Source organism: Salvelinus alpinus, chromosome 26 (genome assembly GCF_045679555.1).
Source record: "Salvelinus alpinus chromosome 26, SLU_Salpinus.1, whole genome shotgun sequence".
In the NCBI taxonomy this organism is placed as follows: Eukaryota; Metazoa; Chordata; class Actinopteri; order Salmoniformes; family Salmonidae; genus Salvelinus; species Salvelinus alpinus.
In genome coordinates, this window is record NC_092111.1 from 38420455 (window position 1) to 38483041 (window position 62587).

The following is a 62587-nucleotide window of genomic DNA, read 5'->3' on the forward strand; positions in this document are numbered from 1 at the left end:
TTGCAGCGCCTGCTGTTAGACATCTCTTTGAAAATAAACAGTGTGTGTGAAACATTGTTGGAACTGAAAGCCTTTTAGGAAAATTAAATCTCATTCAAATCTGTTCATATACACCCCCAGGAAGAATATGACACTTAAAAAAAAAAAAAGTTTTCTGACAAGCGACCACTTAGATATGGTAATTTTCAAGTTTTCAGAAATTCTTAGAATGTTTGGGAAATACATATTCTAAGGCATTTGTGATAATTCTATAGTGATATAGAGTGGGAAAGTGGCCATGCGTGTGGACAATTAATATATACTGCAGTAAATAAAACTGAATAAAACCATCTGTCTTGTCCAGTTGGAGTCTACACAGACCTATAAAGGGAAAGGGAGAGACCTAGTCAGTTGTACAACTGAATGCATTCAACTGAAATGTGTCTTCCACATTTAACCCAAACCCCTCTGAATCAAAGAGGTGTAGGGGGGTGGGGGGGCTGCCATAATCGACATCCACGTCTTCAGCTCCTGGGGAACAGTGAGTTAACTGCCTCGCTCAGGAGCAGAACGACAGATTTTTACCTTGTCATAGCCAATCAGTAGGCCTCTATACATACAAGCCATTTGCCAGACGGGCCTGGTGTCATTCACTTTGAACTGGACTGTGTGTTTATAGGCAGTAGCAGCAGCACAACTTTTAGATCAATAGAACACATTCACCTATCCAGTGGTGTAGTGGTGCCTGGAAAAGTGGCTATACTCTAATCTTGCCATAAAGTGCCCAAACGGCCCGCCCAGCGAAGGCACCCTGTCTGAAAAAGTCCATTTTTTTCACTATGGTTTTTTAAATGGAGTTTTCCTATAGATTTTTCAGATTTTCACTCTCAAAATCTGGGGGGGGGACGAGACGACATGTGATGGTCTAAGTCTACAATGGTTAAACCACATCAATCTGATTGGGTGGGCCTGTCAGGGCCTGGCTCCCCAGTGGGTGGGCCTGTCAGGGCCTGGCTCTCCATTGGGTAGGCCTCTGTCCACCCAGGCCCATCCATGTCTACGCCCCTGATGCAAACTGAGCATGATGACAATTGCTGCATCACAAATAGCCTACTAATCAACACTTCGTACTAAACTTTTTCAATACCAAGTTTGCATTTACTGGTATATATCATAAGTTGAAACGTCTTCCCTACCCTACAGGCTATCGATGTCATTCTTCTGTGAGCTGCTCCATGCCAAAACCAGTTGAACCACTGAAGGTCTATAGGTTCACCACTGTACTAACCTGTCCCACTGAAGGTCTGTAGGTTCACCACTGCAGGCCTATAGGTTCACCACTGAAGGCCTATAGGTTCACCACTGAAGGCCTATAGGTTCACCACTGAAGGCCTATAGGTTCACCACTGAAGGCCTATAGGTTCACCACTGAAGGCCTATAGGTTCACCACTGAAGGCCTATAGGTTCACCACTGAAGGTCTATAGGTTCACCACTGCAGGCCTATAGGTTCACCACTGTACTAACCTGCCCCACTGAAGGCCTATAGGTTTGTCACTGAAGTCCTTTAGGTTCGTCACTGAAGGCCTATAGGTTCACCACTGAAGGCCTTTAGGTTCGTCACTGAAGGCCTTTAGGTTCACCACTGAAGGCCTTTAGGTTCGTCACTGAAGGCCTTTAGGTTCACCACTGAAGGCCTTTAGGTTCGTCACTGAAGTCCTTTAGGTTCACCACTGAAGTCCTTTAGGTTCACCACTGAAGGCCTTTAGGTTCGTCACTGAAGGCCTTTAGGTTCACCACTGAAGGCCTTTAGGTTCGTCACTGAAGGCCTTTAGGTTCACCACTGAAGGCCTTTAGGTTCACCACTGAAGGCCTTTAGGTTCGTCACTGAAGGCCTTTAGGTTCACCACTGAAGGCCTTTAGGTTCACCACTGAAGGTCTATAGGTTCGTCACTGAAGGCCTTTAGGTTCACCACTGAAGGTCTATAGGTTCGTCACTGAAGGCCTTTAGGTTCACCACTGAAGGCCTTTAGGTTCACCACTGAAGGCCTTTAGGTTCGTCACTGAAGGCCTTTAGGTTCGTCACTGAAGGCCTTTAGGTTCACCACTGAAGGTCTATAGGTTCGTCACTGAAGGCCTTTAGGTTCACCACTGAAGGCCTTTAGGTTCGTCACTGAAGGCCTTTAGGTTCACCACTGAAAGCCTTTAGGTTCGTCACTGAAGGCCTTTAGGTTCGTCACTGAAGGTCTATAGGTTCGTCACTGAAGGCCTTTAGGTTCACCACTGAAGGTCTATAGGTTCACCACTGAAGGTCTATAGGTTCGTCACTGAAGGTCTATAGGTTCGTCACTGAAGGCCTTTAGGTTCACCACTGAAGGCCTTTAGGTTCACCACTGAAGGTCTATAGGTTCGTCACTGAAGGCCTTTAGGCTCACCACTGAAAGCCTTTAGGTTCGTCACTGAAGGCCTTTAGGTTCGTCACTGAAGGCCTTTAGGTTCACCACTGAAGGCCTTTAGGTTCACCACTGAAGGTCTATAGGTTCGTCACTGAAGGCCTTTAGGTTCGTCACTGAAGGTCTATAGGTTCGTCACTGAAGGCCTTTAGGTTCGTCACTGAAGGCCTTTAGGTTCACCACTGAAAGCCTTTAGGTTCACCACTGAAGGCCTTTAGGTTCGTCACTGAAGGCCTTTAGGTTCACCACTGAAGGTCTATAGGTTCGTCACTGAAGGCCTTTAGGTTCGTCACTGAAGGTCTATAGGTTCGTCACTGAAGGCCTTTAGGTTCACCACTGAAGGCCTTTAGGTTCGTCACTGAAGGCCTTTAGGTTCACCACTGAAAGCCTTTAGGTTCACCACTGAAGGCCTTTAGGTTCACCACTGAAGGCCTTTAGGTTCGTCACTGAAGGTCTATAGGTTCGTCACTGAAGGCCTTTAGGTTCGTCATTGAAGGCCTACAGGTTTGTCACTGAAGGTCTACAGGTTTGTCACTGCGCAAACATGTCTATAATAGATATAAAGGCTGTTGAGATATTCATGTTTCCAGAAAGGAGTGTATATATATGTGGCCTGGCGAAGTGGTTTTATGCGTTGACTGACTGGAAGCTGATAATTATGATAGATTTTTTTTACTCTGCTGGTCTCGGTTATAAATTACGAGTCCTCACTGTCCAAGACCGAGTACAAATGTATTCGAAACTCAATACGTGGTCTCGAGATCGAGTACTACAACACTGACTGATACATAATGTATTTTGCAGCAACATAGTATATTGCAGCAGTCATGTCTTCGGTCACATTGATGTGGGTCGAACAAAAACACCCTAATGATTGGTTGACAATATGGGTGGCAGCGTAGCCTAGTGGTTAGAGTGTTGGACTAGTAACCGAATGGTTGCAAGTTTGAATCCACAATCCACTGTTCCTAGGCTGTAAATAAGAATTTGTTCTTTACTGACTTGCCTAGTTAAACAAAGGTAAAAAACAATAGAGCCTCCCACAAAGCAGGGGGTGGCTGCAGGATTTAGTTTTTAAAGAGCAACTGCAGAAACTTTGCAGTTGACTGCAGTCAGAACTTCATGACCTTTGCTCACATTATTTTTCTAAAGTTCATGTAGTCGACATGTAGGTGCAAATTAGGACAATTTTTATCGCCATAATGCAACACACTTTGAAAGGCGTCAATGATAGCTTGGGAAAAATCCAAACACTTAAAAGACATACCCTATCCCCTCAGCCCTCAAATTAAGTGGACACTTCGGATGACGTCTGACGAGTATACACTTGCAGGGTAAGGGAGGAAGGAATGGTTTTTACGTGGACCGACCTTGGCCGGAAATTAGTCACTCGTTCATACCGTGATGATTGGGTTTTCAGACACCGGTAGCTTGTGGTGGCTTTATATGAGCTACAGTCAATTATGAGTGCATGTCTACTTATATTAAATATATAAATTATTAATATACGCTTACTGTATGATAGCTAGCAAATTAAATAGCAAGCTACTGTTAGCCTGCCTAGCTGGAACTTCTAAAGGAAAACAAAATATTCCCAAAAGATAACCAAACAAAAGCATATTTACTTTTTTCGAGACGTGTTTGTGCAGTCGTGTGCATTAGTAGCACAATGTCTAACTTATTTGTAATCGTTTTTACTTCTCCATTAATGTTGTTTTTAAGTTTTCGCGGACTTTTCTTAGTGGACGTACAATCGTCGCGAATTGAATTATGGTGAATCTCAGGCCTCGGAACATAATTGTACACTTGCTAAGCCGACTAAAAACGAGGGCTGAGGGGTTTATATTGCAAACTTCCCTTGTTTGGCTAATAATTTGGACCACCCACCAAGATGGCGACGGGGATTCCCCCAAGGGCAAAAGGCGAGGGTAAGTGGACGAGGGTGTGTCTTTTAAGTGTTTGGACCAAAGTAAATATGTTTTTGTTTAATTATCTTTTGGAAATTGTAGAAATAAAACATTTTCCTTCTACAGATGTTCCAGCTAGGCAGGCTAACGTTAGTTAGCTAATTAATGTACTAGCTATCAAACAGTATATGTTTAATATAAGTAGCCATGCACTCATAATTGGCTGAAGCGCATATAAAGCCACCACAAACTACCGGTGGCTGAAAACACAAACATCTCGGGATGAACGAGTGGCCAATTTTCGGCCAAGGGCGGTCCATTTTAAAATCATTCCTGCAAGTGTATATTCGTCAGACGTATGATACGTCATCAGAAGTGTCCACTTCATTTGAGGGCGGAGGGGATAGGGTGTGTCTTTTAAGTGTTTGGACCGTAAACTAGTGCCCATAATGAGTATTTGTCGGAGGTTTAGAAATCTCAGAAATTGTCTATATTTTCCCGTTTCTTTCAGTCACCTTGTAAATATTTACCCCAAAACAAACCTGGAAATATAGATAATACAATATTGTGTATATAAACATCATTATGGGACATGTATGAATGAAAATATAAAAACAGGCATTATATATGCTAGCCATAAAGTTGTAAGGACCCAGCCGTATAAATTGAACGCACCCTCGTTCTTTAGGCCTTTCTCCGGTCAAGACGCGAGCGAAGAAGATAAGCGCAGAAATGAAGAACGGTATTAAATGTTTTTATGTCAGAAGTACAACCCAGATGGGCTGGCAATACGTGTTGAAAGTCAGCGAATGTGGTTGAGAGGTTGCCCAAGTCACTAAGTTTGCAAGGTAAGTTTAGCAACTATTTAGCTATCTAGCAGAAACACCATGTGCGTATGCGGTGCCGACTTGTCAATATATATATATATATAGTTTTTAGCTTGCATAAATCATACCAGGGCAATGCAGTGTATAGATGCACATTACTGCATGTATGGTGCTGATACACATTCAACTGTTTTGTAATTACATTAATATTACCCCCCCCCCACTTCTCTTCCAGACTGATGCATCAGCCAACATTGAAATGCGTATAGAATAGCAAGCAGTCTTGGTTCGGGAATGCCGTGTAATCAAGGTGAGATTGTTAACTAGCACTGAAATAATGAAAATGTGCCTGGAGAATGGAGACGGGCGTGTTTATGATGATTTACTAGACTAGAGTCTCTGATTTACAGTGATGTTTTTTCACAGTGCTCTGACACACGCTGCCCTAAATAATGTTAACTATTCCTTTCATTTTATAGAGAACGAAACTAATGTAACACGTTGGGGACTCTCTTTCAGGAAAATGGAGGGAAGTTCCAAACAGTCGTCTAGCATTTGGTGAGTTCTTGTGGCATCTGGAGGGAGACAAATAATATGGTCTTAGGAATTTGGCCCCATTAGTTCAGTGGTTCCCAACCAGGGATACTAGACCCATCCACAGGCTGTACTTGAGGACTCATGAGACTATAGACTTAGTGGTAAAATGCACATGAGGGGGTACTCTGGGTAGAGCAGAGTTCAGTTGGAACAGTAACTAGAAGTTTGACCCTCTGCATTAGGTGGTCATCAGTATGACTAATGATCAACTGTTAAATTGGTTAAATATGATGATTCTGAGAACGGTTTCGCAATCTATGCTGACATTTGTGATGTCATGTTTCTCTTGGCTATCTGATTTAACCTCTGTTCACACTAGACATTCAAGTTAGATTGTTATACATATTGCCATGTGTTAACTCTTTCCATCTCTAACACAGCGTGCTCAGGCTCCCAGAGAGACTTGCTTCCAGCATCCTGCCCTGAGGGAAGAAGATATGGCTGGATCCCAATAAGATTGCAAACTCCTGTAAGTATTCAGCTAATTGATGGGAGATGAGTAATACAAAGCCATCGTGGAAGTCAGTTCCATCAGTGTGCATTAATGATGATTTCCTAGACTAGAGTCTCTGAATACAACATGAAGTTAACTTCACAGTGCACTGAAAATGCATGCTGGGTATCCTACCATTTAGGAAGTGCTAGTTCCTATTGATTCTAATGCTTTTCATTACTTTGCAGACAGAATGATGGATGTTTTCTGTCGCAAGACTCCAACCCACTGATGACCGAAGTTATACTTGGTAAGCATTCAATTATTTAGCTGTTCATGACAATATGCTTCAGATTACAAGTGGTTGTGATGCAATAATGCCATTAGTATCTTCAGTGTCTATGATGATTGCGATTTCGGTTCCTGAATTAAACTGATGCTTTCTCGCAGCGCACTGAGACAATGACGTGAGATGTCGAGAGTAAATGATTTGAGTAGTCGTGAAGATGTATTCCTGTTCTCATTGTGAACGTCACATTCAAGATGTCAATTGGTTTGTCTTTCAGGATAATGGACTAGATGACGTCCCAGTGGTGTGCATCTAAAACTGCATCCGTTGATGGTGAGTTCTGACATCTCTGGGCGGGGAAATAGTTCCCAGGCACTTGCTTTAAGGTTGCTAGCTGGTTATTTGTGTTGAGAAATTCAGTTTGTCAAACATAGCAATTTGTCAGGACTGTATAGGATGATATTTCCATGAATAGTTGACTCCTAGCTCAGTTGCATTCTAGGTGGTCATCAGTATGACTAACGATGAAGAGTTAATGGTTAAACATGATGATTCTGAGAATGGTTTCGCAATCTATGCTGACATTTGTGATGTCATGTTTCTCTTGGCTATCTGATTTAACCTCTATTCACACTAGACATTCAAGTTAGATTGTTATACATATTGTCATGTTAACTCTTTCCATCTCTAACACAGCGTGCTCAGGCTCCCAGAGAGACTTGCTTCCAGCGTCCTGTGTTGTTGGGTGACTGGCTGGATCCCAATAAAATGGCCACTGCCAACCCCGGTAAGTGTTAAACTAGTCGGTGGGAGAAGAGTAATACAAAGCCATCATGGAAGTTAGTTCCATCAGTGTGCATTAATGATGATTTCCTAGACTAGAGTCTCTGAATACAACATGAAGTTAACTTCACAGTGCACTGAAAATGCATGCTGGGTATCCTACCATTTAGGAAGTGCTAGTTCCTATTGATTCTAATGCGTTTGTTACTTTGCAGACTGAGAATGATGGATGTTTTCTGTCGCAAGACTCCAACCCACTGATGACCGAAGTTATACTTGGTAAGCATTCAATTATTTAGCTGTTGATGACAATATGCTTCAGATTACAAGTGGCTGTGATGCAATAATGCCATCAGTATCTTCAGTGTCTATGATGATTGCGATTTCGGTTCCTGAATTAAACTGATGCTTTCTCGCAGCGCACTGAGACAATGACGTGAGATGTGAAGAGTTAGCGAGTCAAGTCATTTTTAAAATGTTCTTGTTCTCATATTGAGAACATCACTAATTAAAAATGGTGGGTTTTGTTCTCTTTCAGGAAAATGGCGTTCAAGTGGTATGCATCTGAAACTGCATCCGTTGATGGTGAGTGTTGATATCTCTGGATGGGGAAGAGTTCCCAGCCATTTACTTCATTAGCCAGCTGGTTACTTGTGTTAAACTGGATTTGTACATTGTGGCATTATATCAATATGGTGCTGAGCGATTAACTGAAATGTCAGTTGTTTTTAAACTAGTTGATCGATGTCTAATTTCACTTGTTTTTTTTCCTCTGCGCTCAATGCTTACATTACACTGCAGTTTCTCTAGAGACACATCAGCTCAATCCGCTCTGTGCGATTTAGCTGGCCAGTGTTCTACGTAGCTTAGCGCAGAAAACGTGCTAATTAACTACAATGATCATAATCCATTGCACGGTTATTTGTCTGGCCTGTTACTTTATTACACCTGCTACGTAAGATACTGAAGAATGTGTGATCAAAAGGGGAGGGTTACATAGCGAGGAAATCGTTTTCTGCAGTCATAAGTATGCCTTTACTTTGGCACAACTACTAAAATAGGACTTATCTGACTGCATGGACAACAGCTCTGTAGAGATGAGATGACTTGGACTGTAAATGGTGGTCATCAAATAAGACACGTGTAATATACAACAGCTGGAAATGTTATTAAAGCGATGTGAATAACTGATGGTTCGTAAATGATAAGCAGTCATGATCAGTCACTACCATCATTACATTTACATTTTAAGTCATTTAGCAGAAGCTCTTATCCAGAGCGACTTACAAATTGGTGCATTCACCTTATGATATCCAGTGGAACAGCCACTTTACAATAGTGCATCTAACTCTTTTAAGGGGGAGGGAGGGGTTAGAAGGATTACTTTATCCTATCCTAGTCATGGGACTTTGGTTTTATTCTGTTTACAACATTCAACCCGCATGGCGCGTAGTTCGTTTAATGATTTTAAAAAGGACATCCTCACGAAGCACTAATCGCTCGGCACTAGTATTGGATGACATTTCCATGAATAGTTGACTCCTAGCTCAGTTGCATTCTAGGTGGTCATCAGTATGACTAACGATGAGTTATTGGTTAAACATGATGATTCTGAGAATGGTTTCGCAATCTATGCTGACATTTGTGATGTCATGTTTCTCTTGGCTATCTGATTAACCCCTGTTCACACTAGACACTTTCAATTATATTACGTTCTGTTACACAGAATGTCATGTTAATATTCTCTATCTCAAAACATGCTCCGTCTCCCAGAGAGACTTGCTTCCAGCGTCCTGACCTGAGGGAAGAAGATATGGCTGGATCCCAATGAGATTGCAAACTCCTGTAAGTATTCAGCTAATTGATGGGAGATGAGTAATACAAAGCCATCGTGGAAGTCAGTTCCATCAGTGTGCATTAATGATGATTTCCTAGACTAGAGTCTCTGAATACAACATGAAGTTAACTTCACAGTGCACTGAAAATGCATGCTGGGTATCCTACCATTTAGGAAGTGCAAGTTCCTATTGAGTTCTAATGCTTTTCATTACTTTGCAGACAGAATGATGGATGTTTTCTGTCGCAAGACTCCAACCCATTGATGACCAAAGTTATACTTGGTAAGCATTCAATTATTTAGCTGTTCATGACAATATGCTTCAGATTACAAGTGGTTGTGATGCAATAATGCCATTAGTATCTTCAGTGTCTATGATGATTGCGATTTCGGTTCCTGAATTAAACTGATGCTTTCTCGCAGCGCACTGAGACAATGTCGTGAGAGATGTCGAGAGTAAATGATTTGAGTAGTCGTGGAGATGTATTCCTGTTCTCATTGTGAACGTCACATTCAAGATGTCAATTGGTTTGTCTTTCAGGATAATTGACAAGATGACGTCCCAGTGGTGTGCATTTGAAACTGCATCCGTTGATGGTGAGTTCTGACATCTCTGGGCGGGGAAATAGTTCCCAGGCACTTGCTTTAAGGTTGCTAGCTGGTTATTTTTGTTGAGAAATTCAGTTTGTTAAACATAGCAATTTGTCAGGACCGTATTGGATGATATTTCCATGAATAGTTGACTCCTAGCTCAGTTGCATTCTAGGTGGTCATCAGTATGACGAACGATGAAGAGTTAATGGTTAAACATGATGATTCTGAGAATGGTTTCGCAATCTATGCTGACATTTGTGATGTCATGTTTCTCTTGGCTATCTGATTTAACCTCTGTTCACACTAGACATTCAAGTTAGATTGTTATACATATTGTCATGTGTTAAAACTCTTTCCATCTCTAACACAGTGTGCTCAGGCTCCCAGAGAGACTTGCTTCCAGTGTCCTGCCCTGAGGGAAGGAGATATGGCTGGAACCCAATGAGATTGCAAACTCCTGTAAGTATTCAGCTAATTGATGGGAGAAGAGTAATACAAAGCCATCATGGAAGTTAGTTCCATCAGTGTGCATTAATGATGATTTCCTAGACTAGAGTCTCTGAATACAACATGAAGTTAACTTCACAGTGCACTGAAAATGCATACTGCGTGTCCTAACATGCATGAATTCAAAGTTTCTATTGATTCTAATGCTTTTCATTTACTTTGCAGACAGAAAGTGGGATGGAAGATGGATAAATTCTGTTGCAAGGCTCCCTTGATATTTGGTGAGCATTAAACTAATCGCCTTTGAGGTTTAGTGACTCCATGCCTCAGAGTACCATTAGCTGTGAAGCAATAATTCCCTAAACCGTAGATTAATGTATTTATCAAAGTACATATTTTTTGCTTGTCGGTGATGTTTACTACAGTAACGTATTTGAGTTTAACGACCATGAGAATACTTTACATGCACTACCATCTGAGACATAAAGCAACCTCGTTGAATCATCTGAACCCCTGGTTATGGCAATTGTCTTGACTTGGATGTGTTTCTTACCTTCCCAGGTCCCTGCTGCCTGATGGAAATCTACTTGGCTGCCATTGTGGCAAAGCGAGTTCTGCTGGATGAGTGAAGGCCTATTTATTTCCAATTAATACCCATCTTTTGACTGATCAAGGAGTACATCATCACTTGAGGTGTGTATTTTTTTAATAGGGCTGTTAAACAATTTGATTATTAATTGCATTTTCTTTAAAAGCAGTGCCTTGAGTTACAATCAAAGTATGCCTTTATGGGACAAACACAATATAATCGATCAGAAACCAAGTGCTACCCATGTTTAAGTAGACCTACTCTTATAAATGTTCTTCAATGTTACACTTTCTGGGCGTGTGCCTGTACTCTAGTACTGTTAACGCTTCAGGCATTCTCAAGGAGTGTTCTCCCAATTTCTAATTGGAGGGTAGACTACAGGGGGGAAATAACTGGCTCTATGCATACAAAGAGCTTTTAAAACCTGTCAAACAACGTTATGAATTCCACAACAGACCAGCCTGTCCAATATCGTATCGCAATGTTTTTCAAATTTATGTTTTTTTAATAATAAAAAGTTCTAACTGTTTTTTTTGTGTGCATAAACCTAGGGTGGCAACGCAGTTTTAATGGGGCTTTGTTAATTCTGATTTGGATTTATACTGTTCAATGAAACTTCAACCAAAAGTTGGACTTTAGTGAGCACTTTAAATGCAGTGTTAGACATGATAATTAATTAAAAAGCCAGGGAGGGGTTATTGTGACAGGGTAGGAAGCAAAGTGTTAGTCGGTTTCCCAGTGGACCCTATTTGTTACATAACATTTTTTGAGTCCTACTCTGGCTTTGTACTGAACAAATTCATGCGCACCTATTCTTCTGATTTTAGATAATGTTGCACAAACATGCTAATCTATGCCAGGACTAGTACCAGGCTGGATTAGCTAGCTACATTTGCTTTGACTAAACCAGCTAACCAGGGATTAGCATTAGCGTCTAACAATATGAAATACCCTCACTGTAGCGCGCAGTGTGAACACCTGCCAACGGGGCTGGTGAATTAGATGTTCTTGCCTGTATTTGTTTTTATGTTAGCTTTTGGTTATCCAGATAGGGGCAAAAAAATAACTATTTAGCAGTCTTATGGCTTGGCGGTAAACGCTGTTCAGAGCGTTGTCTATGACTGCTATTTCGGTTCCATAATTATTTACTTATTTTTGTGGTGCAGCCACTGACATGACATGTTAATTAAGCATATCCATTAGTCTTACCTCAAAGAATACGGTTGTCATTGATAACCTCCCCTAAATGATTTGCAATGGAAGGCCAGGACTTGGTTACGTTTCAGGCAACTGTTTCTTAAGGGAGATGTTGCTGAATTTTTCCATATGCACTTTGTAATGGTACTAATTGCTGCAATTTTACTTGCAGGTTTGCAATGTTGAGGTATTCCCCTGCCGAGACTACAGATGACACCAGGATCACTTGAGGACATTGACAGGTCAGTCAGTACAAAAGAAAGACAGTTCTGCTTTGTAGCTATGCCGTGGCTTTTGTGATGAATATACTAGAGTCCCTGATTTACTATGACACTTTCACAGTGCACTGACACACATTGCAATTTGTCATAAATTGTTCATATGCTACATGATTGTAACGCTGTGAAAATGTTTCTTAGGACTTGAGGGTGATGCCGACGCTTGTTGAAGAGCTTCAGTCATGAAACGACCTGCTAGCCAGGAGGCATTTCAATGTGTATTTCAATGTGTGGACTGTATCCATGGCTGTATTTTGTGCCAATGACGACTTTGGGGGATCAAATCAAAGTTAATTTGTCAAGTAATGTTGGTGGTGTTCCTCTTGGCGTTGTCTTTGGACTCCCTCCTACTACAGTTCCCCAAGTAAAGTACTTTGACAACTACTGATGTAAAAAAAAAAATGCTTTGGATAATGAATTTTAAAATGCCACCAATAAAAAGTAATTTGTGATTGCAGTATTTGAATAAAGAATGAATGGTCATCCTTGTACTATTTTGTGTGGGGGCATGGTTGTGGTTTCAAATTGTAGTATATTTTACCAACAAGAAAGGGGGAATCTGGGGTTACAGGTACAAAAGAATGCATACAAAGATTTCCACCCTCGGTCCCCATCTGCCTGCAGCCCTTTTCCTTCATGTTGGGGCTGCAGTTAAGTGTCTGGGGGCGAAGTTACAAAACATGTTTTGGCGTGCATGAAATGACATGCTTTGCGTTTCTTAGTGATCGATGCTTGAATCTCAAGATTACTGCTGGCAGGCAGCAATGCTGTGATTAATTGTTATTGTAGCTACCACCTACATTTTAACGGGTGGATACAGTTCCTATTAGACGTAATAACATGAACAGCGACAATGAATGGTAATAGTTGAGGCCTGGACAAATGTGCTCCACTGTCAAGAACGATCTCGGTTAACCGACATACAAATCGATATTTAGCCTAGTTGCTTTCAGGTCCACGTGGAAGGGGTGGTCTCGAAAGTGACCTTATGACTACGCAACCAGTTTTATTTTAATTGAAAGGTTGCCTTCTAGGTGGTTTTGAGGGAAACATCTGTGCGTTTGAGCGTTTCACACAAAGACAATGCAGCTATATGGAATATGTGTATTAGGTTCCTACCAGCTTTAAGGAATAGACTGGTTATCACACAAGGTACCGTATACACAATTATTTAAGCAGAGGATAGAATGGGCTCGGACTAAACTATATTGAAACAGAGGAGCAGTCAACTTGGCCCTTGTCTTTTGTTTCTGTTATCTCGGAAGTACGTAAACTGTTTCCGGTTTCAGGTGCGTTCTATTGTAGCTAGCTAGCGTCATTTATTAGCTAGGTTTGCACATAACCAGTATGCGGCTTTGCCGTTTTGACGTAAAATGTTTGCTAGCCACTTAGCTAATGTCGTATGGACACCTGTAAACTATCCCAGTCGATTCGTTGGAGGATCCCACAACGTTAAGATACACATTTGATTTGTCAAGCGAACGAGTCCACTGCCAAGTCCGTTCGATAGCTAACGTTACGTATACGTGGTGGGGGTCTTTGCTAGCTAGGCTACCGTCAAACTGTCTAAAGAGAACAAGGTGAGTGCCGCTTTTCCAACTCCCGACTTGATTTGTGACAACTGAATAACTTAATTTAACAAGACTAGTTGTCAAACTTTTGCCAAACATTTTTATGTGTAAAGATTATCTAGCTCCTATACCAGGCTAATGTCAGAAAAAGTAGCAAGTTATAGTAGCTAGCTGGTTAGCGGTGAATTTGTGAACTCACTTAGTTAACGTTAATTATCTTTGGAAGAGCTATAACTTATAATTGATGGACTCATATTGTAATGTTTCCCCTCCCCAGACCAAGAAGTGGAAAAGAGACTACACACAGATCAATTTGAAGATACATATATGTTCTGCTTTTCGTTAGGCTGAGGAACTCCAGAAAAACATTAATTGTCAAGAGTTGGAAGATTTGCTTGTTGCATTCCTCGACTAAACTAAGCAATGTTAGCTGGCCATGTACTTTAGAAAGAACCTTAACATATTATACAGACATGGCTAAGTATGTTTGTGTAGACTAGGCCTACTAAACTAGCCATTAGCTACATGTCTGTAATTCGTCCGGGTATTAGGGATTCTAAACTATTTATATCACTCCAAAACCAAAGGGGATCTTTTGGTATGGTTAATTTGTTTGACGTTAGCATGAAGCCCTCACTGTTATAAGAGCAAAATTTGTTAAAGCAAGGTGAAAGTCTTGGGGACGACATGTAGCTAGTGAGTACCCTCATTGGAATTTTCCCTTGGGCGTTGGTGTTGGTGGTTGGTTTCGATTTAACAACACCAGGTGTGTCATGTGACTTGTCCTGTGGTACACACTTCCCCTCTTATCATTCCCAGTGATCTCACGGCAAGGAGAGTTAATTTGACTCATCTAATGTACTCTAGCTAGGCTATAGTCTTAACAAAACCTCCAACAAAATCCTAAAACGGAAATAAATAATATAAAGTTTAACCCATTATTGCGTTCTCAATAACTCGTCATTGCAGTCCTTTAGTCCTTCTAAAATCCAGACAGAATTAAGGGTGCTAAATTAAGGGAGCTGACATGACAGCTGTAGTAGGAAGAGTTTGGGGGTGGGTGCGTCCAGCTATCTCCTACCGGCCCTGGGGCAGCAAAGCAGGACCTGACAAAACCATGAGGGACAAGCCAGTGACGGACGAGCAGCAGACGAGAGGCAGCTGGGGCTTGGGAGGGTTAACAACCTGGGTTTGGGGAGCCGGACAGAAAAGACAAACAAGTGAACAAACAACATTGATCGAAGAGTACTGGGAAGCAAGTGAGGAGAAAATCCAGTCCAGGGAAATTGAAGAGCTGGGTGTGGGAAAGCAGGAGGCTGAAGGGAAAGCAGAACATGGTGACTCCAGATGGTGGAATAAGGTTCTGCCATCCTCACCCTTATTCTGGCCGAGAACAGCTGAACCTGGTGGGCTAAGTCAGAGGAAATGTGTCAGTGGAGGATGGGACTCTGACAACGATGGAGAGTATTCTGACTATGGAACCCCTCCACTGTCTCCCACACCTAGCTCCTCATCAGCCTTCCGGTTCTTTGCACTCGCCTGGAATGGGGAAATAGTTCCGGAACAGTATGAGATCTGCTTCAACCTCCTTCGCCACCTGTTTGACCTGTTGGTGGTGGGCTTCCTGTGGACTGTGTCCCCCCCTACCAAGTTGGTCCTGGAGGTTCTAGGGGTCCAAGGAGGACTGAAGTTGTGGCTTCATGGAATGGCCATGTTTTCTGTCTCGACTGTTGGAATGGCGGGACTGCTTTGGTTGGTCCAAGAGTATCTTCTACAGTTTGCTCTGTTGTATGGCATCGTGCAAGCACTGGTCATCTCTGTCAGCATCCAGCAGAGTGTGATCCTAGGAGAGGGGGATGAGAAGTATGAAAAGGAGGTGGAGGAGGACGTGGAAGTGAGAGACGATGGGGAAGTTACAGAGATGTACTTGACTACGAAAGGAAAGATGATCCTTGAATGAAAGTTTGTTTTGGTAAGTTCTGTCAGTCTCTTCTCCCGCTTTCTCTCTGTTGGATTTTCTGGTCTCACTGTCCTGATGTGCATTGTTTTCCTGACTGTACTACAGCCTAAATGTACCTAGCATGTACAAGGACTCCACTCCTAACCTCATGATTGTATTTGTCTTTTGTTGTTCATCACTCATTATATACCTGTTTGTGGTAGTTCATATTAAGCAAGGGAGAAAAAAGCTCATGCTTATACACTGAACTAAAATATAAACACAACATGTAAAGTGTTGGTCCCATGTTTCATGAGCTGAAATAAAATATCCCAGAAATGTTCCATACGCACAAAACGCTTATTTCTCTCATATTTTGTGTACAGATTTGTTTACATCCCTGTTAGTGAGCCTTTCTCCTTTGCCAAGATAATCCACCTGACAGGTGTGGCATATCAAGAAGCTGATTAAACAGCATGATCATTACACAGGTCCACCTTGTGCTGGGGACAATAAAAGGCCACTCTAAAATGTGCAGTTTTGTCGCACAACACAATGCCACGGATGTCCCAAGTTTTCGGGGGGCATGCAATTGGCATGCTGACTGCAGGAATGTCCACCAGAGCTGTTGCCACAGAATTGAATATTAATTTCCCTACCATAAGCTGCCTCCAATGTCGTTTTAGAGAATTTGGTAGTATGTCCAACCAGCCTCACAACCACAGACCAGGACCTCCACATCTGGCTTCTTCACCTGCAGGATTGTCAGATGGGGGGGGGGGGGGTATTTCTGTCTGCATTCAAGCCCTTTTGTGGGTTAAAACTCATTTTAATTGGCTGGCCATGCCACTTCCCAGTCATGTGAAATCCATAGATTTGGGCTTCATACATTTATTTCAATTGACTGGTTTCCTTTATATGAGCTGTAATTCAGCAAAATCGTTGAAATTGTTGCATTTATATTTTTGTTCAGTGTAGAACAGTGATGTAGTTTCATGAGGTTATATTATTGTGGTTTCCATGGTTATTCAACTGTACAGACTATGCAGACTGTTCTTGTCTAGGTTGGCAATGTTCCCACTGCCACAAACTGCTCTGTTTGGAGCTATTTCAATCTACAGCCAACCACAAACTGCTCTGCTTGGAGCTATTTTAATCTTGAAACCAGAAAAAAAGAACTGACATTCTCCAAGTGGTGTGAAACCAGCTTGAACTAATGAAATATTTTTTCTAATGCATATCAATACAGTTTACATAGAGAGAGCAGTGTGATGTATGAAGAAAGGATGGGATTTTATTTGCCTGAAGGGGTGCTGCAATAACAGCCACAAGCAGCAACAGCAGGCCAAAATAACAGCCACAAGCAGCAACAGCAGGCCAAAATAACAGCCACAAGCAGCAACAGCAGGCCAAAATAACAGCCACAGCAGACCAAAATAACAGCCACAAGCAGCAACAGCAGGCCAAAATAACAGCCACAGCAGACCAAAATAACAGCCACAAGCAGCAACAGCAGGCCAAAATAACAGCCACAAGCAGCAACAGCAGGCCAAAATAACATCAGCAACAGGCCCACTGTTTTTGTCCTGCTGTTGTCATCCTAATGACTTTCCCATGTGATTTTGTCATGGTTAACTTGAGGCTATTTTAAGCATTTCAACCACTAACTGTTTACTGATCATTAGCTTTTTTCCCCCACAGACAATCATCTGACATGGAGGAAAGGGGGATGTTTCAAAAGCCTGACATGCAGGGATTGAGGGAAGTTGTTTTGAGAGCCTACCAATGCAAAGACAAAGACACATGAAGAGAGCTGAGCCCAGCTGACACTGCAATGAGGAACGGCAGAGGCTGGAGGACTTTAGGCTTACACTTCACCTCACTACTGTGATATTCAGTGGCGCTGAAGCAAAGCACACCCACTACAATCTTGGTCATCTAGGCCCAGTGATACCACTGTTGTCGTCTGGAGCCCAGTGATACCACTGTTGTCGTCTGGGGCCCAGTGATACCACTGTTGTCGTCTGGGGCCCAGTGATACCACTGTTGTCGTCTGGGGCCCAGTGATACCACTGTTGTCGTCAGGGGCCCAGTGATACCACTGTTGTCGTCTGGGGCCCAGTGATACCACTGTTGTCGTCTGGGGCCCAGTGATACCACTGTTGTCGTCTGGGGCCCAGTGATACCACTGTTGTCGTCAGGGGCCCAGTGATACCACTGTTGTCGTCTGGGGCCCAGTGATACCACTGTTGTCGTCTGGGGCCCAGTGATACCACTGTTGTCGTCTGGGGCCCAGTGATACCACTGTTGTCGTCTGGGGCCCAGTGATACCACTGTTGTCGTCAGGGGCCCAGTAATACCACTGTTGTCGTCTTAGCACAGTTCTATTGTTACAGAATCCTGTTTCCCAGTTCTATTGTTACAGAATCCTGTTTCCCTCTAGTTAGACTTCTTTTATGTTCATTTTGTATTGTTCAGATGAACTTTTGAATATCTACTTGACAGATACCAGCACTTTTTTCCCCCAGGTTTCTTTCAAAGCTTATTCCAAGCAGATTGTGTTTCTGTTAGTTTTTTTGGACATAAGGTTTATTTGCCTTGTATTTCTTTTCCTGTGCCTTAATATTTAATATGTAGTAGTATGCCTTAGTATATTATCCCTGTCTTTCTCCATCATAATCATAGTGTTATTTGCATTGTAAGTAAACTACACATTGAACATGTATTTATTTGTCTTGTCACACGTATATTCCTGTTTGAAAGGTACGCTACAGCCTTAGAAACACAACCGTTAAAATGTTTTATATATATATATCTTACAATTGTCCAGTAGCAAGTTTTGCACAATCACATACAAACCAGCAGTGATGCTCAGGACCACTAAATTCTACCTGCAAGATTTTTGTCTCTCAGCATGTCACAATCTACAGTATGCATGTGTAAGAAGAGGATTCTAACCAGTGGAGGCTGGTGGGAGGAGCTGTAGGAGGACGGGCTCATTGAAACGGAATAAATGGAACGTATCAAACATATAGAAACCACGTTTGACTCCATTCCACAATTCCATTTCAGCCATTACAATGAGCCCGTCCTCCTAGAGCTCCTCCCACCAGCCTCCACTGGTTCTCACCCACAATGCCCCTGTATTATAAAAGGTTTGAAGAACATTTCTAGTTTCTACAATGGCCTTTTCCAGATATTTTTGTATTTGTAGCAAAACATACAGTTATCACAACCTCACAGTGATGCAGAAAGTTATATGATATACTAATTGTGTACTGATAATGGGACCTTTAAATAGTGATACCACATCGGTGATTCCTCTCTGCCTTTTATCTCGTGTGTTTTAGTGTCACGTTTTGACTTGTTACTCCACGTGTTGTTTACAAAGAAAGATGTCTTGTACTGAGAATGTGCAATTCCCCCCCCCCCCCCAAGACAAGTGCTGGATCACTGTCAAAATGATGAGGCAGCAACACTACTACATGGAAACCCACCAGGGCCACGTTCAGTTGATCAAACGTTGCAGATAGAAATGCGACGAATAGAGCCGCCATGACTCCTTGTTCTACGTTTCAGAGAGGCATGTTTTGTTCTACATTGTATTTCTATCGTAACGTTCCACAACGGGTCATTCTGAATGCATCCCATGTCAACGTTGTGTTTTGTAAAGGAATGGATGTATACAACGTGTTGAGAAAATAAACTTTGGACCTGATACTGTCCTTCTAGATGTCTATACCCATTGCTGTACTGTATACTGACTCAGCCTGAAATATTTCCACTGGGTAAATAAATAAAGATGTGGCTTTTTATTTTCTTTAAGGTTGCTTTGCTGAATCTCAGAATTTCATTGGCCATGCCATGTGTGTGCTAATTTAGCTTTTAATACGCATGGTACTCATTACATAACACATTTGTAACTATAGGGATCTCCTATCTAATAAGGGGTACGTCCCAAAAGACACCCTATTACCTATATAGTGCACCAGAGACCTGGTCAAAAGTAGTGCACAATAGGGAATATGGTGCTATTTGGGATACACTATAGGGAATAGGGTGCTATTTGGGATGCATGCAAGGCAATGTGTCAGGTATTGAGAGCGCTGTGTCAATAGGATTCATACTTTTAGCAGCAGGACAGAGAAACACCAGAATAACCTCACTGATGCCATCAGAGCAGGTCCCTGAATGTGACCTGATTATTTTACTTATTTTTACTACGGTCTCCATGGCCACCAACCACTAATTCAGTCTTCCTCTGTGTTGACCTACTTTGTGAACTACAGTGAGATGAAGTAACTAAGGTACAGTACTGGAAACCTGAACTATCTTGTAGGTGGGGTTGATGGGAGATTTATTCATTAGTGCGCACTGTAGAAAAACATTTTGCAATGAAAATGAGCGTTTCTTATTGAACATGTTCTGGTAGTCTCTCCTCCTTTCGGCCCGTTTGCTCCCGTTTGGTTCCTAGTGAATATACCCCTGGCCTGAAATATCTCAGTACTGTAGGTGGGGTTGTTGGGAGATGGTCCACAACTAATAGAATAATAAACCAATGTTGAAATTTCCATGCAGCCTTGAAGAATCAATAACATGCACATACATCTCGTGTTCATCTCACGTAAGACACTTGGACAAAGTGATTTCAACACAGTTCAAACATTTTTTTTTAATTCACATTAAATCTGCTCTCATATGATTTATTTTATGTACAGAAAGGTGCTTCACCAATACAGTTAACATAGTACGTGTGTATCTGTTATAGAAAATGGTGGCTGTGGTGGGATAGTGTGTAATGCTTTATACATAGAGGTTGTCACAGATTAAGCACAGTAGTAGTAGTATTGTGTTTGGAACAACGGAGGATGAAGCCGTACACAGTGAAATGTTGTCAGTTGAGACATGAACACAGCCTGAGTGAGCAATTCACCATGCACCTTCTCCCTATTCATTAAAATACTATCTCTCCCATGCCTTTAGTTGAACTTTCTGATCGGGACTATTGTATGCAGGGTTCTCCAATATCTTATCATTTAAGGGCATGTTTTGTTCTTGATTGCAGGAAATGGCAGTTACAGGTGTTCAAAAAAAAGAAGGTACTCAGCAGCACCACTTTGTTTAAAAAAATATCCCGGGGAGAACCTCGACTGTATACCATGTGTTGTCCGACTTAATATATGTTCAGTGTAGTACGGAATGTACGCAGCAGCACCAAATACATTTAATTTATCTCATCTCATTGAAAAAAAAAATTTCTTCTGCTGTTCACAGCAGATTAAGCGCAATAGGTATGATGCAAAGCCTATAATTTCCAAAGGCAACTTTCTTTCCATAACCAATCAGCATGCAGCTTTAGTTAGTGCCAACGTTGCCCTAGTGCATTCCTTCTCAGAGGGGGATAATTAATTAAATGACCAAAAAGGATGTGTGATTTGTGAGCTTTTTCTGATAATTATAAGTTGACATCTCTCATCTCAACCTCATAAATACAAAATACTATATTATCCTTTCAACATCTTCTCTGAACCATTATAAGAAAGAATGTTTGACATCTCAGAATTTAAGACAATTTGCCACCAATTCTGTTCTTATTTGAAGTGCTGAGACTTATGTACTCAACACTCCTGAGGATTGTCTGTAAAGGATGGACAGAGTATACGGCATCAACACATTTTCACTGCACTCAACTAAAAGGTGATACGTAATGACTACAGCAATTTCACGTGAAAATAAGAAAAACAAGACCAGCTTATCTCAAAACTTCTCCTTAAAAGTTTCCCACAAAAAGCATATACAAAAATAAAAACTGTCCGAAATACTCCCCTAAACATCTTTAATGTTTACCGATAGACTACTGTTTATGTAAAAACAATGTGTCCATAAAACAAGAAGTGTTTGCTGTTTAAGTATTAATGGAGTTAAAAAAAAAATCATTACTTTGAAACAAAGATAAAAAAATAAATAAAAAAAAAACAGAAGCTTGCGTCCCAAATGGTAGTCTATTCCCTATAAAGTGCACTACTTTTGACCAGGGCCTTATACAGTAGCTTGCGAAAGTATTCATCCCCCTTGACATTTTTCCTATTTTGTTGCATTAAAACCTGGAATTAAAATTGATTTTGGGGGGGGGTTGTATCATTTGATTTATGCCTACCACTTTGAAGATGCAAAATATTTTTTGAGGTGAAACAAATAAGAAATAAGACAACAAAAAAAACAGAACATTTGAGCGTGCATAACTATTCACCCCCCCCCCCCCCCCCCAAAGTCAATACTTTGTAGAGCCACCCTTTGCAGCAACTACAGCTGCAAGTCTCTTGGGGTATGTCTCTATGAGCTTGGCACATCTAGCCACTGGGATTTTTGCCCATTCTTCCCAGGCAAAACTGCTCCAGCTCCTTTAAGTTGGATGGGTTCTGCTGGTGTACAGCAATCTTTAAGTCATACCACAGATTCTCAATTGGATTGAGGTTTGGGCTTTGACTAGGCCATTCCAAGACATTTAAATGTATCCCCTTAAACCACTTGAGTGTTGCTTTAGCAGTATGCTTTGGGTCATTTTCCTCTTGGATGGTGAACCTCCGTCCCAGTCTCAAATCTCTGGAAGACTGAAACAGGTTTCCCGCAAGAATTTCCCTGTATTTAGCGCCATCCATCATTCCTTCAATTCTGGCTAGTTTCCCAGTCCCTGCCAATGAAAAACATGCTGTTCTCGGGGTGATGAGAGGTGTTGGGTTTGCACAAGACAGCATTTTCTTTGATGGCCAAAAAGCTGAATTTATGTCTCATCTAACCAGAGTACCTTCTTCCATGTTTGGGGAGTCTCCCACATGACTTTTGGCGAACACCAAACGTGTTTGCTTATTTTTTCTTTATTTTTCTGGCCACTCTTCCGTAAGGCCCGGCTCTGGGGAGTGTACGGCTTAAAGTGGTCCTATGGACAGATACTCCAATCTCCGCTGTGGAGCTTTGCAGCTCCTTCAGGGTTATCTTTGTTGCCTCTCTGATTAATGCCCTCCTTGCCTGGTCCGTGAGTGTTGGTGGGCGGCCCTCTCTTGGCAGGTTTGTTGTGGTGCCATATTCTTTCGAATTTTTTTTTTTTTTTTTTTTTACAATGATTTTAATGGTGCTCCGTGGGATGTTCAAAGTTTCAGATATTTTTTTTGTAAACCAAACCAGATCTGTACTTCTCCACAACTTTGTCCCTGACCTGTTTGGAGAGCTCCTTGGTCTTCATGGTGCCGCTTGTTTGGTGGTGTTTCAGACTCTGGGGCCTTTTAGAACAGGTGTATGATCTCAGTATATATATGACAGATCATGTGACACTTAGATTGCACACAGGTGGACTTTATTTAACTAATTATGTGACTTCTGAAGGTAATTGGTTGCACCAGATCTTATTCAGGGGCTTCTTAGCAAAGGGGGTGGATACATATGCACGCACCATTTTTAATTTTGTTGTTGAAACAAGTAATTTTTTTCAATTCACATCATCAATTTGGACTATTTTGTTTAAGTCCATTACATGAAATCCAAATAAAAATCAATTTAAATGACAGGTTGTAATGGAACAAAATAGGAAAAATGCCAAGAGGGGTGAATACTTTTGACCAGGGCTGTATATAGGGAACAGGGTGTCAATTGGGACCCAGACCCAGTGGTAGCCTGGGTACTAGACTATTTATGCACTCTACAATGTTACATAATCATCTTTCCAAATCCTTGTTTGACAAGAAGGAACACTGTCTGGCACTCAGGCTAAGATACTGCCACATAATTAAGTAAAATCAAGTATTACGACAAATCAATAAATAAGGAAAAATATTATTTATAAAAATAAGGAAAATGATTGTACCCCTTTTTCTTATCAAACAGGCAGAAATATAGGCTCTCTCCCTCCCTCATTTTTATCTGTCGCGTCCTTTTCCTCTCAGGTACTGCAGTGACTGAACTAAATGAGAGCGTGTGTGTAGCAGTATAATGTGTCATTGTCATCGACTGAAGAACCCCTACGCTCCATTCCTCCCTCAGCACCATTCCTAATCATTAGTGGGCATGTGATCCCCCAGAGCTTGGAGGAACCGTACTCCCCCCACCCCCTCCTCTGTGTCCATGCCTGCCGTCTTTCCCATGTCCTAGAATGCAGTGTGCACTTCCACAGCCCTCGTCGCCGTCATCTCCCTCGCTTTCAGAGGAGGACTCCCCAAACTGTTTGGGCTTCTCGGAGACGCAGCAACCTGGGGGGGGGGGGGGGCGTCAAGAATACTCAGTCATCAGCCACCAATAATATCTAGAACTGCAGCATGCACAGGCCTATGTGTAGATAACATCACCCCCAGGTATCTATCGCAGAGAGCCAGCTGGGACGATGACAGAACAGATGACTGCATCTAAACAGTCGGGAAACAGGTGGGTAATGGACACTCACACTTGGAGGACCTCCTTCCCAGATGCTCGTTGTCCACTGTGTCGCTGGACCACTCCACCTTCTTGTCAGTCTTTCTCTTCCTCAGCTTGATGGTCAGGCTACGTCCCTCCTGAGAGACACGCAGAGAGGAGCCTGTGTTTGAGATTCACCTTCATACACATAACAGGCATTGGGTGTTTCTCTTGTCAACAGGGTCATGTAGCCAGTCAACATCATATTTACGTGTACTACTGGCAATGTACTAAACTTGACAGCTAGGCTAGATCAAGTGAAGTAAGAACAAATAATTTCGTCATGATTCTATGAGCTAGCTAACGGTTATTATGGCTGTGGTGCTAATGGTAACTAGCTAACTGTAGTTAGTTAAAATACCTAGCTAACGTTAGCTCCAATCTTTGGTGCGGCCACATGATGCATATCAACCTAGTTGTTATCTTTCTTCATCATATCATTCGCTAATTATAGCAGTTTCTATATCTAGCTTACCTGCTGGGGCGGTGGCGGTGTGTCAACTTGAACGGTCTCCGTTATCGTCTCGCTAGAAGTACCTGGCGCCTCCGCCATCCTGATATTAACTGTCGGTTTTGAGCTCGCACCAGCTGTCAACAAGCGAAATGTCAACTGACGTTATTTTATGAACAACAATCACTCTGTTTCTTCAATCAGACACGTTGAGTCGAATTAAACGTGATCAATCCTGTCGAGATACTCTGACTCCTCGTTGGACGTTCGACGAGAAGATTTTTGGGAAGGAATTCCCAGACGGACCACTTCCGGTTGCTCTCCGCACAAACGAGTCCGGTGGGAAGCGTAGAGCTTGTTGCACTTTTGCTATGGTTGTGACACGAAAGACATAGCTAGTCAATGAGAAACTGTAAAATCTGTTTAGGTTATCAGTTCCACATAATTCATAAAGTGTTTGATAAAGTGTCAAACAAATTACAATTAAGATATAGTGAACAAATGAGTTCATTCTCCGTTAGGTCGTAGTTGAAAGGTCGCAGCTAGTTTAACATGTCGGCGCCCACGAGCACATCATCTTGAAGGTAGAGCACATAATATTTATCATTCATTTGAATAATGTAGTCAACAGCGCTCAATCACTATATATTATTATGAGTATGACTATAAAACAGCAACGTAGCAAAGTGACAGAAGTCTCTGAAGAGGTGCATTTAAAATATTATTCTCTTGAGTCTATTTTACCCCAATGTATCACCTAGCTACAATTATCATTCATGCACTTATCCAGGCAGCGTAATTGGCAAACAGAAAGCAAATGCCTAGACCCTTGGAATGTTTGAAATGGATGATTGAAATGGATTTGAAAATGTCCCAGTGAAGGGACTCATGTAGTCGATGGGAAATCAGTGGCTGCATCATTTTCTTTACTTTCATTTTCTCTTGATTTGTTTTGCAGGAGATGTGGAGGTCCGCTTGTGGCCTCTCTGTGAGGGCAGCAGAGAGGGCAATACACAGAAAATGTTCACGTAGGCTCTATTCTCACAATGCGGCAAAACCTCCTCAATCAACTCCCGCTCTCCGGACCCAGGCTGAGAAAGAGAGGCGGAGGAGAGATAAGGAGAAGGCCATACTGAGCGGTCAACACAATGTAGGTGACCTCGCTCCTAGTTAGTGAACTCTTACACATAACAAACCAAGACATAGACTTGTTAGTTTTACATGAAAGTTAAATCCGTTTTCAGAATGTTGAAGATCAAGGAATGAAATGGAGTGAGAAAGAGAGGATTGCGTACAGAGTTTCAACACCTCCTGGGGAGAAGAAAGGTAATGAATGTCCTGAAGACTTTAGTGATGGAGGGAAAACATTGATACAGTTACATATCGGGATATTATTTTTGAAGATGTATATCTTATCGTTTTGACAATATCGCAATAATATTTTTGCGCTAGTTGGCAATACTCTAGTATTTTTCCTTCATAGCTTGTTTTCCATCTTTTCTCATCTTCTTTCCATCTTCTTTTTAAATAGGGAGCCAATGTGTTTTCAGCACTTTTATTTCCGTGACTGATCAAAACTCGTTCTCATGTCTCTGTCTTGTCTCTCTGCAGCAGACATCAAATCTCAATAAAAATCACAGTATCGAATTGCAATACATATAGAATCAGGAGAATAGCAATACATATGGTATCGGCACCAAAGTATCATGATAATATCGTTTCGGCACCAACATATCGTGATAATATCGTTTCGGCACCAAAAGTATCATGATAATATCGTTTCGGCACCAACATATCATGATAATATTGTATCGGCACCAACATATCATGATAAAATCATTTAGGCACCAACATATCGTGATAATATTGTTTCGGCACCAACATATCGTGATAATATCGTTTCGGCACCAAAAGTATCATGATAATATCGTTTCGGCACCAAAAGTATCATGATAATATTGTTTCGGCACCAACATATCGTGATAATATCGTTTCGGCACCAAAAGTATCATGATAATATTGTTTCGGCACCAACATATCGTGATAATATCGTTTCGGCACCAAAAGTATCATGATAATATTGTTTCGGCACCAACATATCGTGATAATATCGTTTCGGCACCAGCACATCGTGATAATATCATTTCGGGACCAAAAGTATCGTGATAATATCATAGCGTGATAATATCGTATCGTGAGGTCCCTGGCAATTCCTAGTCCTAAAAGACTTACACCCTAGTCCTGTCATGAACGCAGAGATCAGGCTGGTTTCACTGGGATAATACAGAAAGTAGTCGCTTGCTCCCGTTGCCACACTCTCTCGCTAAATAAATTCCTCTCTTCTTATTCACTCTGACCATCCCTTGTTTAGACACCACCGTGCCCTTCCCTTCGTCCTACAGTCCTGAGTATGTGGAGAGCAGTTGGTACCAGTGGTGGGAGAAAGAAGGCTTCTTCACCCCAGAGATCAATGTAAGAGAATAGAGCATTATAATAAGCCATATTTTAAACTGCATGATGACGCTCCCATGTTAGGAACAATCCATGCAGACAACACAGCTCTAATAACAATGTATGTGATAGTGCTCTAATAGTTAGATTTAGTCTAATGCCCATGTTATTTTTTTGTTTGTATCAACGTTTAGGACAGACTGCCACATGCTGTGAATCACTCCTTCTCCATGTGTATCCCTCCGCCTAATGTGACTGGCACGCTGCACCTCGGCCATGCACTCACAGTGGCCATAGAGGATGCATTGGTCCGCTGGTAACTATTTCTCACCGACAGTAATAGAATCAGTTGGATTGAGACGTTTCTTGTTTTGGCTGAAATGAAATGGCACCACATCACATTCCTATCCATCGTATGAGAACTCTCAGAGCTGAAATGAAATGGCACCACATCACATTCCTATCCGTCGTATGAGAACTCTCAGAGCTGAAATGAAATGGCACCACATCACATTCCTATCCGTCGTATGAGAACTCTCAGAGCTGAAATGAAATGGCACCACATCACATTCCTATCCGTCGTATGAGAACTCTCAGAGCTGAAATGAAATAGCACCACATCACATTCCTATCCGTCGTATGAGAACTCTCAGAGCTGAAATGAAATGGCACCACATCACATTCCTATCCGTCGTATGAGAACTCTCAGAGCTGAAATGAAATGGCACCACATCACATTCCTATCCGTCGTATGAGAACTCTCAGAGCTGAAATGAAATGGCACCACATCACATTCCTATCCGTCGTATGAGAACTCTCAGAGCTGAAATGAAATGGCACCACATCACATTCCTATCCGTCGTATGAGAACTCTCAGAGCTGAAATGAAATGGCACCACATCACATTCCTATCCATCGTATGAGAACTCTCAGAGCTGAAATGAAATGGCACCACATCACATTCCTATCCGTCGTATGAGAACTCTGAGCTGAAATGAAATGGCACCACATCACATTCCTATCCGTCGTATGAGAACTCTCAGAGCTGAAATGAAATGGCACCACATCACATTCCTATCCGTCGTATGAGAACTCTCAGAGCTGAAATGAAATGGCACCACATCACATTCCTATCCGTCGTATGAGAACTCTCAGAGCTGAAATGAAATGGCACCACATCACATTCCTATCCGTCGTATGAGAACTCTCAGAGCTGAAATGAAATGGCACCACATCACATTCCTATCCATCGTATGAGAACTCTCAGAGCTGAAATGAAATGGCACCACATCACATTCCTATCCGTCGTATGAGAACTCTGAGCTGAAATGAAATGGCACCACATCACATTCCTATCCGTCGTATGAGAACTCTCAGAGCTGAAATGAAATGGCACCACATCACATTCCTATCCGTCGTATGAGAACTCTCAGAGCTGAAATGAAATGGCACCACATCACATTCCTATCCGTCGTATGAGAACTCTCAGAGCTGAAATGAAATGGCACCACATCACATTCCTATCCGTCGTATGAGAACTCTCAGAGCTGAAATGTGTTGCTTTTTGAATGGCTAATGTATTTGACATGTTTTAGGAGATCTGATGAAGTGTATTGTTGTACTGATTGAATGTGTGGTTGTATCAGGAGGAGGATGCAGGGCTACAAAGTTCTCTGGGTACCAGGCTGTGACCATGCAGGCATCGCTACACAGGTATGTCTCCCTAACCTGGCTATCCTTATTATCTTTCAGATTCGCTTCTCTTTCAAGCTAAATATAAAACCTGTGTCCAACCTTCTGTTCTTAATCTCAGACAGTGGTGGAGAGGAGGTTGTTTAGGGAACGAGGGAAGCGAAGACAGGACCTCAGCAGGGAGGAGTTTCTAAAGGAGGTGTGGACGTGGAAGAAAGAGTGAGTATGAGGTCCCTTTCTGTCCTCTCTTATTGTTTGTCTCTCTCTTTTTCTCTCTCCCTTTTTCTTTCTCTCTCTCTCCTCTGCCTGCTGTTCTGTCTCACACTGCTTTCCACTGTCATTAGTAGAATCCTACAACTATCCATCTTCTTAATTAGATAAAGCAAGATGATTCTATTTTCATATTTGGTTCTGTCTCTGTGTTCCAGTAAGGGTTCTGTCTGTCTGTGTGTTCCAGTAAGGGTTCTGTCTGTCTGTGTGTTCCAGTAAGGGTTCTGTCTGTCTGTGTGTTCCAGTAAGGGTTCTGTCTCTGTGTTCCAGTAAGGGTTCTGTCTGTCTGTGTGTTCCAGTACGGGTTCTGTCTGTCTGTGTGTTCCAGTACAGGTTCTGTCTGTCTGTGTGTTCCAGTACGGGTTCTGTCTCTGTGTTCCAGTAAGGGTTCTGTCTGTCTGTGTTCCAGTAAGGGTTCTGTTTGTGTGTTCCAGAAAGGGTTCTGTCTGTCTGTGTGTTCCAGTACGGGTTCTGTCTGTCTGTCTGTGTTCCAGTACAGGTTCTGTTTGTGTGTTCCAGTAAGGGTTATGTCTGTCTGTGTGTTCCAGTGCGGGTTCTGTCTGTCTGTGTGTTCCAGTAAGGGTTCTGTCTGTCTGTGTGTTCCAGTAAGGGTTCTGTCTGTCTGTGTGTTCCAGTACAGGTTCTGTCTGTCTGTGTGTTCCAGTACAGGTTCTGTCTGTCTGTGTGTTCCAGTAAGGGTTCTGTCTGTCTGTGTGTTCCAGTAAGGGTTCTGTCTGTCTGTGTGTTCCAGTACGGGTTCTGTCTGTCTGTGTGTTCCAGTACGGGTTCTGTCTGTCTGTGTGTTCCAGTACGGGTTCTGTCTGTCTGTGTGTTCCAGTACGGGTTCTGTCTGTCTGTGTGTTCCAGTATGGGCTCTGTCTGTGTGTTCCAGTAAGGGTTCTGTCTGTGTTCCAGGAAGGGGGAGGAGATCTATCACCAGCTGAGGGAACTTGGTGCGTCTCTGGACTGGAGCAGAGCCTGCTTCACCATGGATCCAGTAAGACAGTACTATTACACTACAACATCACAGACTCACTGGCCTTGTGGTTAGAATGTCCGCCCTGAGATTGGATGGTTGGGAGTTCGATCCCCAGCCAAGTCTTACCAGAGACTGTAAAAATGGGACCCTATGAGTCTCTGCTCAGCACTCAGCATTAAGGAAATAGATTGGAGATACGGCCCTGTCCAGAGGGTGTACTGTACATCAAGTTACATCACGCTACAGAAACAGGAGATAGACTAGTGTCCTGTCCAGGGGGTGTACATCACGCTACAGAAACAGGAGATAGACTAGTGTCCTGTTCAGGGGGTGTACCTCACGCTACAGAAACAGGAGATAGACTAGTGTCCTGTTCAGGGGGTGTACATCACGCTACAGAAACAGGAGATAGACTAGTGTCCTGTTCAGGGGGTGTACATCATGCTACAGAAACAGGAGATAGACTAGTGTCCTGTCCAGGGGGTGTACCTCACGCTACAGAAACAGGAGATAGACTAGTGTCCTGTTCAGGGGGTGTACATCACGCTACAGAAACAGGAGATAGACTAGTGTCCTGTCCAGGGGGTGTACATCACGCTACAGAAACAGGAGATAGACTAGTGTCCTGTCCAGGGGGTGTACATCACGCTACAGAAACAGGAGATAGACTAGTGTCCTGTTCAGGGGGTGTACATCACGCTACAGAAACAGGAGATAGACTAGTGTCCTGTCCAGGGGGTGTACATCACGCTACAGAAACAGGAGATAGACTAGTGTCCTGTCCAGGGGGTGTACATCACGCTACAGAAACAGGAGATAGACTAGTGTCCTGTTCAGGGGGTGTACATCACGCTACAGAAACAGGAGATAGACTAGTGTCCTGTCCAGGGGGTGTACATCACGCTACAGAAACAGGAGATAGACTAGTGTCCTGTCCAGGGGGTGTACATCACGCTACAGAAACAGGAGATAGACTAGTGTCCTGTCCAGGGGGTGTACATCACGCTACAGAAACAGGAGATAGACTAGTGTCCTGTCCAGGGGGTGTACCTCACGCTACAGAAACAGGAGATAGACTAGTGTCCTGTTCAGGGGGTGTACATCACGCTACAGAAACAGGAGATAGACTAGTGTCCTGTTCAGGGGGTGTACATCACGCTACAGAAACAGGAGATAGACTAGTGTCCTGTTCAGGGGGTGTACCTCACGCTACAGAAACAGGAGATAGACTAGTGTCCTGTTCAGGGGCTGTACCTCACGCTACAGAAACAGGAGATAGACTAGTGTCCTGTCCAGGGGGTGTACATCACGCTACAGAAACAGGAGATAGACTAGTGTCCTGTTCAGGGGGTGTACATCACGCTACAGAAACAGGAGATAGACTAGTGTCCTGTTCAGGGGGTGTACCTCACGCTACAGAAACAGGAGATAGACTAGTGTCCTGTTCAGGGGGTGTACATCACGCTACAGAAACAGGAGATAGACTAGTGTCCTGTCCAGGGGGTGTACATCACGCTACAGAAACAAGAGATAGACTAGTGTCCTGTTCAGGGGGTGTACATCACGCTACAGAAACAGGAGATAGACTAGTGTCCTGTCCAGGGGGTGTACATCACGCTACAGAAACAGGAGATAGACTAGTGTCCTGTTCAGGGGGTGTACATCACGCTACAGAAACAGGAGATAGACTAGTGTCCTGTCCAGGGGGTGTACATCACGCTACAGAATCAGGAGATAGACTAGTGTCCTGTTCAGGGGGTGTACATCACGCTACAGAAACAGGAGATAGACTAGTGTCCTGTTCAGGGGGTGTACATCACGCTACAGAAACAGGAGATAGACTAGTGTCCTGTCCAGGGGGTGTACATCACGCTACAGAAACAGGAGATAGACTAGTGTCCTGTTCAGGGGGTGTACATCACGCTACAGAAACAGGAGATAGACTAGTGTCCTGTTCAGGGGGTGTACATCACGCTACAGAAACAGGAGATAGACTAGTGTCCTGTCCAGGGGGTGTACATCACGCTACAGAAACAGGAGATAGACTAGTGTCCTGTTCAGGGGGTGTACATCACGCTACAGAAACAGGAGATAGACTAGTGTCCTGTTCAGGGGGTGTACATCACGCTACAGAAACAGGAGATAGACTAGTGTCCTGTTCAGGGGGTGTACATCACGCTACAGAAACAGGAGATAGACTAGTGTCCTGTTCAGGGGGTGTACATCACGCTACAGAAACAGGAGATAGACTAGTGTCCTGTTCAGGGGGTGTACATCACGCTACAGAAACAGGAGATAGACTAGCGTCCTGTTCAGGGGGTGTACATCACGCTACAGAAACAGGAGATAGACTAGCGTCCTGTTCAGGGGGTGTACATCACGCTACAGAAACAGGAGATAGACTAGTGTCCTGTCCAGGGGGTGTACATCACGCTACAGAAACAGGAGATAGACTAGTGTCCTGTTCAGGGGGTGTACATCACGCTACAGAAACAGGAGATAGACTAGCGTCCTGTTCAGGGGGTGTACATCACGCTACAGAAACAGGAGATAGACTAGTGTCCTGTTCAGGGGGTGTACATCACGCTACAGAAACAGGAGATAGACTAGTGTCCTGTCCAGGGGGTGTACATCACGCTACAGAAACAGGAGATAGACTAGTGTCCTGTTCAGGGGGTGTACATCACGCTACAGAAACAGGAGATAGACTAGTGTCCTGTCCAGGGGGTGTACATCACGCTACAGAAACAGGAGATAGACTAGTGTCCTGTTCAGGGGGTGTACATCACGCTACAGAAACAGGAGATAGACTAGTGTCCTGTCCAGGGGGTGTACATCACGCTACAGAAACAAGAGATAGACTAGTGTCCTGTTCAGGGGGTGTACATCACGCTACAGAAACAGGAGATAGACTAGTGTCCTGTTCAGGGGGTGTACATCACGCTACAGAAACAAGAGATAGACTAGTGTCCTGTTCAGGGGGTGTACATCACGCTACAGAAACAGGAGATAGACTAGTGTCCTGTTCAGGGGGTGTACATCACGCTACAGAAACAGGAGATAGACTAGTGTCCTGTTCAGGGGGTGTACATCACGCTACAGAAACAGGAGATAGACTAGTGTCCTGTTCAGGGGGTGTACATCACGCTACAGAAACAGGAGATAGACTAGTGTCCTGTTCAGGGGGTGTACATCACGCTACAGAAACAAGAGATAGACTAGTGTCCTGTTCAGGGGCTGTACCTCACGCTACAGAAACAGGAGATAGACTAGTGTCCTGTTCAGGGGCTGTACCTCACGCTACAGAAACAGGAGATAGACTAGTGTCCTGTCCAGGGGGTGTACATCACGCTACAGAAACAAGAGATAGACTAGTGTCCTGTTCAGGGGGTGTACATCACGCTACAGAAACAGGAGATAGACTAGTGTCCTGTTCAGGGGGTGTACATCACGCTACAGAAACAAGAGATAGACTAGTGTCCTGTTCAGGGGGTGTACATCACGCTACAGAAACAGGAGATAGACTAGTGTCCTGTTCAGGGGGTGTACATCACGCTACAGAAACAGGAGATAGACTAGTGTCCTGTTCAGGGGGTGTACATCACGCTACAGAAACAGGAGATAGACTAGTGTCCTGTTCAGGGGGTGTACATCACGCTACAGAAACAGGAGATAGACTAGTGTCCTGTTCAGGGGGTGTACATCACGCTACAGAAACAGGAGATAGACTAGTGTCCTGTCCAGGGGGTGTACATCACGCTACAGAAACAGGAGATAGACTAGTGTCCTGTTCAGGGGGTGTACATCACGCTACAGAAACAAGAGATAGACTAGTGTCCTGTTCAGGGGGTGTACATCACGCTACAGAAACAGGAGATAGACTAGTGTCCTGTTCAGGGGGTGTACATCACGCTACAGAAACAGGAGATAGACTAGTGTCCTGTCCAGGGGGTGTACATCACGCTACAGAAACAGGAGATAGACTAGTGTCCTGTCCAGGGGGTGTACATCACGCTACAGAAACAGGAGATAGACTAGTGTCCTGTCCAGGGGGTGTACATCACGCTACAGAAACAGGAGATAGACTAGTGTCCTGTCCAGGGGGTGTACCTCACGCTACAGAAACAGGAGATAGACTAGTGTCCTGTTCAGGGGGTGTACATCACGCTACAGAAACAGGAGATAGACTAGTGTCCTGTTCAGGGGGTGTACATCACGCTACAGAAACAGGAGATAGACTAGTGTCCTGTTCAGGGGGTGTACCTCACGCTACAGAAACAGGAGATAGACTAGTGTCCTGTTCAGGGGCTGTACCTCACGCTACAGAAACAGGAGATAGACTAGTGTCCTGTCCAGGGGGTGTACATCACGCTACAGAAACAGGAGATAGACTAGTGTCCTGTCCAGGGGGTGTACATCACGCTACAGAAACAGGAGATAGACTAGTGTCCTGTCCAGGGGGTGTACATCACGCTACAGAAACAGGAGATAGACTAGTGTCCTGTTCAGGGGGTGTACATCACGCTACAGAAACAGGAGATAGACTAGTGTCCTGTCCAGGGGGTGTACATCACGCTACATAAACAGGAGATAGACTAGTGTCCTGTTCAGGGGGTGTACATCACGCTACAGAAACAGGAGATAGACTAGTGTCCTGTCCAGGGGGTGTACATCACGCTACAGAAACAGGAGATAGACTAGTGTCCTGTCCAGGGGGTGTACATCACGCTACAGAAACAGGAGATAGACTAGTGTCCTGTTCAGGGGGTGTACATCACGCTACAGAAACAGGAGATAGACTAGTGTCCTGTTCAGGGGGTGTACATCACGCTACAGAAACAGGAGATAGACTAGTGTCCTGTTCAGGGGGTGTACATCACGCTACAGAAACAGGAGATAGACTAGTGTCCTGTTCAGGGGGTGTACATCATGCTACAGAAACAGGAGATAGACTAGTGTCCTGTCCAGGGGGTGTACCTCACGCTACAGAAACAGGAGATAGACTAGTGTCCTGTTCAGGGGGTGTACATCACGCTACAGAAACAGGAGATAGACTAGTGTCCTGTCCAGGGGGTGTACATCACGCTACAGAAACAGGAGATAGACTAGTGTCCTGTCCAGGGGGTGTACATCACGCTACAGAAACAGGAGATAGACTAGTGTCCTGTTCAGGGGGTGTACATCACGCTACAGAAACAGGAGATAGACTAGTGTCCTGTCCAGGGGGTGTACATCACGCTACAGAAACAGGAGATAGACTAGTGTCCTGTTCAGGGGGTGTACATCACGCTACAGAAACAGGAGATAGACTAGTGTCCTGTTCAGGGGGTGTACATCACGCTACAGAAACAGGAGATAGACTGGTGTCCTGTTCAGGGGGTGTACATCACGCTACAGAAACAGGAGATAGACTAGTGTCCTGTCCAGGGGGTGTACATCACGCTACAGAAACAGGAGATAGACTAGTGTCCTGTTCAGGGGGTGTACATCACGCTACAGAAACAGGAGATAGACTAGTGTCCTGTCCAGGGGGTGTACATCACGCTACAGAAACAGGAGATAGACTAGTGTCCTGTTCAGGGGGTGTACATCACGCTACAGAAACAGGAGATAGACTAGTGTCCTGTCCAGGGGGTGTACATCACGCTACATAAACAGGAGATAGACTAGTGTCCTGTTCAGGGGGTGTACATCACGCTACAGAAACAGGAGATAGACTAGTGTCCTGTCCAGGGGGTGTACATCACGCTACAGAAACAGGAGATAGACTAGTGTCCTGTCCAGGGGGTGTACATCACGCTACAGAAACAGGAGATAGACTAGTGTCCTGTTCAGGGGGTGTACATCACGCTACAGAAACAGGAGATAGACTAGTGTCCTGTTCAGGGGGTGTACATCACGCTACAGAAACAGGAGATAGACTAGTGTCCTGTTCAGGGGGTGTACATCACGCTACAGAAACAGGAGATAGACTAGTGTCCTGTTCAGGGGGTGTACATCACGCTACAGAAACAGGAGATAGACTAGTGTCCTGTTCAGGGGGTGTACATCACGCTACAGAAACAGGAGATAGACTAGTGTCCTGTTCAGGGGGTGTACATCACGCTACAGAAACAGGAGATAGACTAGTGTCCTGTTCAGGGGGTGTACATCACGCTACAGAAACAGGAGATAGACTAGCGTCCTGTTCAGGGGGTGTACATCACGCTACAGAAACAGGAGATAGACTAGTGTCCTGTCCAGGGGGTGTACATCACGCTACAGAAACAGGAGATAGACTAGCGTCCTGTTCAGGGGGTGTACATCACGCTACAGAAACAGGAGATAGACTAGCGTCCTGTTCAGGGGGTGTACATCACGCTACAGAAACAGGAGATAGACTAGTGTCCTGTTCAGGGGGTGTACATCACGCTACAGAAACAGGAGATAGACTAGTGTCCTGTCCAGGGGGTGTACATCACGCTACAGAAACAGGAGATAGACTAGTGTCCTGTTCAGGGGGTGTACATCACGCTACAGAAACAGGAGATAGACTAGTGTCCTGTCCAGGGGGTGTACATCACGCTACAGAAACAGGAGATAGACTAGTGTCCTGTTCAGGGGGTGTACATCACGCTACAGAAACAGGAGATAGACTAGTGTCCTGTCCAGGGGGTGTACATCACGCTACAGAAACAAGAGATAGACTAGTGTCCTGTTCAGGGGGTGTACATCACGCTACAGAAACAGGAGATAGACTAGTGTCCTGTTCAGGGGGTGTACATCACGCTACAGAAACAAGAGATAGACTAGTGTCCTGTTCAGGGGGTGTACATCACGCTACAGAAACAGGAGATAGACTAGTGTCCTGTTCAGGGGGTGTACATCACGCTACAGAAACAGGAGATAGACTAGTGTCCTGTTCAGGGGGTGTACATCACGCTACAGAAACAGGAGATAGACTAGTGTCCTGTTCAGGGGGTGTACATCACGCTACAGAAACAGGAGATAGACTAGTGTCCTGTTCAGGGGCTGTACCTCACGCTACAGAAACAGGAGATAGACTAGTGTCCTGTTCAGGGGCTGTACCTCACGCTACAGAAACAGGAGATAGACTAGTGTCCTGTCCAGGGGGTGTACATCACGCTACAGAAACAAGAGATAGACTAGTGTCCTGTTCAGGGGGTGTACATCACGCTACAGAAACAGGAGATAGACTAGTGTCCTGTTCAGGGGGTGTACATCACGCTACAGAAACAAGAGATAGACTAGTGTCCTGTTCAGGGGGTGTACATCACGCTACAGAAACAGGAGATAGACTAGTGTCCTGTTCAGGGGGTGTACATCACGCTACAGAAACAGGAGATAGACTAGTGTCCTGTTCAGGGGGTGTACATCACGCTACAGAAACAGGAGATAGACTAGTGTCCTGTTCAGGGGGTGTACATCACGCTACAGAAACAGGAGATAGACTAGTGTCCTGTTCAGGGGGTGTACATCACGCTACAGAAACAGGAGATAGACTAGTGTCCTGTCCAGGGGGTGTACATCACGCTACAGAAACAGGAGATAGACTAGTGTCCTGTTCAGGGGGTGTACATCACGCTACAGAAACAAGAGATAGACTAGTGTCCTGTTCAGGGGGTGTACATCACGCTACAGAAACAGGAGATAGACTAGTGTCCTGTTCAGGGGGTGTACATCACGCTACAGAAACAGGAGATAGACTAGTGTCCTGTTCAGGGGGTGTACATCACGCTACAGAAACAGGAGATAGACTAGTGTCCTGTCCGGGGGGTGTACATCACGCTACAGAAACAGGAGATAGACTAGTGTCCTGTTCAGGGGGTGTACATCACGCTACAGAAACAGGAGATAGACTAGTGTCCTGTTCAGGGGGTGTACATCACGCTACAGAAACAAGAGATAGACTAGTGTCCTGTTCAGGGGGTGTACATCACGCTACAGAAACAGGAGATAGACTAGTGTCCTGTCCAGGGGGTGTACATCACGCTACAGAAACAGGAGATAGACTAGTGTCCTGTCCAGGGGGTGTACATCACGCTACAGAAACAGGAGATAGACTAGTGTCCTGTTCAGGGGGTGTTCATCATGCTACAGAAACAGAAAGCAAGTCAAGTCTACTTATATACCACACTGTTATAGTATTGTTATTGTAGTATGTTATGTGATTGTACTATTAGTAACATGATGTCATTATCACATACACTAGTATGTTATGTTATTGTCCGTTCTACTATCATCTGCTCAGCTCTTTCTTCCTGTGTGTGTGTGTTTGTACCTTTTGTGTGTGTGTGTGTGGTGTGTGTGTGTTTGTATCTTTTGTGTATGGGTATTTTCAGGGCTTCAGCAGTGCTGTGACTGAGGCCTTTGTAAGGCTGTGTGATTCTGGTCTGATCTATCGCTCTGAGGGGCTGGTCAACTGGAGCTGTGCTCTGGAGTCTGCCATCTCTGATATAGAGGTTAGTCTATCATCTCTGATATAGAGGTTAGTCTATCATCTCTGATATAGAGGTTAGTCTATCATCTCTAATATAGAGGTTAGTCTATCATCTCTATTAGATGAGACCCTCTACTCTCATAGTGTTAGCATGTCACTTTAGCAACATCATCTTTGCTATGTGCTACAGAACATGATGTACAGTTTCAGTTTGTACAATTTGTCTGCAGTTAAAAACTATTTTATTTTCAAATTGTAAACTTAAGATGATGAATCATCGTGGTGTTTTATATGAGAGGTGTGTATATTGATATGAGAGGTGTGTATATTGATATGAGAGGTGTGTATATTTATATGAGAGGTGTGTATATTTATATGAGAGGTGTGTATATTTATATGAGAGGTGTGTATATTTATATGAGAGGTGTGTATATTTATATGAGAGGTGTGTGTATATTTATATGAGAGGTGTGTATATTGATATGAGAGGTGTGTATATTGATATGAGAGGTGTGTATATTGATATGAGAGGTGTGTATATTGATATGAGAGGTGTGTGTATTGATATGAGAGGTGTGTGTATTGATATGAGAGGTGTGTGTATTGATATGAGAGATGTGTATATTGATTTGAGAGGTGTATATATTAATATGAGAGGTGTGTATATTGATATGAGAGGTGTGTATATTGATATGAAAGGTGTGTATATTGATATGAGAGGTGTGTATATTGATATGAGAGGTGTGTGTATTGATATGAGAGGTGTGTATATTGATATGAGAGGTGTGTGTATTTATATGAGAGGTGTGTGTATTTATATGAGAGGTGTGTGTATTTATATGAGAGGTGTGTGTATTTATATGAGAGGTGTGTGTATTTATATGAGAGGTGTGTGTATTTATATGAGAGGTGTGTATGAGAGGTGTGTATATTGATATGAGAGGTGTGTATATTGATATGAGAGGTGTGTATATTGATATGAGAGGTGTGTATATTTATATGAGAGGTGTGTGTATATTGATATGAGAGGTGTGTGTATATTGATATGAGAGGTGTGTATCTTGATATGAGAGGTGTGTATATTGATATGAGAGGTGTGTATATTGATATGAGAGGTGTGTATATTGATATGAGAGGTGTGTATATTGATATGAGAGGTGTGTATATTGATATGAGAGGTGTGTATATTGATATGAGAGGTGTGTATATTGATATGAGAGGTGTGTATATTTATATGAGAGGTGTGTATGAGTGGTGTGTATATTTATATGAGAGGTGTGTATATTGATATGAGAGGTGTGTATATTGATATGAGAGGTGTGTATATTGATATGAGAGGTGTGTATATTGATATGAGAGGTGTGTGTATGTATATGAGAGGTGTGTGTATGTATATGAGAGGTGTGTGTATGTATATGAGAGGTGTGTGTATGTATATGAGAGGTGTGTGTATGTATATGAGAGGTGTGTATATTGATATGAGAGGTGTGTGTATTGATATGAGAGGTGTGTGTATTTATATGAGGTGTGTGTATTTATATGAGGTGTGTGTATGTATATGAGAGGTGTGTGTATGTATATGAGAGGTGTGTATATTGATATGAGAGGTGTGTATATTGATATGAGAAGTGTGTGTATTTATATGAGAGGTGTGTATATTGATATGAGAGGTGTGTATATTGATATGCGAGGTGTGTATATTTATATGCGAGGTGTGTATATTTATATGAGAGGTGTGTATATTGATATGAGAGGTGTGTATATTGATATGAGAGGTGTGTATATTGATATGAGAGGTGTGTATATTGATATGAGGTGTGTGTATTGATATGAGAGGTGTGTGTATTGATATGAGAGGTGTGTGTATTGATATGAGAGGTGTGTATATTGATATGAGAGGTGTGTGTATTTATATGAGAGGTGTGTATATTGATATGAGAGGTGTGTATATTGATATGAGAGGTGTGTATATTGATATGAGAGGTGTGTATATTGATATGAGAGGTGTGTATATTGATATGAGGTGTGTGTATATTTATATGAGGTGTGTGTATTTATATGAGGTGTGTGTATTTATATGAGAGGTGTGTGTATGTATATGAGAGGTGTGTGTATGTATATGAGAGGTGTGTGTATGTATATGAGAGGTGTGTATATTGATATGAGAGGTGTGTATATTGATATGAGAGGTGTGTATATTGATATGAGAGGTGTGTATATATATATGAGAGGTGTGTGTATTTATATGAGAGGTGTGTATATTTATATGAGAGGTGTGTATGAGAGGTGTGTATATTGATATGAGAGGTGTGTATATTGATATGAGAGGTGTGTATATTTATATGAGAGGTGTGTATGAGAGGTGTGTATATTGATATGAGAGGTGTGTATATTGATATGAGAGGTGTGTATATTTATATGAGAGGTGTGTGTATTTATATGAGAGGTGTGTGTATGTATATGAGAGGTGTGTGTATGTATATGAGAGGTGTGTGTATGTATATGAGAGGTGTGTATATTGATATGAGAGGTGTGTGTATTTATATGAGAGGTGTGTATATTTATATGAGAGGTGTGTATGAGAGGTGTGTATATTGATATGAGAGGTGTGTATATTTATATGCGAGGTGTGTATATTTATATGAGAGGTGTGTATATTTATATGAGAGGTGTGTATATTGATATGAGAGGTGTGTATATTGATATGAGAGGTGTGTATATTGATATGAGAGGTGTGTATATTGATATGAGAGGTGTGTATTGATATGAGGTGTGTGTATTGATATGAGAGGTGTGTGTATGTGATATGAGAGGTGTGTATATGTGATATGAGAGGTGTGTATATGTGATATGAGAGGTGCGTATATTGATATGAGAGGTGTGTATATTGATATGAGAGGTGTGTATATTGATATGAGAGGTGTGTGTATTGATATGAGAGGTGTGTGTATTGATATGAGAGGGGTGTATATTGATATGCGAGGTGTGTATATTTATATGAGGTGTGTATGGGAGGTGTGTATATTGATATGAGAGGTGTGTATATTGATATGAGAGGTGTGTATATTGATATGAGAGGTGTGTATATTGATATGAGAGGTGTGTATATTGATATGAGAGGTGTGAATATTGATATGAGAGGTGTGTATATTGATATGAGAGGTGTGTATATTGATATGAGAGGTGTGTATATTGATATGAGAGGTGTGTATATTGATATGAGAGGTGTGTATATTGATATGAGAGGTGTGTATATTGATATGAGAGGTGTGTATATTGATATGAGAGGTGTGTGTATTGATATGAGAGGTGTGTGTATTGATATGAGAGGTGTGTGTATTGATATGAGAGGTGTGTATATTGATATGAGAGGTGTGTATACTGCAGGTTGACTCGAAGCAGCTGTCTGGCAGAACCCTGTTGTCTGTTCCTGGCTACCAGAACAGGGTGGAGTTTGGGACCATGGTCACCTTTAGCTACCCTATAGACGGCCAGGGTGAGTGGTTGGCATGAGTCCCAAATGGCACCCTATTTAGGACCTCTGGACTAAAGTAGTGCACTATGTAGGGAATAGGGTGCCATTTTGGGATGTGATCTTCCTGTATGTCTGCTGTTCTCTGGGATTTCTCCCATCTGTCCTGTTGTTTATACTCTCTCTTTATTAGATGGAGAGGTGGCGGTGTCGACCACTCGTCCTGAGACCATGTTGGGAGATGTGGCCATCGCTGTGCATCCTGAGGACCCTCGATATCAGGCTAGTATACTTCAGATTAAGTCCTGAGGACCCTCGATATCAGGCTAGTATACTTCAGATTAAGTCCTGAGGACCCTCGATATCAGGCTAGTATACTTCAGATTAAGTCCTGAGGACCCTTGATATCTGGCTTCAGATTAAAATGATTTACCCATACATGTTTGGCGTCAGACCTTCTAGTCAAACACAGAAAATGTATCTTTATTGTACCACTGTGTATGATTTACTAGTTGTCTTTTAGCTGGGACTTCTTCTAAATGTTTCACTACTATTTGTCTTGCAGGCAGTTCATGGTAAACAGTGCAGACACCCCTTCACTGACCGACTCTTACCCATCATCACTGACACTATGGTGGACATGGAGCTGGGTACAGGTACAGGAACGGGCTTGATGCTCTGACTGGATAATGATCTGATGGAATTTGAACAGCAATGCGTCAGGAACAAGCTAGTTATGCTAAAGGATATGTTAGTGTTATTACTAAACAAAGATTCTTCTGAAAGACATTCCTCATTGTCTGTCCTGTCCGTCTGTCTGTCTCTCTGTCTGTCCTGTCCGTCTGTCTTTTTCTCTGTCTGTCCTGTCTGTTTGTCTCTCTCTTTCTCTTTGTCTGTCTCTGTCTGTGTCTGTCTCTGTCAGGTGCTGTAAAGGTTACTCCAGCACACGACCACACTGACTTCCTGCTTTCCCAGCGGCACTCTCTTCCTCGCCTCACTGTGATTGGAGGAGATGGCACAATGACCCCTCTCTGTGGCCAATGGCTGGAGGTACACTATCTCATTCAGAGATTGTTGTTGTCAGTTTCTGTTCTGTCTGGCAGTTATCTGAGAGATATCTAACCTTTCCCTCCATCACACTGCTCTTCTCAGGGAGTGAAGCGTTTTGATGCCAGAGAACAAGTGATCGATGCACTGACAGAGAAGATGCTGTTCAGAGGGAGAAGGGATCATGCCATGTCTTTACCTGTCTGCAGGTAGAGATTTACTGTGTCTACATCTTTACAGGTCTTTACCTGTCTGCAGGTAGAGATTCACTGTGTCTACATCTATACATGTCTTTACCTGTCTGCAGGTAGAGATTCACTGTCTCTACATCTATACATGTCTTTACCTGTCTGCAGGTAGAGATTCACTGTCTCTACATCTATACATGTCTTTACCTGTCTGCAGGTAGAGATTCACTGTGTCTACATCTATACATGTCTTTACCTGTCTGCAGGTAGAGATTCACTGTCTCTACATCTATACATGTCTTTACCTGTCTGCAGGTAGAGATTCACTGTGTCTACATCTATACATGTCTTTACCTGTCTGCAGGTAGAGATTCACTGTGTCTACATCTTTACATGTCTTTACCTGTCTGCAGGTAGAGATTCACTGTGTCTACATCTTTACATGTCTTTACCTGTCTGCAGGTAGAGATTCACTGTCTCTACATCTATACATGTCTTTACCTGTCTGCAGGTAGAGATTCACTGTGTCTACATCTATACATGTCTTTACCTGTCTGCAGGTAGAGATTCACTGTGTCTACATCTATACATGTCTTTACCTGTCTGCAGGTAGAGATTCACTGTCTCTACATCTATACATGTCTTTACCTGTCTGCAGGTAGAGATTCACTGTCTCTACATCTATACATGTCTTTACCTGTCTGCAGGTAGAGGGAGACATCTTTACATGTCTGTTCCCTCTCTCTTGAGACAGAAATGGTGTTCGAATCACATAATGTAGTGCCCTAATAAATCAAATCCAGATTATGGGATAAATTAAAAACATGATTCTTTTTGCAGTGAAAGACAATATGTTTACAAGTGAAATACAGGACAGATAGTTTTTTTTCCACAGAGGAAAGTGAATGAATCACCACACTCAGAATTGCTGGCCAAAAGGAATCATTTCTGTCAGTTATCCCAGAACCTGTTTTGATTTAGTCAGTAATGTAATATGTGTACAGATGAGATATGGGTTAGATGAGATATGAGTCAGATGAGATATGGGTTAGATGAGATATGGGTTAGATGAGATATGGGTTAGATGAGATATGGGTTAGATGAGATATGGGTTAGATGAGATATGGGTCAGATGAGATATGGGTTAGATGAGATATGGGTTAGATGAGATATGAGTCAGATGAGATATGGGTTAGATGAGATATGGGTTAGATGAGATATGGGTTAGATGAGATATGGGTTAGATGAGATATGGGTCAGATGAGATATGGGTTAGATGAGATATGTGTACAGATGAGATATGGGGGTTAGATGAGATATGGGTTAGATGAGATATGGGTTAGATGTAGGTTACCTGCTGTTCATCAAGAACGCCCATCTCCTGCAATTTCACATAGAAATCACATCAGTTACCCAAAATGAACTGAGTAACAGAACAGGTAACACGTCAGGGTAACACGTCAGGGTAACACGTCAGGATCGTCAGCATCTTGTTTACCATCCTACTGAGCTCACCATAAAGGCCACACCCAGTTGCTATGGTAAAGCTATTTTGTGTTATTCTGCTAAATATTTCTCTTGTCCTCTTCCCCCGTCCTGTGTGTCAGTCGCTCTGGGGATGTCATCGAACCGCTGTTGAAGAAGCAGTGGTTTGTGCGTTGTGGAGAGATGGCCCAGAGAGCCATACAGGTGATTGGACTATCTCTTTGTGTTGTAGCATTTGCTGTAGGTCACCTCAGCATGTCTGCTTAAGTGGCACCCTATTCCCTACATAGTGCACTGCTTTTAACCACTGCCCTGTGTAGGTGAGAGGGTCTGTGTAGGTGAGAGGGTCTGTGTAGGTGAGAGGGTCTGTGTAGGTGAGAGGGTCTGTGTAGGTGAGAGGGTCTGTGTAGGTGAGAGGGTCTGTGTAGGTGAGAGGGTCTGTGTGGGTGAGAGGGTCTGTGTAGGTGAGAGGGTCTGTGTAGGTGAGAGGGTCTGTGTAGGTGAGAGGGTCTGTGTAGGTGAGAGGGTCTGTGTAGGTGAGAGGGTCTGTGTGGGTGAGAGGGTCTGTGTAGGTGAGAGGGTCTGTGTAGGTGAGAGGGTCTGTGTAGGTGAGAGGGTCTGTGTGGGTGAGAGGGTCTGTGTAGGTGAGAGGGTCTGTGTAGGTGAGAGGGTCTGTGTGGGTGAGAGGGTCTGTGTGGGTGAGAGGGTCTGTGTAGGTGAGAGGGTCTGTGTGGGTGAGAGGGTCTGTGTAGGTGAGAGGGTCTGTGTGGGTGAGAGGGTCTGTGTGGGTGAGAGGGTCTGTGTAGGTGAGAGGGTCTGTGTGGGTGAGAGGGTCTGTGTAGGTGAGAGGGTCTGTGTAGGTGAGAGGGTCTATTGATCATTTGCACATGTCAATGAAGAGTATGTAATGCATGGCACTGTTTCTCTCTCTCTCCCCCTCTGTCTGTCTCTCTCCCTCTCTCTGTGTCTCTCTCTCCTCTCCATCAGGCAGTAGATGAGGGACAGTTAGAGATCATTCCTCACTTCTACACCAAAACATGGAGTAGCTGGCTGTCCAACATCAGGTCAGTAGAGTGGAGAAAGTATTACTTTTCTAAATATCACAGGTTCCCCCCCAAAAAACCTTCCAACTAGGATGTCAGCCAGATTTATATTCCAAACTGAATTTATATTCCAAACTGAACTGAACAATAGTGTGACGTGTGAGAGAAGCAACAACAAGTCCGTTTGTTTGTCTTCCTGCTGGACTAGCTGACGTCTGTGCTGAGCGACACCAGGCCCTGACATCTTCATTGTTTTGTTGTTGCTCTTTGACCCCTGGTTTTATTAAAATAGTCCTTGTTATGACTTATGTGGTTTTAACAATGTGATGCCTGTTTGTGTTTTCCACGTCAGTGATTGGTGCATTTCCAGGCAGCTTTGGTGGGGTCATCAGATTCCAGCCTATCGAGTGACTCTCCCAGATTCTACTGACACTCAGGAGGTGCACTGCATGTTTCAAGCTGGATGTCACACTCTCACAGTCACACTCACAGTCACACTCTCACAGTCACACTCTCACAGTCACACTTATCAACGGTCATATTTCTGTATTGTAAACAAACATCTGTATTGTAAACAAACATTATTTATTGTGTGTGTTATTTCCCTCAGGAGCTCTGGGTCTGGGGCCGGAGTGAGGAGGAGGCCAGAGAGCGGGCTGCTGGAAAATATGGAGTGACAGCTGACACCATTACACTGACTCAGGGTGACTGCTAACACCATTACACTGACACCATTACACTGACTCAGGGTGACTGCTGACACCATTACACTGACTCAGGGTGACTGCTGACACCATTACACTGACTCAGGGTGACTGCTAACACCATTACACTGACTCAGGGTGACTGCTAACACCATTACACTGACACCTATACACTGACTCAGGGTGACTGCTGACACCATTACACTGACTCAGGGTGACTGCTGACACCATTACACTGACTCAGGGTGACTGCTGACACCATTCCACTGACTCGGGGTGACTGCTGACACCATTACACTGATTCGGGGTGACTACTGACACCATTCCACTGACTCGGGGTGACTGCTGACACCATTCCACTGACTCGGGGTGACTGCTGACACCATTACACTGACTCGGGGTGACTGCTGACACCATTACACTGACTCGGGGTGACTGCTGACACCATTACACTGACTCGGGGTGACTGCTGACACCATTACACTGACTCTGGGTGACTGCTGACACCATTCCACTGACTCGGGGTGACTGCTGACACCATTCCACTGACTCGGGGTGACTGCTGACACCATTACACTGACTCGGGGTGACTGCTGACACCATTACACTGACTCGGGGTGACTGCTGACACCATTACACTGACTCTGGGTGACTGCTGACACCATTCCACTGACTCGGGGTGACTGCTGACACCATTCCACTGACTCGGGGTGACTGCTGACACCATTACACTGACTCGGGGTGACTGCTGACACCATTACACTGACTCGGGGTGACTGCTGACACCATTACACTGACTCGGGGTGACTGCTGACACCATTACACTGACTCGGGGTGACTGCTGACACCATTCCACTGACTTGGGGTGACTACTGACACCATTACACTGACTCGGGGTGACTGCTGACACCATTACACTGACTCGGGGTGACTGCTGACACCATTCCACTGACTTGGGGTGACTACTGACACCATTACACTGACTCGGGGTGACTGCTGACACCATTACACTGACTCGGGGTGACTGCTGACACCATTACACTGACTCGGGGTGACTGCTGACACCATTCCACTGACTCGGGGTGACTGCTGACACCATTCCACTGACTCGTGGTGACTGCTGACACCATTACACTGACTCAGGGTGACTCACCTTAATAAGATCTGCTGTCACATAAACACATTGTATTGTTTGTAGCACAACAATGACTCAGAGTCCCTGTGGTGTTGTGAGAGTATTGTTTGTTTTCTATTGGCTCATTTACGCCCTCTCTCTCTCCTCTTACTCTCTCCATGTCAGACCCTGATGTATTGGACACCTGGTTCTCCTCAGGGCTCTTCCCCTTTGCCATGTTGGGCTGGCCACAGCAGGTACTTGACTTGCACCCCCCCCCCCCCCCCCATATGGGTCACTTTTCACAAACAAAGAAAATTCTGTGTCCCAAATGGCACCTTGTTCCCCATAGGGATCTGGTCTAAAGTAGTGCACTATGTAGGGAATAGGGTTCCATAGGATTCTGGTCTAAAGTAGTGCACTATGTAGGGAATAGGGTTCCATAGGGCTCTGGTCTAAAGTAGTGCACTATATAGGGAATAGAGTGCCTTTTCAGGCATCCAATGTATTGCCTAGGACTCATGACATCAACCACTAAAATATGCCCCATATAGTGCCCACACTTCCTCTTACTTGACGTGTTGTGTCCCCTACAAATATGCCCCCACAGACAAGTGACCTGAGGCAATTCTACCCCAACACTATCCTGGAAACAGGAAGTGACCTCATCTTCTTCTGGGTGGCCAGGATGGTGATGCTTGGCACAGAACTGACTGGGCAGCTGCCCTTCAAACAGGTAGATAACACCTCATAACATCCAGTCCCTTCAAACAGGTAGATAACACCTCATAACATTGAGTCCCTTCAAACAGGTAGATAACACCTCATAACATCCAGTCCAGACGAACTGCACAAATCACAACAGGGTCTGATACTAACGACAACAGGGTCTGACATTAACGACAACGGGGTCTGACATTAACGACAACGGGGTCTGACATTAACGACAACGGGGTCTGATATTAACGACAACGGGGTCTGATATTAACAGTGTTTGATAACAACAACAGTGTCTGATAAAGTATAAATTAGAGCCCCTATTCTTACTCTCCCTCTCTGTCTCCCTCCCCATCTCTCTATTCCTCTCTCTTTCACTCTCTTTCTCTCTCTCTCTCTCTCTCCCAGGTGCTCCTCCACTCTCTGGTGAGGGATAAGCATGGCAGGAAGATGAGTAAATCTCTGGGAAATGTCATCGACCCTTTAGATGTTATCTCTGGCATCTCTCTGGAGGTACACACACAGTCAGACCTGTCTGGCCGGGAGACAGAGGACTTGTTAGGAGTAACGACAGAGGACGTGTTAGGAGTAACGACAGAGGACGTGTGAGGAGTAACGACAGAGGACGTGTGAGGAGTAACGACGGAGGACGTGTTAGGGGTAACGACGGAGGACGTGTTAGGGGTAACGACGGAGGACGTGTTAGGAGTGACGACGGAGGACGTGTTAGGAGTGACGACGGAGGACGTGTTAGGAGTGACGACGGAGGACGTGTTAGGAGTGACGACGGAGGACGTGTTAGGAGTGACGACGGAGGACGTGTTAGGAGTGACGACGGAGGACGTGTTAGGAGTGACGACGGAGGACGTGTTAGGAGTGACGACGGAGGACGTGTTAGGAGTGACGACGTGTTAGGAGTGACGACGGAGGACGTGTTAGGAGTGAGGACGTGTTAGGAGTGACGACGGAGGACGGGTTAGGAGTAACGACAGAGGACGCGTTAGGAGTAACGGCATCTATTAGAACACTAAATAATGGTGGTGGAAGGACATTACTGACACAGAATTGATCATCTTGGGCTGTAAAAACAACAGAGAGGGAGAGAAGGGTGAGGAGAGGAGAGTAGAGGATGTCTTGCTGCAGTGGAAATATGCTCTTGGCAATCTGCCCTGTAGTGGAGCTCTCCCATTCTAATATTTTACTGAGCATGAGATTAAAAAGTAATGACATATTACAAAAGCTCACTGTCCCAACTCTCTCTCTCCTACTATTTATGTCTTCTCTCTCCTATCTCTCTCTCTTTCTCTCCCACTATTTATGTCTTCTCTCTCCTATCTCTCTCTCTTTCTCTCCCACTATTTATGTCTTCTCTCTCCTATCTCTCTCTCTTTCTCTCCCACTATTTATGTCTTCTCTCTCTCTTTCTCTCCCACTATTTATGTCTTCTCTCTCCTATCTCTCTCTCTCTTTCTCTCCCACTATGTCTTCTCTCTCCTATCTCTCGCTCTCTTTCTCTCCCACTATTTATGTCTTCTCTCTCTCAAATTCAATTCAAGGGGCTTTATTGGCATGGGAAACATATTTACATTGCCAAAGCAAGTTGAGTAAATAATAAACAAAAGTGAAATAAACAAAATATGAACAGTAAACATTACAATCCAAAAGAATGAAGACATTTCAAATGTCATATTATGTATATATACAGTGTTGTAAAGATGTGCAAATAGTTATTAAAGTACAGAAGGGAAAATAAATTAACATAATATGGGTTGTATTTACAATGGTGTTTGTTCTTCAATGTTTGACCTTTTCTTGTGGCAACAGGTCACACGTCTTGCTGCTGTGATGGAACACTGTGGTATTTCACCCAGTAGATATGGGAGTTTATCAAAATTAGGTTAGGTTTTCAAATTCTTTGTGGATCTGTGTAATCTGAGGGAAAAATGTGTCTCTGATATGGTCATACATTGGGCAGGAGGTTAGGAAGTGCAGCTCAGTTTCCACCTCATTTTGTGGGCAGTGAGCACATAGCCTGTCTTCTCTTGAGAGCCAGATCTGCTTTCGGCGGCCTTTCTCAATAGCAAGGCTATGCTCACTGAGTCTGTACATAGTCAAAGCTTTCTTTAAGTTTGGGTCAGTCACAGTGGTCAGGTATTCTGCCACTGTGTACTCTCTGTTTAGGGACAAATAGCATCCTAGTTTGCTCAGTTTTTTTGTTAATTCTTTCCAATGTGTCAAGTAATTATCTTTTTGTTTTCTCATGATTTGGTTGGGTCTAATTGTATTGTTGTCCTGGGGCTCTGTGGGGTCTGTTTCTGTTTGTGAACAGAGCCCCAGGACCAGCTTGCTTAGGGGACTCTTCTCCAGGTTCATCTCTCTGTAGGTGATGACTTTGTTATGGAAGGTTTGCGATTCGCTTTCTTTTGGTGGTTGTAGAATTTAACGGCTCTTTTCTGGATGTTGATAATTAGCGGGTATCGGCCTAATTCTGCTCTGCATGCATTATTTGGTGTTTTACGTTGTACACTGAAGATATTTTGTCAGAATTCTGCATGCAGAATCTCAATTTTGGTGTTTGTCCCATTTTGTGAATTGTTGGTTGGTGAGCGGACCCCAGACCTCACAACCATAAAGGGCAATGGGCTCTATGACTGATTCAAGTATTTTTAGCCAGATTCTAATTGGTATGTCGAATTGTATGTTCCTTTTGATGGCATAGAATGCCCTTCTTGCCTTGTCTCTCAGCTCGTTCACAGCTTTGTGGAAGTTACCTGTGGCGCTGATGTTTAGGCCGAGGTATGTGTAGTTTTTTGTGTGCTCTAGGGCAACGGTGTCTAGATGGAATTTGTGCAGAAGATCTAGGTGCTGCTGTAGGCCCTCCTTGGTTGGGGACAGAAGCACCAGATCATCAGCAAACAGTAGACATTTGACTTCAGATTCTAGTAGGGTGAGACCGGGTGCTGCAGACTGTTCTGGTGCCCTCGCCAGTTCATTGATATGTATGTTGAAGAGGGTGGGGCTCAAGCTGCATCCCTGTCTCACCCTACAACCTTGTGGAAAGAAATGTGTTTGTGTTTTTTACCAATTTAAACCACACATTTGTTCTCTCTCTCCTCACCCCCCCAGAGGCTCCAAGAGAAAGTGAAGGAGGGCAACCTTGACCCTCGTGAGAGCATGGTTGCCATGGAAGCGCAGGTCAGTCCCTCGACGTCCCTCGACTCCCTCCTCTCAGTCATTTGTGGTAGTTCCGTCTGAGTGGGCATGTTCATTTACTTCCTCCGTGCTCTCTCTCCCTGACTGTGTCCCAAATGGCACCCTATTCCACATGACCAAAGCCCTAAAGTAGTGTGCAGAATAGGGACTAGGGTGCCATTTTGGGATACAGCCCCTGACTCCTGTCTCTCTGTCCCCTATGGCGTCCAGAGGAAAGACTTCCCTAAGGGGATCCCAGAGTGTGGTACTGACGCGCTCCGATTCGCTCTCTGCTCTTACAAGGCCCAGGGTGAGTGACTCTGCTCTTACAAGGCCTAGGGTGAGTGACTCTGCTCTTACAAGGCCCAGGGTGAGTGACTCTGCTCTTACAAGGCCCAGGGTGAGTGACTCTGCTCTTACAAGGCCCAGGGTGAGTGACTCTGCTCTTACAAGGCCTAGGGTGAGTGACTCTGCTCTTACAAGGCCTAGGGTGAATGACTCTGCTCTTACAAGGCCCAGGGTGAGTGACTCTGCTCTTACAAGGCCTAGGGTGAATGACTCTGCTCTTACAAGGCCCAGGGTGAGTGACTCTGCTCTTACAAGGCACAGGGTGAGTGACTGCTCTTACAAGGCCCAGGGTGAGTGACTCTGCTCTTACAAGGCCCAGGGTGAGTGACTCTGCTCTTACAAGGCCCAGGGTGAGTGACTCTGCTCTTACAAGGCCCAGGGTGAGTGACTCTGCTCTTACAAGGCCCAGGGTGAGTGACTCTGCTCTTACAAGGCCCAGGGTGAGTGACTCTGCTCTTACAAGGCCCAGGGTGAGTGACTCTGCTCTTACAAGGCCCAGGGTGAGTGACTCTGCTCTTACAAGGCCCAGGGTGAGTGACTCCCAGAGTCTCCCTCACTTCAGGTGTTTTATCTGATGAAATAGGTATATTTGTATAACTCCAGGTCTCTTTGTAGTTTTTCCCTTGAGAATAGCCCAGGTAGTCTTCCAAAGTTCTGACACACAAAAAACTGTGTTTCCATAGCTACAATGTCACTGTCTCTCATGCTGTGTCTGTCTGTCCGTCCATCAGGTGAGGACATCAGTCTGTCCGTGTCCCAGGTGCTGAGCTGTAGACACTTCTGTAACAAGATGTGGCAGACAGTGAGATTCACGCTGGGTGTACTGGAGGACAGAGGGGCTGAACTGGGAACAGTGGAACAGGTAATGGATTAGATTTATACTGTAGTGGAACACCAACAGACATGACAATATTATATCCATGTTCATGTCACATTTTCACTTCGTCCTGCATTAATGTCACTGGGAGACTAAAGTGAAAATGTGACTGTGGAAGTTAGGATTCTCCCCATAATAATCACAGATTTTCATTTAAATTCCTTAATTCCTGTTTGTTATAAACTAGGTTTCCATCCAGTAGTCGAGGGGCATAAAGATGGCGGCCAATGTGCACTTAACACAAATTCCTCGTTTTGCTCGTTCTCTCCGTATCGTACATTTCTCTCCGGTACTCTTTTTTGTTATGGTCATTAGCAGAGTTTACATGATCCCTATTTGTAGCTTCCAGATGCCAGGCAATTAGAAAAACCAAAACTGTAGATTGTGCTGATTTTTATCGGCACATTGAACCACGTCGCATGCCGTAGTTTAAACAGTCAGTGGGTAGTGCTTTAAACAATTACGTCATATCTTAATTCTGATTTTTTTTTTGTACTTTCGCCATTGGCCGACGGATTTTCATGCGAAATATTCTAAAATCCGCATTAAAACAGTGTTTATTTTCCCAGCAGAGATGTTCCCATTCCCAGATAACAGGCTGTGATGACGTAGAGCAGAGATGTTCCCATTAAATGGACTTGTTGCAGATAACAGGCTGTGATGACGTAGAGCAGAGATGTTCCCATTCCCAGATAACAGGCTGTGATGACGTAGAGCAGAGATGTTCCCATTCCCAGATAACAGGCTGTGATGACGTAGAGCAGAGATGTTCCCATTCCCAGATAACAGGCTGTGATGACGTAGAGCAGAGATGTTCCCATTCCCAGATAACAGGCTGTGATGACGTAGAGCAGAGATGTTCCCATTCCCAGATAACAGGCTGTGATGACGTAGAGCATATACAAATACCTTAGATTCCCATGTAACGAATAAAAAAATACAAGTTAAGTCTTTCCATCTCATTTATAACCCTTCTGATCATTTTGTTCCAAAACAAATTGCCCACTCTGGTCTTGGTACGTGCTCTCTAGCCAACAGCTCACAGATACAGGCTACCTACATGATGACATTATTATGGACAAAAGAGAAAGATGACTTTTATTGTCAAAAGGCAGGCAAGCATCGAATCATCCTAACTAATTTCATCTGTAGCCTAGTAAACTGCATGTTTTCCCGAGTCGTAGTGGGAGGACCACACAACATATCATCGTGTGACTACACGTTTACTTTGATGTGATGGTTATGATATCAATATTTACGCATAAAGGAATTTCCCCCGCCATTTCTTTCATTTTATAGATGCAAAAAGATCCCACGTTGGTTAGCGTATTTTGTTTTGTTGACATTTGGAAAGTTCACTGACAAATGTTCTGTTTCCATCAGGCCTGTTGTGACATTTTCTATCAGACATTTTTACTGGCATAAAAAGGTGGGATGGAAATCTGGTAATAGCTGGAAATATATATTGTAAATATGACTCTCTCTCCCTCCCTCTCTCGGTCTCTTTCCCTCTCTCTCTTTCTCTCCCTTCCTCTCTCTCTCTCTTTCTGTCCAGACCTCTCCTCTGAACAGTATGGACCAGTGGGTTTGTTCTAGGCTCTATAGCACTGTGCTCCAGTGTGAGCAGGGCTTTGAGAGATATGAACTCCACTCTGTTACTGCTGCCCTGCACTCCTTCTGGCTGCACAGCCTCTGTGACATCTACCTGGTGAGGAGAATCTGTCATGGACTGTAGTTTAGTAACGGACATCAAGGACTGAAGAGAAACGCTCTGTCTTCTCTCTAACTGTGTCTTCCCCCGATCTCTACAACTCTTTCTATTTAACTTCCTCTCTCTCTCTCTCTCTCTCTCTTGGTCTCTCTCTCTCGGTCTCTCTCTCTCTCTCTCTGTCTCTCTCTCTCTCTCGGTCTCTCTCTCTCTCTATATCTCGGTCTCTCTATATATCTATATCTCTGTCTCTCTCTCTCTGTCTCTCTCTCTGTCTGTGTGTGTGGTGTAGGAGTGCATCAAGCCAGTGCTGAGCCAGGACTCTGACGCCGGAGCGTTGGGTCAGATCGACACAGTGCACACTGGGAGAGGTAGCCAGAGAGAGAAGCAGGAGGTCAGGGCTGTTCTCTACCACTGTGTGTCTGTCTCTCTGGCCCTCCTCTCTCCCTTCATGCCCTTCCTCACTGAGGAGCTGTGGCAGAGGCTCTACCTTCTCAGGGGAGAGGGTGGTGATAGCGCCGTGGCTAGCTTGTGTCTACAGCCATACCCACAGTCTTCACAACTGGTAAGAGAGTAGTAGGGGGTAAAGGGGGGTCCTAGTCAGTTGCACAACTGAAATGTGTAGTAAACTCAGCAAAAAAAGAAACGTCCTCTCTCTGTCAACTGTGTTTATTTTCAGCATGTGGAAATATTTGTATGAACATAATAAGATTCAACAACTGAGACAGAAACTGAACAAGTTCCACAGACATGTAACTAACAGAAATGGAATAATGTGTCCCTGATCAAAGGGGGGGTCAAAATCAAAAGTAACAGTCAGTATCTGGTGTGGCCACCAGCTGCATTAAGTACTGCAGTGCATCTCCTCCTCATGGACTGCACCAGATTTGCCAGTTCTTGCTGTGAGATGTTACCCCACTCTTCCACCAAGGCACCTGCAAGTTCCCGGACATTTCTGGGGGGAATTGTCCTAGCTCTCACCCTCTGATCCAACAGGTCCCAGACGTGCTCAATGGGATCAAGATCCGGGCTCTTTGCTGGCCATGGCAGAACACCTACATTCCTGTCTTGCAGGAAATCACGCATAGAACGAGCAGTATGGCTGGTGGCATTGTCATGCTGGAGGGTCATGTCAGGATGAGCCTGCAGGAAGGGTACCAAATGAGGGAGGAGGATGTCTTCCCTGTAACGCACAGCGTTGAGATTGCCTGCAATGACAACAAGCTCAGTCCGATGATGCTGTGACACACCGCCCCAGACAATGACGGACCCTCCACCTCCAAATCGATCCCGCTCCGGAGTGCAGGCCTCGGTGTAACTCTCATTCCTTCGACGATAAACGCGAATCCGACCATCACTCCAGGTGAGACAAAACCGCGACTCGTCAGAGAAGAGCACTTTTTGTAAGTCCTGTCTGGTCCTGCGACGGTGGATTTTTACCCATAGGCGACGTTGTTGCCGGTGATGTCTGGTGAGGACCTGCCTTACAACAGGACCTGCCTACAAGCCCTCAGTCCAGCCTCTCTCAGCCTATTGTGGACAGTCTGAGTGTAACGGATGTGAAATGGCTAGCTAGTTAGCGGGTACGCGCTAGTAGCGTTTCAATCAGTTACGTCACTTGCTCTGAGACTTAAGTAGGGTTTCCCCTTGCTCTGCAAGGGCCGTGGCCTTTGTGGAGCGATGGGTAACGATGCTTCGTGGGCGACCGTTGTTGATGTGTGCAGAGGGTCCCTGGTTCGCGCCCGTGTCGGGGCGAGGGGACGACGTAAAGTTATACTGTCACATTGATGCTGTTGACCCGGATCACTGGTTGCTGCGGAAAAGGAGGAGGTTGAAAGGGGGGTGAGTGTAACGGATGTGAAATGGCTAGCTAGTTAGCGGGTACGCGCTAGTAGCGTTTCAATCAGTTACGTCACTTGCTCTGAGACTTAAGTAGGGTTTCCCCTTGCTCAGCAAGGGCCGCGGCTTTTGTGGAGCGATGGGTAACGACGCTTCGTGGGTGTCAGTTGTTGATGTGTGCAGAGGGTCCCTGGTTCGCGCCCGTGTCGGGGCGAGGGGACGGTTTAAAGTTATACTGTTACATGAGCACTGATGGAAGGATGGTGCGTTCCTGGTGTAACTCGGGTAGTTGTCATCCTGTACCTGTCCCGCAGGTGTGATGTTCGGATGTACCGATCCTGTGCAGGTGTTGTTACACGTGGTCTGCCACTGTGAGGACGATCAGCTGTCCGTCCTGTCTCCCTGTAGCGCTGTCTTAGGCGTCCCACAGTACGGACATTGCAATTTATAAACTAAGGCATGTTCACGCAGATGAGCAGGGACCCTGGGCATCTTTCTTTTGGTGGTTTTCAGAGTCAGTAGAAAGGCCTCTTTGGTGTCCTAAGTTTTCATAACTGTGACCTTAATTGCCTACCGTCTGTAAGCTGTTAGTGTCTTAACGACCATTCCACAGGTGCATGTTCATAAAAAATGTTATGGTTCATTGAACAAGCATGGGAAACAGTGTTTAAACCCTTTACAATGAAGATCTGTGAAGTTATTTGGATTTTTACGAATTATCTTCGAAAGACAGGGTCCTGAAAAAGGGATTTTTTTGTTGTTGCTGAGTTTATGTAGATACTAATCGATACACATACACACACTCACTTTATACCCATTTAGCTATAGACTTAATGAAATCCTATTGGCTATAGAGCTGTGTGGATCATTACACTTATGAGGCTTGGAGACTTAGAAAAAAAGGTGCTATTTAGAGCCTAAAATGTTTCTTCGGCTGTCCCCATAGGAGAACCTTTGAAGAACCATTTTTGTTTACAGGTAGAATCATTTTAGATTCCATGTAGAACCCTCTGGAACAAAAAAGGGTTCTACCTGGATCAAAAAAGGGTTCTACCTGGATCAAAAAAGGGTATCTTACGGGGACAGCCGGAGAACCCTTTTTTCTAAGAGTGTACTATGGTAATGTCATTAGTGCTGAGAAACTAATAGTCACTTCTGTGGTTTTGGTTTCTCTTCTTCCTTGGTTTGTTTTTACCTCTATCTCTCTCTCCGTCTTGTTATTCCTGCTCAACTTCCTGCCAGGCACACTGGCACTTCCCCCAGGAGGAAGCAGACTTCACTCTGGTCCAGGAAGTGGTGAGAGTAGCCAGGTCCCTCAGGGCCCAGTGTGGCATGACCAAGGAAAAGCCTGACAGTAAGTCATTGTCACATGAACGTCACAACTTAGCTCAACTGGATAGATGAATGTTATGTCTATTGGCCTGATATTGGATAAGTTGTTGTCGCAAACACTTTACTTCCTGGATCTCACAGATTTAGTAGTCGACCACACAGAGTTTTGACAGATGACCTATACCGGTGCTTTAATGTGACCATTGCATGTTCTACATGGTTATATAAGCTGAGTTGTATACTGGAGAGAACCTGATTTGAAATCTGATCTATGATATGTAGCATCCCTCTGAAAAACTCATTCTGTCTTGTGAACGTTATGATCATCATGTAAACAGTGTTCTGTCTCCGTCTGAGCATTACTGTATACATTAGAACTAGATGAACCAGTGTATTCACCCTGGCAGGGCCATTTGATTTCAACTGTACGTCATAACGGTGTCATAATATAGTCATCAACGTGACAAAGCCTTCATAGAAATAAGGATTATGTTTCCTGTCTGTTCTAGTGTAGGCTGGACTAAAAAACCTGATCTAAATATGGTCAAATTATCGACCATCTTTCTGACAGACTATTTCATGGCATGATTCTCTTTAGAATGTATATGAATGATATCATAATAATGATTATTATTAATCATAATCATATATACTCATTAATCATGTATACTAATAAATCGCATATCCTCTGTGTTCCAGTGTGGGCCGTGTGTTCGCCCAGCCAAGCCCAGATCCTGCTCCACTTTGGCCCTGCTGTACGGACCCTGGGCCGAATCACCAAGCTCCACCTCCACTGTCCTCAGGGGGCCGGCTCCCTGTCCTTCCCGTCGGCTCCGCCTCCCCCTAAAGGCAGTGCTGTGGGTGTGGTCGACCACTCCTGTCAGTTACACCTCAATGTTCAGGTAATCTTCCGGGTTAGGTGTAATCGCACAGATTTCTAGAAATGGTCAATTGTAATATGGTACTGAGTTGTTTGCCTTCTTCCAGGGCGGTGTGAATGTGGGCAAACTTAGTCTCCAGCTCTCCCAACGCAGAGAGAAGCTCCTCTCTAAACTGGAACAGTCCCTCTCTCGAACCCGTGTGCCAAACTACTTAGAGAAGGTTCCGGAGCGAGTGAGGGTAGAGACCGAGAACAAGGTAAGATATAAAAACCTGGGAAGTGGGTGCATGAAATGTTGCACGGGTGTGTGTTTGTGAGATGAACGGGCCAATGACAGAATGCCTCACACACTCACTTGCCACAGTCCCCGGTGACCAACACAACGAGCTATATGGCATGTTGGGAAATCTCCCTGGATGATGGGACTTTTAACTCAGTTTGCTCGTGTTATTGATCCTTGTTTTTGTAATCATTGCTGATGCTTGTGATGATAAAGTACTACTGACTCTAGTTTATTTATTTCACCTTTATTTAACCAGGTAGTCCAGTTGAGAACAAGTTCTCATTTACAATTGCGACCTGGCCAAGATAAAGCAAAGCAGTTCGACACATACAACAACACAGAGTTACACATGGAATAAACAAACATACAGTCAATAATACAGTAGAAAAATAAGTATATATACAATGTGAGCAAATGAGGTGAGATAAGGGAGGTAAAGGCAAAAAAAGGCCATGGTGGCAAAGTAAATACAATATAGCAAGTAAAACACTGGAATGGTAGATTTGCAGTGGAAGAATGTGCAAAGTAGAAATAGAAATAATGGGGTGACGGACCTCTAAATATTAAATAGATTTACCATTTTAATTCAGGCATGGAAATCACGAGTTCGGTAGCTGAGCATGACATTTTTAGTATGTGTAGTATGGGACATTAGATAGTCCAGTATTTGCAAACCATAGGAAAAAAAACATGTGCATGATCTCACAATAACAACCTTTTGTATTTGTCACGTGAGCAAACTTGCTTTCATCCTGTGATCAAATGTGTTGATGTAAACTGGGGCAAGCTGGAGCAAAATGGCCGACATACCAGCATGTCTACTGTTTACATCCAAAATGGCATCCTATTACCTCATAAGGCTCTGGTCAAAAGTAGTGCACTATATAGGGAACAGGGCTCTGGTCTAAAGTAGTGCACTATATAGGGAACAGGGCTCTGGTCTAAAGTAGTGCACTATATAGGGAATAGGGCTCTGGTCAAAAGTAGTGCACTATATAGGGAATAGGGTGCCATTTGGGACAGAAACCATTGATGAAGATGTTCTTGAAAGAGACGTTGCTTTGTATTTCTGTTAAATTATCCGCCTTCATTCTCTCCCCCACAATGGAATGTATCTGTTTAGATATCAGCCTTGGAGCAGGAGCTGAGGAACATTGAGGAGCAGCTGTCAGCACTACAGGGACCTCCGAAACACAACTCTGGTCAAAAGTAGTGTATTATGTAGGGTTTTTCACTAGTTCCCACAGTCAGTTATTTTTTTTTTTTAAATGCACATTTTTTTTTTCATAAATTTTTTACGATAGCCAATTTATTTTAAGTTGGGGTTAGGCATAAGGTTAGCAGTGTGGTTAGGTTTAAAATCAGATTTGAAGAAGATACATTTTAGAACTAGGCGGGGTTAACTAGTGATGACCACTGAGGAATAGGACCCTGGTCTAAAGTAGTGCACAACGTAGGGAATAGGTCCCTGGTCTAAAGTAGTGCACAACGTAGGGAATAGGTCCCTGGTCTAAAGTAGTGCACAACGTAGGGAATAGGACCCTGGTCTAAAGTAGTGCACAACGTAGGGAATAGGGTGCCATTTGAAACACAGTCACAGTGAGAGAGGACCTCCCTCTACATGGACAACTTGACTGTCTACAGTGTCTGTCTGCAGGGCTTCAACTCTGGATCGTACATATCAATCATGGACTAACAGGTTTCCTGCCATTGAACACCTAGAACTGCAGGCCCTGGAATAACTACAGTGGTGACCCTTGCTTGGAGTCAAGCCCCCCAAGTTCTGAGCAAAAGTGTTTTAATTGAATTATATATTTAAAAAAAATTACATAAAAGGCTATAAAACACCAGAAAATCAGCCCCAAGTTATTATAATTGTGGAAATGTGTTCCAAAGTATTCCCACGTATAATAGAGAGATGTATGTTATCGTATACAAATGTAAGCAAAGGTTTGACATGTTTGTTTTAGTCAAGATATTACACAGAACAAAAACATGTATGCAACATGTAAAGTGTTGGTCCCATGTCTCATGAGCTGAAATAAAATATCCCAGAAATTTTTCATGTGTACAAAAAGCTTATTTCTCTCGAATTTTGTGCACAAATTTGTTTACATCCCTGTTAGTGAGCCTTTCTCCTTTGCCAAGATAATCCATCCACCTGACAGGTGTGGCATATCAAGAAGCTGATTAAACAGCATGATCAATACACAGGTGCATCTTTTGCTGGGGACAATAAAAGGCCACTCTAAAATGTGCAGTTTTGTCACACAAGACAACGCCACAAATGTCTCACATTTTGAGGGATTGTACAATTGGCATGCTGACTGCAGAAATGTCCACCAGAGCTGTTGCCAGAGAATTTAATGTTAATTTCTCTACCATAAGCCCCATCCAACATAATTTTAGAGAATTTGGCAGTAGGTCCAACCGGCCTCACAACCGCAGACCACGTGTAACCACGCCAGCCCAGGACCTCCACATCCAGCTTCTTCACCTGCAGGATTGTCTGAGACCAGCCACCCGGACAGCTGATGAAACTGTGGGTTTGCGCAACTGAGCTTCCTAGTTCCGACTAGCGCGGGATCGCCATTGCATGGCGCAGCATGCTTTATTGGCATGCGAAACATATGTTTACATTGCCAAAGCTGTATCTGTCTGTATCCCGATTTCCACTAGTTGCCACAGTCAAAATTTGACATAGTAAACATTCATGAAAACAAAAATGTGCTTTTTGGTCTTCATTTAAGGTTTGGGTAAGGCATAAGCTAGCAGTGTGGTGAAGGTTAGGTTATACTCCCCTTGTCCTAAGGGTCAAAAATGACCCACCTTCACTAAACCCCTAAAATAAAGCAGTTTAAAATCACATATTAATTAGATCAATAGTCGAAATGGGCGGGGTTTATGACTGTAGCAACGACACTGTATCCCTGAAAAATCGGATGCATCCGGTTGTTGGCAACTCCGTTAACAGTTTCTAAACTCAGAGGCACAACATCGCGAGACTTCCGGAAATGCAAATGGTTTGAGAAGAGAACCATTCTTCCTTAGTTGTTAATTTTCTCGAACTCTAAAGGCAAGACATTTGCTCGAATCTATAGGTTCTAAGTAGTTGAACACTTCGTGCAAGTGACACACGTTTTCATTTTCGTCAAAAACAACTATATCGAATGCGTGGCTTTGATTTTTGACGGCATGCACAGTTCGGCCTGAGACGACCTTCAGACCCTGCCGTGTTTGTACGCATGAGCTCAGCAAGACAATTTCGCCATGGAATCCCGAAGGGTGATAGGCAGAAACTTCTTCTCCAATAGAAATCCCCCATCTTCGTACTGTACTGTCAAAGATTTGTATAACTAAACCAAGATAGATCACAGCCTGTCGTTTCCAAGGGAACAGATGAGTCATAGTGGGCAGAACAAGTAAGGAGGTGGGCAGAGCTAGCGAGATCCAATTGTCCCGTTCTAGCAAATATCTGCATATTTCCATTAGGAAACACTTACTCCTGAAATGCGCGTGTGCAATAACTCAATTCGACTTCCTAAACAACGCGCATTTTAAAAACTTTGACAATAGCGGAAGTTTACAAGTCTCAGTCCACTATATTCATAACATATTCTAGTTTGGTAAACAGAACTGTATTGAGATCAAATGTTTAATCGATTAGAACATTTGCAGAATGTAGGACAAAATCCATCTCGTTCCATCTTCTCCCACTGGGCTTCCTCTCACTACCATATTTGGTAATGAGTGGAAACGCCAAACGGATGCTTCATATTTATACATCCAGTGAAATCTGTCTCATTGTTCGGTGGTACTGTCTTTGGCCTACTTGCTTGCTGACCAGTCACAACGGGGGTGTTCATTACGCCAATTACGTTACAAAACGTTCCGTCTGTTGCGAAATGTTTTGC

General features: G+C 43.8%; 3 protein-coding genes and 5 non-coding genes across 8 annotated transcripts; 7 read left to right on the plus strand and 1 right to left on the minus strand.

The window, feature by feature from the left end:
- The first annotated feature begins 5984 nt into the window (after positions 1-5984).
- LOC139555421 (small nucleolar RNA SNORD53/SNORD92) lies at positions 5985-6064 on the plus strand. The gene has a single exon (XR_011671003.1). It is a non-coding gene; the product is annotated as a small nucleolar RNA SNORD53/SNORD92 (small nucleolar RNA).
- Positions 6065-7024: 960 nt separating this feature from the next.
- LOC139555419 (small nucleolar RNA SNORD53/SNORD92) lies at positions 7025-7104 on the plus strand. The gene has a single exon (XR_011671001.1). It is a non-coding gene; the product is annotated as a small nucleolar RNA SNORD53/SNORD92 (small nucleolar RNA).
- Positions 7105-8864: 1760 nt separating this feature from the next.
- LOC139555422 (small nucleolar RNA SNORD53/SNORD92) lies at positions 8865-8944 on the plus strand. Its single transcript, XR_011671004.1, has one exon. It is a non-coding gene; the product is annotated as a small nucleolar RNA SNORD53/SNORD92 (small nucleolar RNA).
- A 964-nt stretch (positions 8945-9908) lies between these two features.
- On the plus strand, positions 9909-9988 carry LOC139555420 (small nucleolar RNA SNORD53/SNORD92). Its single transcript, XR_011671002.1, has one exon. It is a non-coding gene; the product is annotated as a small nucleolar RNA SNORD53/SNORD92 (small nucleolar RNA).
- Positions 9989-10547: 559 nt separating this feature from the next.
- On the plus strand, positions 10548-10630 carry LOC139555412 (small nucleolar RNA Z195/SNORD33/SNORD32 family). The gene has a single exon (XR_011670994.1). It is a non-coding gene; the product is annotated as a small nucleolar RNA Z195/SNORD33/SNORD32 family (small nucleolar RNA).
- A 2930-nt stretch (positions 10631-13560) lies between these two features.
- LOC139555285 (uncharacterized protein C6orf47-like) lies at positions 13561-18516 on the plus strand. Its single transcript, XM_071368969.1, has 3 exons — positions 13561-13789; positions 14058-15752; positions 17421-18516. The coding sequence occupies exon 2, from the start codon at positions 14808-14810 to the stop codon at positions 15738-15740; it is 933 nt and encodes a 310-aa protein (XP_071225070.1). The 5' UTR covers positions 13561-13789; positions 14058-14807; the 3' UTR covers positions 15741-15752; positions 17421-18516.
- Positions 18517-22812: 4296 nt separating this feature from the next.
- Positions 22813-24955, minus strand: ppp1r11 (protein phosphatase 1, regulatory (inhibitor) subunit 11). The gene is made up of 3 exons (XM_071368989.1): positions 24637-24955; positions 24151-24259; positions 22813-23959 (listed from the first exon to the last, which is right to left on the minus strand). The coding sequence occupies exons 1-3, from the start codon at positions 24712-24714 to the stop codon at positions 23769-23771; spliced, it is 378 nt and encodes a 125-aa protein (XP_071225090.1). The 5' UTR covers positions 24715-24955; the 3' UTR covers positions 22813-23768.
- A 14-nt stretch (positions 24956-24969) lies between these two features.
- vars2 (valyl-tRNA synthetase 2, mitochondrial) lies at positions 24970-59923 on the plus strand. The gene is made up of 30 exons (XM_071368982.1): positions 24970-25196; positions 25571-25762; positions 25857-25938; positions 26984-27084; positions 27258-27379; positions 28710-28776; positions 28877-28974; positions 29941-30022; positions 38347-38466; positions 41832-41940; positions 42110-42198; positions 42482-42572; positions 42839-42966; positions 43069-43172; positions 44759-44840; positions 45624-45700; positions 46032-46119; positions 46290-46383; positions 47684-47754; positions 48108-48233; positions 48623-48727; positions 51341-51409; positions 51638-51716; positions 52486-52616; positions 54187-54339; positions 54632-54904; positions 57421-57532; positions 58210-58412; positions 58498-58647; positions 59797-59923. Exons 2-30 carry the CDS (start codon positions 25574-25576, stop codon positions 59884-59886), a joined length of 3285 nt encoding a protein of 1094 aa, XP_071225083.1. The 5' UTR covers positions 24970-25196; positions 25571-25573; the 3' UTR covers positions 59887-59923.
- The last annotated feature ends 2664 nt before the right edge of the window (positions 59924-62587 follow it).

Excerpts from the sequence above, each read along its gene's own strand:
- LOC139555285 (XM_071368969.1), top strand. The coding sequence starts at position 14,808 with ATGACAGCTGTAGTAGGAAGAGTTTGGGGGTGGGTGCGTCCAGCTATC.
- vars2 (XM_071368982.1), top strand. The coding sequence starts at position 25,574 with ATGTGGAGGTCCGCTTGTGGCCTCTCTGTGAGGGCAGCAGAGAGGGCA. Across the intron at positions 28,975-29,940 it reads GTGTGGACGTGGAAGAAAGA|GAAGGGGGAGGAGATCTATC; the intron begins GTGAGTATGAGG and ends TCTGTGTTCCAG. Across the intron at positions 43,173-44,758 it reads ATGTCTTTACCTGTCTGCAG|TCGCTCTGGGGATGTCATCG; the intron begins GTAGAGATTTAC and ends CCTGTGTGTCAG.
- ppp1r11 (XM_071368989.1), bottom strand. The coding sequence starts at position 24,714 with ATGGCGGAGGCGCCAGGTACTTCTAGCGAGACGATAACGGAGACCGTT. Across the intron at positions 24,260-24,636 it reads CACCGCCACCGCCCCAGCAG|GAGGGACGTAGCCTGACCAT; the intron begins GTAAGCTAGATA and ends CGTGTCTCTCAG. Across the intron at positions 23,960-24,150 it reads GGGAAGGAGGTCCTCCAAGT|GTTGCTGCGTCTCCGAGAAG; the intron begins GTGAGTGTCCAT and ends CCCCCCCCCCAG.